At 36.0% G+C, this 62,234-nt stretch overlaps 2 protein-coding genes across 2 annotated transcripts; one reads left to right on the forward strand and one right to left on the reverse strand.

Annotated features, from left to right (window-relative positions):
- Positions 1-32,825: 32,825 nt before the first annotated feature.
- LOC106674265 (serine protease ami-like) lies at positions 32,826-33,814 on the reverse strand. The gene has a single exon (XM_014406888.1). It carries the CDS (start codon positions 33,791-33,793, stop codon positions 32,846-32,848), a length of 948 nt encoding a protein of 315 aa, XP_014262374.1. The 5' UTR covers positions 33,794-33,814; the 3' UTR covers positions 32,826-32,845.
- Positions 33,815-42,691: 8,877 nt separating this feature from the next.
- LOC106673977 (WD repeat-containing protein 78-like) lies at positions 42,692-60,674 on the forward strand (the record flags this gene model as incomplete). Its single annotated transcript, XM_024225973.1, has 10 exons — positions 42,692-42,847; positions 48,827-48,946; positions 49,007-49,183; positions 49,242-49,346; positions 49,859-49,925; positions 54,226-54,351; positions 54,555-54,649; positions 54,727-54,953; positions 60,288-60,433; positions 60,490-60,674. Coding segments are annotated over exons 1-10 (1,305 nt in total), but the record flags the coding sequence as incomplete, so codon positions are not given.
- Positions 60,675-62,234: the final 1,560 nt, after the last annotated feature.

The following is a 62,234-nucleotide window of genomic DNA, read 5'->3' on the forward strand; positions in this document are numbered from 1 at the left end:
GATTTGGTCTAGTTTTTATAGTTATTTTCCCTGGGCCCGCCTGTTCAGCCCCCCAGTTTATAAATCGTTTGATGAACAGTTACAATAAATTTCAACAAAAGAAATACGGCTTTGATATTCACTTTTCAATATGGTTTCCTCCAATTGCGCTAGGACGAAATCTAGGAAGTCCTGTATATTTCGTTTTCAACTGGAATGCGAGCGTACATCAATTTTTTTTTAAACAATGAAGAACTCACATAATTTCACAGTATCGAGTGCAAATGTGTGTTCAGAGAATAAAACAATTTTTTACTTATTAATTATTCAGAAATCGTGAGATACGGTCTGGTGTGATGTAGGTTTCAGAAAAACATTTTCTTTATCGTGCCAACGTTTCGATCTTTATTGAGATCAACTTCAGGGCCCAAAGTGTTTGTCTTCTGTGCCCCTCTCCCTGACACGACACGCAAGAATGGCACAATTACACAGAAGAAAACACTTTGAGCCCTGAAGATGATTTCAATAAAGATCGAAACGTTGGCACGACAAAGAAAATGTTTTTCTGAAACCTACATCACACCTGACCGCATCTCATGATTTCTGAATAATTATCGATTAACGGTCACTAATCATAACACGTTTTTAATACAATGAAGAGAAGGTAGATAAAAAATTAGGGTTACGAGCGGGAAGCCACACCTGGTTCGCGTCCCATCATGACACTGATTGTTCATCTCAGCCTACATCTATCTCTCTCTCTCTCTCTCTCTCTCTCTCTATCTATCTATATATATATATAATATTTTTTTACGGGGGTAGCAACAGCAGAGGCTATATAAACCATCAGAGTGCCAGTGTTTTTGAAAAAAAGCCCATTTGTAATATTTCGGGTTGGAATGCAGGGCCACTGGATTCGAACCCTGGACCTGTGCTTTACAGTGATGAGCGCCGTGTCAACGCCTGAACCGTTGAGGCCACTGACGCCCCCTTCAAGTATATTATTTGAGAAAATTGTTTTTGAAATTTTTCATTTGAGTACCATGAATTATTTGTATACTATCAATTAAAATAATAAATAAATAATACGTGGTTTTCAACGGAAACTACATAAATATGGGAGAGGTATTCCGTCAAAAGAAAAAGAAAAAATAAGCTGCCTTTCGTGAGTCTGCTTCTACCTTCGGAGTACACAATTGATCATGAATCACATGCAACAATATGGACGTTTTTTTTTGGGAGTTGATAAGCACAGGCGCCACCAAAGGGGACAACGTTATTATTCTCCTTACCCCGCATAATCTTTTCACATTTTTCATTTCTCCAGACAAGAATTGTACTCACTTTCAAGAAATCTGAATATTGATGAATCAAAATATTTATAAGAAATATAGTAGTTTGTTATATCGTTCATCATTATTGACCAACCCATGATAAAGCAAACGTTTTCATCGTGTATTTACATCGGGTACCTTTCCATGCTTTGAGAAATGCTTCCATTCCTTCTAAATGGGCATGTTCAAAATGACAAAAAGGAGGGAAAATTGGAAAGGTGGGTTTAGATGGGGAGTTGGTGTCAGAGTGAATCGAAGTCACGATAGCTCAAGTGTTAGAGCAGCGGCGTATCTAGGCGAAGGTCGTGGGTGCGAATCCCGCTCGTGATACTGACTTTTTTTATCTCAACCAATACTTTAAATAAATGACCGTTAATCGATAATTATTCAGAAATCGTGAGATGCAGTCTGTTGTGATGCAGGTTTCAGGAAAACATTTTCTTTATCGTGCCAATGTTTCGATCTTTACACACTTTCGACTTCAAAAATCCAAAAATCTTACATACAGAACAAAACGTAATTTCTTAGAAATGGTTTACATCAACAGAGATAAACACAGCATCAATTACAGAACAGATACATGTAAACTCAGCCGCAGCTACGCCAATATCATTAATCAAATTCAATGTAGATAACATACATACATCATCTCATCACATTCCACACATCAAATATTTTTCGCATAGTCTAATTTTCCAACAATTTAGCTTTCTTTTTCCTATTTATCCCTTTCTATACAATCCAGAAAGGATAATCTGGCCGAACCATTACCAACACATTTTTTCCCTTCGTCGGTTCTTTTCATCTCAAAAAAGCCGACGCCTTATACAAAAATGTCTTTTCTATACCGACTTCCTTCCCCACCACTTCAAAATCCAACGTATATAAAAATAAAACAGCAAAATTTCACTGGTACTCTCAACACGACACCCAAGAATGGCACAATTACACAGAAGACAAACACTTTGAGTGAGTAGAAATACTTTGATTGAATATAAACAATATATTTTGCATTGAATAAAATCACTTTTCCACATCCTAAATGTATTTGTTAAATGTAAACAATGTTTGTAAATCCCAGGCCCTGAAGATGATCTCAATAAAGATCGAAACGTTGGCACGATAAAGAAAACGTTTTTCTGAAACCTCCAGCACACCAGAACGCATCTCACGATTTCTGAATAATTATCGATTAACGGTCACTAATGACCACACATATATTTTTTATATTCAATCAATGTATTTCTACTCACTCAAAGTGTGTACGTTGCGGATTTACGGGTACAACTCGAAAATGGGATTGGTCACTATTTTGGACTTGTTTTCTTGACTTGTCATCCTTCTTTATTAGACTGGAATAAACTAAATTTATTACCATTATTGTACAATATAATGTTTACAAATTTATTTGGTATGACTGAAATCGTCGGGAGTTTAAAATTTCCCGCGGAGTGCATTATAAAAATGTCTTCCTATTCAATTTGTTTACTCGATCATCTTAACTTATTTAAACATAAGAATTTTTCTCATGCATAAAAAATAATATTAAACATTTTAAAGATTCAATTTTTTGCAGTAAAATGTAAAAATGTGCAATTTTATTCACAATAAAATTAGTGTGAAAAAATGTCTTTTTCGTGATTCTCATTTCTTGGTTTCACTACATTGAAGCGTAGCAAAAAATGCAATTGTACGAGAATCCGGTTTTTAGTGATAACAAATCACATCTCTTTTTGACTACAGGCAATAAAAGCTGAATGGTGAAGCTGGGCTCTTCCAAATACGTTCTATCTGCAATGGTTATTCCTTTTTTAATTTTATTTTTTATATATCGCCTTTGTTATATCAACCATATAGACTTGTATTTTTAAATGCTGCACATCACTATTATGCTGTTCTGTTTTACGAATATAATGTGCGCATGTAAAATCTGGATATTTTTTATGTCCATTATTATATTCTCTATTTTTTTAGGCATTTTCCGTGCATTTACAGCTTTTTATGTAACGTTTTTCTATTATTTTTTCTATTATTTGGGGCATTCCAGAATAACATATTTGCATTGCCTGTCGAACTTAGGTCGCATTCTCATTCATCGTTTTCCTCGATTCCAATATTGGCCAGGTGATATGGGAACTAGATATTGTTGTAAACAACTAGGATTTATAAATATTTTTAAATTATGCAAATATGTGTAAGATATTAATATGAATTTATAAATGATGTACACATGACAAGAATTCAGCTTTTCAACTTTTTTACGCGTTAGGTTAATTTTGAAAAAATCTATAAAATTAATAGAAATCACGAAGGTGGGGTGAGTATGTAGATTCACTTTTGTAAATGATGTTTCTATTCATAAATTTGTTGTTCATAACGATCCAGATTTCAAGCATTAATTGTTCCACTTTTGTTGTGTTTCACTCTTACAATTCGTGTCGAGAGACGCGTTTTCAACTGCTTCAAACTGATGATGACCGTTTAATGCTTGATACCCGGATCGTTGTAAACAACTAATCTGTGTATAGAACCACCATTTACAAAAAGTCTATAAAATTATTGATTTTTACGTGGTAAAACCGGATATAGGATATAAAAATAATTGCCTCCCGCTACTCCAGCACGAAAATGTTTAATTTAAATTCGTATTTATTGATTTTACAAGGTGCATAAAAAGAATCATAATTGGCCTTTTTTAAATTAAATTTTTTTAAATATCTCACCCTCATTAATTGCAATCCTGCACATTAGCTGCTAAATTCTAAGTGAAAATACAAATGGCATGTAATAACTTCGAAATGCATGCACAANAACGTTGGCACGATAAAGAAAATGTTTTTCTGAAACCTACATCACACCAGACCGCATCTCACGATTTCTGAATAATTATCGATTAACGGTCACTAAGCACCACACACCTTAAGTAAATATTAATTAATTGAAAAAAGTTATTTGGTCAATGCTAAACACACCGGTCGTCCAAAAGCAAGCCGATAAAATTTCAATATCGAAGCAGTGAGAATATTGGTGAAAACCCAGGAACATCAATCCGGTGTCGTGGTCAAGAAATGATTGAAAAACTGACTTAGTTGAAATATTGTTCAATAACAAAAACACGTTGTTGTATCGTATAACGCTCCATTTTTACTTACCCTAAACACTCAGCTGTCAAACTGTTCTTTTTTCAGGGTTGCCAACAATTTACTGCAAAAATGGCGGCAAATTCAAATCTTGCTTTAATTTTAGGACACGCTTTATTTGAGTATCTTATATTTCCCATTACGTTTTTAATACCTCTCAGCATCTTCCTAGATGCTGCATCTTCGTAGAGTGGACACATGATTTCCATGTTCCAATGTTTCTATGCTACCTCACGTACACTTTTCGTCTTGTACCTGATTTATCTTTTGTAAGTAATTACAAATTAATTTACACACACCTTGACCTTGACATAAGCCTCACCATTATCCTGCACGTCGCTTTTTTAAGCATGATCGTTGAAAACCAGTGTGTTGTCTAGATGACAATAAATATTTTTTATATAGCAGCCCCTTACCAAATTCAATGTATTGAGTGTGCCAACTATTCATTCCTCTCGCGTTAGCTATTGGATAACTGTCATGATATGTTGATCTGATATTTAATAATGTTGATATTCTGGTTGCTTCTCACGCTAACGAATCCGCTTTTTCATTGCCACGAATTCCACAGAGAGCTGGAATCCAAAACAAGACGACTTTTATTTCTTTATTTCTTCTCATTGCGACAATTATGTTCCTTATTTATAGAACTATGTAATTGTTTAGTTTTTATGCATTGACTGCTTTGATCGCCTCCAAGGAACGTTTTGAATTCATTATTGGTATCACTAAATTCACTATTTTCGTGGTCCGCTTGACCAATTAATACTTTACAATTAATTAAGGTTTTTAGTTGAGATGAAAAAAAGTTAATGGCACGAGAGGGATTCGAACCCACGACCTTCGGCTAGATACGCCGCTGCTCTACCACCTGAGCTATCGTGACCTCGATCCACTCGGACATCAACTCCCCATCTTAACCCCACCTTATGAGTTTTCCCTCCTTTTGCTATTTTTCAAAGATGATTACACGACATTTGAAAAATGGCAAAAGGAGGGAAAACTCATAAGGTGGGGTTGAGATGGGGAGTTGATGTCCGAGTGGATCGAGGTCACGATAGCTCAGGTGGTTGAGCAGCGGCGTATCTAGCCGAAGGTCGTGGGTTCGAATCCCTCTAGTGCCATTAACTTTTTTTCATCTCAACTAAAAACATTGTTATCACTGTTGATTTATCGGAAATATTTGAGCGAGCATAAAATAGGCCATCTTTAATTACTTGAAGCTCACTGTTAAAGGCTGATGCCTCATCTGGCAACCTAACCATTAGTCCATACTTCTTCATTGGGTCATAAAACCCGCATCCAGATTTCCTATCATCCTTCGAGCCGTCCGAGTATAGCGCAAGAGATTCTATTAGAAATAAAATATTTAATTCTTCTTGAAACAGTTTATTTATTGAAATCGTGTCCATATTTTTGCCTATTTTACTATATGCTATGTTAATATTTGAAAATATATTGTCCAGTGAAAGCTGAAATATTGGTAATTTATCTGATTGGTATATCTTGACTTGTGCTATACTCAAGTGCTCAAATCATTAATCATTTCATTTGGAATAAGTAAGGCACGAACCATTATGTAATAGATGAAACAGGACTATCATGGATGTAATATAATTGTTTGGCAATAAATCGTATGTATATACACCTTATCTGATATTTCTTCTATTAATAAGCGATATTTTTGGCATTAAAGTATCATATATTCACAATTTTGGCAAATAATGGGTCGAACAATTTTTCATAAAAAATCATATGGCTGGAGTGTAACGCATACCCCAATTTCCTACTATTCTTTTCGGCTAAGTTAAAAAATTTTACGTTGAAAAGTATAAAAACACTTCAGTTATGTTTCTATCTATTGCAATTATTGTTATTCTAGGATTTGTTGGTAGAACGTTGTCTGATGAGGATGAAGCTACTCAAACTACAAGGTTGGTCACTGAAGGAGAATTTCCATTTGTAGGCTTTATGATAGAAGATTTCTCGGGAATGTGTGGTTTAGTTGTTATATCGAACTCGGTAGTCGCGTCGGCAGCTCATTGTTTTATCAGATGGCACTGGGACGGACGTCAAACTTACATAGATCTATCTTCTACGAAATTAGTATTCGGTTCTCTGACACTAGGAGAAGGTCTACCAGGACGCATAAAAGACTACAAGGTTCCGGCAAACTTTAAATCAACTGATACCGAAATCTATCTCGCCGATATCGGTATAGGTCAATTAGACGCACCGTTGGAAATTTCCGGTAAGATAAAACCCGCTACATTCGTATCCAATGATCCCTCTGCCTATCACAAAGCGTGGGATGATTTAGTCGCAAATGGAAAAACGTGCTTTAGCATAGGTTGGGAAGTAATAGAAATGGCGAAAAGAGGTGACTTGACATACCACAAAATTTACTCAAGTTTCTTGAAAGTGACTGAAGTCCAGCCATGGAAAGACGAGGAGTGCACAATCAGTATGCCGGATACAGAAAGTGACATAGTGCAACACGGGGGTGTCTGTGCCTCTGCTATCCCTAAGAACAACTACGAAGCCTTAGCCGGAGATGAAGGTGGTGCCTTATATTGCGAAGGCCATTTATACGCCGTGCTTTCGACTCTTCGTGTTGACGTTGAATCCGAAAAGCCGGCACAATACTATCTTTTCGACTCGTACCTTAGTGAATATTACACCGAAGCCGTCGAAGAGGAAACAAAGAGTGTTGCTTTGCCATTACGGCATGTTGAGAAGAGTCTTCTTTACGTATTGTCTATTCTCTTTTACATTTACACTGTTTCCTGCACGGTTGGTTAAAACGTATTTTGGTAATAAATTGTTAAGCTTCTAAAGGAAATTATTGAACTTTTTCCACCTCACCCCGGTCTACGGTCAACCAACCTCGTGTTTTTCCACCAGGCGTCTTTCCAAAGACAAAATGAGACGCTCCCTTATGAGGTATAGAACTATTTATTTCCAAGTATTTAAATTTAAATACATTATAATTCCACTGACGTCCCACTCACATTTAATTTAATAAATACATTCAAATAAAACAATCTATCAAACAGCGTGCACAATGACAAAAGAAAATCGATTATGTGATTATACGCCGGTGCCTGGACTCCTATCGCTCTATAAAAGTTTTATATTTAAACTACTGTCTGCTAAGTACCCTACATTCCGTCTAAAAACATAATTCAAATACACAAGATAAGAAATACATTCACGTAAAGATGGATAACCACGCATGAAAGGTCACCAAATTCGATCCTCTGCCTTCATCGGAGATTTCTTGCGGCAACCATTTCTCAAACTTCTTTCAGAGTCGTAAATAAGCCATCAATTGTTCATTGCGTGGATGAATGTTCATACTTTAGTAGCATATGTCATTAAGTTAACGCAAATTTGTAAAAACTAATTTTGTCAGCTGTTTGTTGCTTCTTCAACAATGATGTCTAAAATGGCAAAAAGGAGGGAAAATTCAAATGGTGGGGTTGAGATGGGAAGTTAGTGCCCGAGTGGATCGAAGTCACTATAGCTCAAGTGGTAGAGTAGCGGCGTATCTAGCCGCAGAGCGTGGGGTCGAATCCCGCTCGTGACACTTACTTTTTTAACTCAACTAAAAACCATAATTAATTGAAAGATATTAATTGGTCAAGCGGACGACGAAAAGTTGTGAATGATGTCTACTTTTGCATTTCCAACTTTCCCACCAATGTGCTTTTATCCATTTTGAAGTTCATTTCCTTTTTGGTATAATTAGCCGAAAAGGTCGCTCTTTTCAACAAAGTTTTTCTAAGTTAAATGACTTTTGTAGTCTCAAATTGAAATACCATGAGGTGTGTATAGTGGGTGATCTGTTATCGAACTTACACTCGATTTACGTTAACAAAAATAAACATTTGGGAAAATTTAGTTAGATTTTTCATGTCCTGTACGCTCTCTGTTTGTAAAGAGCGTGGGTATCAGGGTGGCCGAGTATAAGTTCGGCCAATCTCATTTTTGTTTAGCTCTTCGAGCGACATAAAATTTCATTAATGAAAAAGAATAATTTATTCGGCAGCCGCGGTATTCAAACCAAGTACAAAATTTCATTATCGAGGAACATAACGTAAACGTATAAACTAAATAATTATGAGCTTTACTCATTCCAGATTAAATGATCATCCTTTAATATTTATATTTACGCGTAAAATGTCACATGATTGAGCATCCCAAATGTTTTACATTTTCATTCTTGACCATATTAAAAGCTAATTTCACTTTAAAGTTTCAACTTAGCCGTAACGATTGTGACCCTGCGGACTGTTAAGATAGGATCGGCTGAGAACAATAAACCTATTCCGGCTACATGCAACACCGGGTTTGCTGCTGAAGGAGGATTTCCATTTGTGGGTTACGTTATAGAAGATACAACCAGGTGCATTTTGACGATAATATCGACGAAGCTGTAATTTTGGCGGCAAACTGTTTTGTTTAAATTTATTTGGAACGGACTTAAAGTTGTATAGATCTGTCAGCTGCGATAACATTTTTTCAGTTCTCTGATATATGGAGATGGCTTTGTTCGAGTATAAAACACTACTCCCTTCCACCAAACTATCAAATGTCTCGAACCAGACCCGTTCTCCATGCTGATATCGCTGTAGCCTATTTAAAAGAGCCGTTGCAGTTTTCATATAATATCCAGCCGGCCACTGTCGTACCATCTGACCGGAAAATATTTGTCAAAGCGTGGGATGATATAGTAGATAACGAATAGCACGTTTGTCTTGGGTTGAACAGTGCTACAGCAAGATGGATTGGATTCCTTAAAATTTTACGATTCGGATTTCTTGAGAGTGTGCAGTCATAGCCTGAAGCGATGAAAAGTGAACAAAGTTGACGCGGGATGAGGACAGTAACATTGTGCGCTATGGTAGTGTCTGTCCTCAGCACATGTCTTATCGACTCTACAGGTTATTCAATTCTCAAGAGCAGTGAAATTCGTTCTTCTGAAGGAATACCTCACCCATATTGAAGATGGAGTTTATGAAAGGTCCGTTGAAAAGTCTTATTTTTATATCAATGATTCTCCCTCACATAATTACTGGCACACCGTAATGAAATAAAACACACAATACAAATATATAATAATGGAATAACAAACAATTTTAGCTAATTATTTTATTTCTAAAAAACGCATTGAAACTAGAACTTGTGCAACTTGTAGTGGAAACATATATTAGCTAATTATTCTATTGCTAAAACCCAGAAAAACTACTAACATGTTCAAATAATAATGATAAGTACATATACACATGTACAATCAAGCGATTGTTTTTACGACAATTTTTTTTTAAATTCAGAAAATACGGATTCTCTAAATGTTTGCGTTCTAAAATGGTCAACCGATACACTTGGTGAGGTAGTTTGAAAAAGAAAGTAATGTTTTCCTTTAATATCTTGATTTCACTAGTTATCCTTGAAGCTAAGCTTACAAAATGAATTTTCATCATGCAAAATAGTAACTATGTTATTGTTAAATAGTTTAATAAAACTACACAGTGAAGTAGGTATTATTTCCAACAAAACTCATATTTTGGATGAGATGTAATTTTTATTAATATAACATGCCGCGAGAGTACAAATCTTTTCTTTTGTTCTTTAAGATGCAATTGTTTTAAACATGTTAACACTAACAAATTAACTTGCAAGTTGGGAACAAATCGCTGTGTTTGTTACTTATTGTGGATTTCCCTTATTGTTATTCGTGATTAAAGGGGATTATTTAAACATCGGCTTAGTGATATTATTAAAGACCATACGATGAAATTCGAACTTACATCGATTCCCAGTATCCCAGTAGGTGTGTTAGCCAGTTCCTCGAAAACTGTATTTTTGTTAGATCTGTACTAAATATCCTTTTTATCTTTCGTTCTGGCGACATAACTTGTATAACCTAATTTTGTCTATGTTATTTTCTGCTTAATTAGCCAAGATGTCTGTTTTTTTATTTCCACATTTGTTTCATAAATATTAAATTTATGTAGAAATTTAAAATTATCTCTAGTCAGTCAAAAATGGATAAATGAATTAAAAATATATGATCAACCTAGTAACCAAACAATTAATTAAGGTTTTTAGTTGAGATGAAAAAAGTTAATGACACGAGAGGGATTCGAACCCACGACCTTTTTCAAATGTCGTGTAATCTGTTTGGATTCTCGATGACAATTGAAATGGCGACGGAGATTGAAAAATGGCAAAAGGAGGGAAAACTTATGAGGTGGGGTTGAGATGGGGAGTTGATGTCCGAGTGGATCGAGGTCACGATAGATCAGGTGGTAGAGCAGCGGCGTATCTAGCCGAAGGTCGTTGGTTCGAATCCCTCTCGCGCCATTAACTTATTTTCATCTCAACTAAAAAATTAATTGTCTTGTATTAATTGGTCAAGCGGATCACGAAAATAGTGAACAAGTGACTAATGTGAAAAGTTGAAAATATTACCGTCTGTAATATACGTTATGTAATGAAATGAGATACAATTTATCATTTGTATACATCCTGACAGGAGCCAGCAAACATTTTCACAAATAGTTATTACGAAATCTTCATAAGGATGTCCCACCCAGGGCCATCTCTGCTTCAATCGCCTTCCTGGGTTGTAGGGATGGGTAATGTTGGACACAGATGGGCTAATGTGTTAGGATTTGAAGATGATTTTTCATGGAATGTCAAAAATTTGGTTGAGATTAATTTATTAATAAAGGGTATTTTGAGGTCGTTGTGGTCGGTGACATTAGAGACGTAGTAGAGAGCGTTGACTTTATTTCTGACGACTTTGATTTCGAAGGACTGAATTCCTTGGCTATTGGTAGGTTTATCTGTGCCCCACAGTTCTATTCCGTATGTCCAAATTGGTTTTCGTAATGTTTTGTCGGCATGTTAAACTTTTGTCCAAGTTGTGTAGAGAAGTCCGAAGCGTCTTTTTATTTGTATGTTTCAATTCCAGGTAAGCATGCGTCAAAATTTCTATTCCTAAGGAAGCGTACGAATAAGATCGTTGTTAAATAAGATTGTGTGAGGGATTAGCTTCTGAGGGTAAATGTAACATGGTTGCATTTGTTTTCATTAATTTTTATCCTCCAAAGTTTGCTCCGTATGGCTATTGGACGTGTGCCTGGAGGCTCCGAAGAGATTGCAGGGTCGGGATCAGAGAAAAGCACGGCTGTGTCGTCTGCAAAAGATGCAAGGAGGATTGGATGGTGTAGTTGGGATGTCTGAGGTGTTGAGATGTGGACCGAACACACTGTCCTGTCAACCCCGACCCTTGGGCAACTGAGAATATCGTCCTGTGAGTTAGGAGCGAAAGGTTAGGAATTAAGTGTTTAGAAGGACTCGCTTTAGAATGTATGGAAGACCCTCGTGCCACACGCGGTCAAACGCTTGTGATAGCCTAGAAAGGTTACCCTCTACAACGCAAAACACTTGCTGGGTTGTGAAATGTTGAGAGCGGAGACCAAACTGGTGGTCTCGGAGAAGGTTTGAAAGAATTAAGTGTCGGGTTCAATACTTTTAGGAGTTTCTTCTCAAATATTTTGGAGAGATACCAATGCAAGGTAATTGCACGATGCATTATGGGCGGGTTTCGGTGGCATAAGAAAAAGAATGATGTTGGAGCATTTCCAGATGAAAGGGAAGTGTGTAGTGTAGGGTATACTGTAGTATAAGTACGTAGGGAAGATTATGACTTTTTAGGGACTTAACGGAGGATTCGGGACGTGATGAGGTCAAAACCGTGGATACTTCCAGGAAAGGATACATTTAACTTCAAAACAAGTTACTGCTTTGGGAGGGGTTGACAGAGAAGGGGGTGAACTTGAGGTATCCATGAATCTCATCTTCGTTATAAGCAGTGTTGAGGTCGGGTTGGGAGATGTGAGTCTCACTAAGGTATTGGGCAAAAATAAGAAGAAGAAAAATAACTTCATTCTGGGACTGGTGTCCCCTAAGAATAATTTACATGAACTAAATAAAGGAAGTTCCTTCTATGAAGTTAAAAGTAAAAAAAAAAGATAGAAATCTTGGCACAATGTATACCAATAAGGCAGGACAGAAGAAAAATTACGAGAACATTAAACAAAAATAACAAATGTTAACGTGAGGTCTCTGCTAGGAGGAGGTGATTATACAGGTGGGATTTAAAGGAGGAACAAGAGGCAGCGTGACGAATAGAAAAGGGAAGGGAGTTCCAGAGTTAAGGGGCTCGGATCAGAAAGGATCTTTCGAAGGTATGGGTTGTATGTTGCGGAAGGATAAGGTCGATTGGGGATGAGCGGGTCTTACGAGTGAGATGTGAGGAGTTGAATTGGAGGGATTGGATGATGTAAGGAGGACGACGAGTGTGGATGGACTGGAAAAGAAAGCAACCTAGGAAATACTGTGCACGGAAGGAGGGGAATAGCCAGGAAAGTTGGGAATACAACCCCGACACCCGGGATCCCCGTGGGGTGCCGTACACAAATCTTACGCAACAATTCATAATACGCTTCAATCGCGCGTTCTCCCCCTCCGAGAGACCACCGTATGCCAAACAGCTATAATCGAAGAAGGGAAGTATAAGGGAAGATACAAGGAGTTTGCGGGTGGAGAAAGGTAAGAGAAGCCAGGACCGACGAAACAGGCTGAGGGAGGCAATGGAATGGCGGGAAATTTGGGAAATGTGAGAATGCCAGGAAAGGTTTTGGTCAAAGACTACTCCTAGGTTTTTAACCGAAGAGCAGAAGGGGATGGGATGGTTATTTAGCATGAGAGGTGGGATGCTGGGGAGGGAATTGAAGAGTTGCCTGGACCCGATATGGCGGTGGATTTGGACCGATTGAGGACTAGGGAATTTTTATGGGCCCATTCGTTGATGGAGTTTAGGTCTTTTTGGATCTTGAGAGTGGCCGAGTGAAGATCGGAAGATTGGAAGGATATTATATTTGGGAGTCATCGGCATATAGGTGATAGTTACAGGACTGTATGGAGTCGGGCAGATCATTGATATAAATGAAAAAAGGATAGGAGAGATGCTAGAGCCTGCTAAAATATTGGCTGTTTCATGATTGTGCTTGGCAGGGGAATGAATGGGTTGTGGTTTTAGCATTTTTTGTAGCTTTCCAGAGAGGTTGGTAGATTGTGATGAGGAGGGATGAGTCAAAGGTTTTATTGCAGAAATCAGTTAAATCATTTTTTATATGGCGGGAAAATCTATTGTAATATGGGCGATCGGAAGGATGTTTAGATGTTTGCCATGTGGCCCTGGCTTGACGTTTGTGGGTTAGGATGCTCATATGTGGGGCAGAGGTGGTAGCTTTTTTTCGGTCGTTGGCCTACTGGAGAGGTGGGCGCTCCACAACCGCAAGGAATCTTCAGCACTTCGTCTGGTGTTTTTAAGTATATATACATTTCAAGATGTGTGCGGAATGTGTCCCTGTCTATAGAGCCGTTGAGTTAGGATTTTGTATTTTGTTTAAGGACCGGGTTGAGGGATAAGGAAAGAAGAACTGGGCTGAGATAAAATAACTATATGTATATTTAAGTGTAATATTATGAGAACCATATTAAATAGTTATGAAAAAGTATTGTTATCAGGATATATATTGGGATCATGAAAAAATTACTTAAAAAATGTACTTTGCTGTTTACAGAGGGGGCGAAGGTTTATAAAAAATAATTTCCGTGCCAAGTGGAGTAAGCACTTCTTATAAAGTATGATTGTTGGGGTTGTGGAGAATATCTCCTATCGAATCTAGTTTATGATTTATGTTACTTGCGTTTAAGGGTTGATGGAGATACTATGCCCTAAATATGTGCAACTCTGATTTGTAGAAAATTTTAATATCAGACTTAGAAAATTGTATACATCATAGAAAGAAGGTTGGAACTTTAGAATGATATATTATTCTGAGGGTCTGTGCGTCAGGAATGAGAATGATAACGGAATACTTTCACAAGAGACAAAGGTACGTAATGCAAATAAGAAAATGAAAAAGCCGATGCAAAAACATGTCAAGCAGCAACGATACAGCAATATCCGAAATGCCAGTGAGAGGAATGTGCTGCTGCTAAGCATTAATTAAAAATTTTATGTCGGAAAGATTGTAAAAACCGCTGATGACAAACAGCTAGAGAAAAATTGGCGAGATTACACGATGAACAGAAAAGTATAGAGCTGACTCGCGTCTAGCACACACCAGGTTAACACATGGGTACTCATAAGTAGGAAGAGGCTCGCAGTAGTTTGGCAAGTGACTTTGAGACGTTCTACTGAAGTATGAATAATTAGCGCCATACTGAACAGTTTGTGCCTATTCACGATTCTCAAAGTTCTGAAAATGAGTGCATTGAGGTAAATGCGTATGCGATATGGCGAATGGCCATACAACACCTTCAATAATTACATTTTGTTCCAATAAATACTTTCTCTCTATTCTTTTCTCTTCATTATATTTCCGGAGGCCCTCTATATTCGTATTTTCAGTAACGGAAACCCCGTTTTCCATTTTTGTCCATAGATCCGTGCACCTTTCTCCTCAAGACTCCATCCGTTTTCATCGCCGGCCTCTTGTAAACACCACAGCGCGACGGTCCTTAGGCAACAACCCACTTCCTTCTGCTAATCTCGTGATAAAAGGAGGAACGAATGGTGAACAAACAACTGTGATCTGCAGAAGGAAGCTAACCGGAAGTCAGTAGGTGAGACATCAGAGGAATTTTCACACTCAAAGACAAAAAAAGTATCGTTATATTAATTATAACTTACTTGGAAAAATATGGTGAAAGAAAATTCACCAAAACACAAGAAAATCATTTAGTGAAGGAATAAATTTAACTATCAATTGATTATCTGGCTTTGCTCTTAATAACGCATTATTTTAGCCAAATAAACGACCTGGATTAAAAAATACTTTTACCAGCAAATAAAATTAATACAAAATTGTAATTAATACTATACGATCAAAATACATACAATTTGTGTTGGCTAATGCAGACTGTGTGTGGTTAAAAACGAAAAGAGATTTAATTTTAAGGTATTTCGGAGGAAAATATACATTTTTACTTACCACAAACAGCTACTCTGTCCTACCTCATCAACCTCGATACCAGTTGCCTTTCTCTTTCGACTACATGTACGATCTCAGTCGGATTCCAACCGGAAGGATGGCGATTTTGGATGCCAGGCAAACGGAATTTAAATGTTTTAAATCTGCTTGTTTAAATTTAAGTTTCAACGTAAATAATAGTTATTCGGAAATCGTGAGATGCGGTCTCGTGTGATGTATGTTTCAGAAAAACATTTTCTTTATCGTGCCAACGTTTCGATCTTTATTGAGATCATCTTCAGGGCCTGGGATTTACAAACATTGGTTATATTTAACAAATACTGTAGGATGTGGAAAAAGTGAATTTATACAATGCAAAAAATATTTTTTATATTCAATGAAAGTATTTCTACTCACTCAAAGTGTTTGTTTTCTGCGTAATTGTGCCATCGTGTTGTTTGATGTGTGGAATGTGATGAATGTTTTGTATGTTATGTGTTTTGTATGATGATATCCTTATCCAAAAATGTCTGTCTATACCGATTTTCTTCCCCACCCCTTCAAAATCCAACGTATATAAACATAAAACAGCAATATCCCACTGGCACTCTAAACACGATGGCACAATTACGCAAAAATTAAACACTGAGTTAGTAGAAATACTCTGATTGAATATAAAAAAAATTTTTTTTGCATTGAATAAATTCACTTTTTCCACATCCTACATGTATTTGTGAAATTTATACAATATTTGTTAGCACGATAATGTTTTTCCTAAACCTACGACACACCAGACCGCATCTCACGACGATTTCTGAATAATCATCGACTAATAGTCACTAATCATCACACACGTAAATAATAGTTGCGAGATGGAAAAACTGAAGGCGTAGGCAATGGCCGGGCTGCCAATAGGAAGGTCGAGGCGGAAAAATGTTAAAGAATGTTCTTCAGTATCGTAATCATTTATTACCAAAATACGTTTTAACCAATTGTGTAGGATATAGTGTAAATGTAAAACAGGATAGACAAGATGAAAAGAGGACTCTTCTGACCATGCCTTAACGGCAAAGCAACACTCTTTGTTTCCTCTTCGACGGCTTCGGTGTAATATTCACTAAGGTACGAGTCGAAAAGATAGTATTGTGCCGGCTTTTCGGATTCAACGTCAACACGAAGAGTCGAAAGCACGGCGTATAAATGGCCTTCGCAATATAAGGCACCACCTTCATCTCCGGCTAAGGCTTTGTAGTCGTTCTTGGGGATAGCAGAGGCACAGACACCCCCGTGTGGCACTATGTCACTTTCTGTATCCGGCATACTGGTGGTGCACTTCTCGTCTTTCCATGGTTGGACAGTAGTTACTTTCAAGAAATCGGAGTAAGTTTTGTGGTAAGTCATGTCACCTCGACCTTTCACCGATTCTATTACCTCCCAACCCATGCTAAAGCACGTTTTTCCATTTGCTACTATATCATCCCATGCTTTTCGATACGCCGCTGGGTCTGGTGATGAAAATGTAGCGGGTTTTATCTTACCGGAAATTTCCAACGGCGCGTCTAAATTGGCGATGCCAATATCGGCAAGATAAATCCCGCTTTCAGTCTGTTTAAAGTTTGCTGGAACCTTGTAGTCTTTTAGGCGTCCTCGTGCCCCATCTCCGCGTGTTATGGAACCAAATAATACATGCGTAGCTGACAGATCTATGTAATTTTGTCGTCCGTCCCAATGCCATCTGATAAAACAATGAGCTGCCGTCGCAATCATCGTGTCCGATATTACCACTAAACCACACACTCCCGAATATTCCTCTATCATATAACCTATAAATGGAAATTCCCCATCGGTGGCTTCTCTGGTGGTGGCTATGGGTGGTTCTGTACTTGCCGCAGCCTCCTCCTGAGATAATGTTGTCCGAACGAATCCTATGATGACAATAAGTATACCCGAAATAAACATAACTTGAAGTGTATTTTGTAAATTGTTCAACTTAAAATTTTTCAAATCAGCCAAAAAGAAAAGATGGAATTTTTGCTATGCACTACATATAAGCCATATGATATTTTATGAAAAATAATATATTAATTACTGGCACTCTCAACACGACACGCAAGAATGGCACAATGACACAAAAGACAAACACTTTGAGCCCTGAAGATGATCTCAATAAAGATCGAAACGTTGGCACGATAAAGAAAACGTTTTTCTGAAACCTACATCACACCAGACCGCATCTCACGATTGCTGAATAAATATTACCTAATGTTGAAAAGTATAATGCTTCAATATGAAAGTGTAGTGGCCGCTTGTAGCTAACACACTTTAACGCTAGATGCCACTACGACTTATGGAATGTTCTCTCCCTACACTCTGCAGCCAATCAGAGTAGGGCTCTTCCATATAAAGCAAGGGCTCTGCCTGTCTGGACCAGACTTGTCAGTCCGACGAGATCTCAACCATCACTAATGTAATCTACATCGGCAACAACGACAGCAGACTCGACACGACGAAGTCTCACAGCCTCAGGACCTCAGCCAACGGTTAACTCATGGTCACAGACCACCACCAACGGCGCCACGCACACGGTCTCGGCCTCGATTCATCGTCACGCCTTCACTACACAACACCGGCCCTTTTCAGGGTCACTAAAGTCATGTGGTGACTTACCACCTTCTCCACGAAAGCGACATCTAGCGGGAAGACCACCAAATTAATCACCCGTTCAATTAAGGATTGTTGCTTTCTGTTGTTATCATAACTTATAAATAAGAATATAATAGCGGTTTAACAGCGCTCGGAAGGACCCCAACACAAAGTTTCATTGGTTAATGAAACAAATAATAGATAAAATCGGTAGATAACATTTATTGGCTATTACTTATTCATATATTACTTACATGATAGACGTGCTTCATCTATTACAAACTGAATCTTACCTTACTCGTTTCAAAGGAAATAATTGTGCTACAATATTTAATTATTCATAACATAAACTAACCATATTGATTGTAATCCTACGGGCTGTTACAACGTGAAGTTCTGAGAACATTATAACTATTCCAGCTACATATAACTACAGGTTTGTTACAAAAGGAGAATTTTCGTCCTTCATCAATTACATTTTGGATCTTGCCTTGGCAAAACTAACACCATTACTCCTCGGATTGATAATATACGAGGAAATTAAGGAAAATAATGAATTTTTAAATTATACTCTATCACGTCATGATCACATCTTTTATCACAATCATTGCAAATTTTAGTTTGATGTGTTAGGCTTGTTTATATCATTGATATGTTTCTTTGCTGTTTTAGTTTGTCATGGCGGTGGTTTAGAAAAATTGTACCTTGTAACGTTTTTGTGAACGTTGGGTTCGAATACAGGGCCGCAGGTTTCGAACCCTGGACCTTTACCTTACAGAAATGAGCGCCGTATCAACGACTTAACTGTTGCGAATACCGACGCTCCTCCATCACAGATTGTTGTTTTGCTTTTATTGAGTGGTATAAGTTCTGTTTGTAGGGATATGTATTTATTTGTTATCGGAGACTTTATTTTTTCCAATTTAATTTGTTTTATCTTAATTTTTGTACAACCAATCTCTCACCTAAATCACCTCCACCGTCGTTTTTTAATTGGGAAACCAACCTTGTTCTAACGTAGAACAGAGCGGCCGACGTCATAGGTAAGTGACGTTTTTAAATAATTCACAGTTCATTCCGCCACATACGCAGATTACACAGCCATATTAACAAGTGATTCCTCTTTTCACAAGCTTCACTTATGTTACAAAACCACATATCAGCAATTGACAAATGGAGCAATCTTTGGAAAATAAAGTTTTACCCCTAGTTTAATATATCACCTTTACACTCCCTCGTTACTCTTGTCCTAGTGCATACTTATACAATGAACCTGTTCCTTAATCCGATAAAGTTAACTATTTAGGACTTACATTTGACAGAAGACTAAATTGGAATGCAGACACACGATTAAAAAAACAGACTTCAACAAACGATTTAAAATGCTTTATTACCTACTCAACCGACAATCAAAATTACCATTAAAATCAAAACTTTCGAATTATACATACCTACTCAGACCTATTTGGATGTACGGGTACCGAGCTTATGGATCAGCCAAATATTCGAATATCCAAAATTTTAAGACTAATTGTTTCTGCCCCATTTTACGTAAAAAAATTCCAACATTATTTCCCATTATCAGTTTCGATCCTGCTCACTCGACAACTCATCATTACATCCTGTTGCTGACAATATCCCCCCTTTACCGAACAGCATTGCTTGCATTTTTAGATTTAGAAATTTTTGATTGAGTCTGGCACACGAACTTGCTTTTTAAACTAAGAACATACTCCATCATTTGTCCTATCTCGTACTGAGATTACATCTGATTGGTCGATCTTTCTGATTGCGTCAGGGATGTTCTGAGTCCGTACCCATTAGGGAGGGAATGTGCTCCTCAGGGAAGCATACTTAATGCATTTCTTTTTTCAATATACACTCCAGATACACCTACACATATAATTAACATTTCACTATATACATTCGCTGGTGATAGTGATTTTTATGTGATGATTCATAACGTTAACAAAATGGAGAGTGAAAATAAACCTAACAAATAGCGTACAGATAAATTACACTTGCGTAAAAGTATTTGTCCCCAAGTATAAATGGAACCCCCAGTTCCGACCACTGTACTTGAGCGTTATGATGGACTTTTCATGGATGAAGAACAGACTTGGAATACCCACACAAGATTGAAACGACACGAAATAAAACATTATATACAACCTGAAAGACCTCTTGATCCATAATCAAATTAGATATCGAAAATGAACTTTTAATTTACGAGAAAATGTAGACCTATCCAGTCGTACGGTTGTGACATGTGAGCTCAACCAAGGATTCTAATTCCCAACCTCTCCAATCTATTAAGTCGACTATTTGGCGTCAAATTATAAACCCTCCTTTTTTTGTTTCAAATTATACTATTCGTTATGAACTTTACGCAATGTGAAGGAGTGTCATCACTTGAAAACTTCTCCTTCAACAATACAATATGCATATTTTCAAAATTTTTATTAAATGTGTGGTGTTTAGTGACTGTTATTTAATGATTATTTGAAGATCGTGAGATGCGATTCGGTGTGGCGTAGGTTTTAGAAAAACATTTTCTTTACCGTGCCAACGTTTCGATCTTTATTGAGATCATCTTCAGGGCTCAAAATGTTTGATTTCTGTGTGCATGTGTCATTCTTGTATGAACTCTAAAGACGACGCACAAGAATCACAAGATTGTAATAACCTACCTAGACCTGGTTAGAATTGCTATTGGCCAGTATCCCTGTTCCTTTATTGCCAACTTTCCCAAAATATGTTTTTTTTATATTACATAATTCAATTTTTAGATTAAAAGTTAGCCCTATGTTATAAATGTAGCTTCTTTATCTGGTTTCAAATTGGCAATCGTGATGCCATGTTGAAAAAGCCTGACCTGTTGTCGAACTTATAGTCATTTTACATACCAAGATAAACCTTCAAGAAAATATACTAACACGTATTCAGTTCGGAAAAGGTTTACAAGGCCAATCTTATTTTTGTGTAGTTCGATCGACCTAAAAATTGATGCATGAGAAAGAACTGAATCATTTGTACAGAAGCCGCGTTACATAACCGGAGTATACATTTCCCAACATATTTCTTGTCTTCATTTATTTTAATCTACAACTGTACATATATTACATACAACCAGCACAGTGGAATATAATTTGGGATTGTGTCATTACGGGCGTTAGAAGAAAGCTATTTAGCTATTAGCAGTTGCTATGGATTAATAATATGATATTAATCATGCAAGAGGTTTCTTATAAATATTGTTTTCAGTCTTTGTGATAATCGTACGTGTTAGCGTGATATTGTAATTTACTTTGAAACTGGTACAGGGGGCATTGAACCCTCTGTAATTCGCAGGATGATCGCTTCTTCGGTGTACGCATTTTGCTTTAGTTTCTCTGCTTTGTTTGTAAGTTCCGGATTCATGTTGATCGCCACATCAAACGGACATCTGTTGTGTGGACAATATGTTTTCATGTGTCCAAATCTGTTTCACCGAGTACATCACATGATTCATGTGTTCAGTTCGTTGTTTTATTTAGGTATAAAGGTGTGTTGTAATTTAATATGTAATTTTGTTGTATGTATTGCAATCAATATCAACGAAATAATATTCAGTGGTACGTTTATGCAAAGTAAAGCGTTAATGCCGTTACCTATTTTGTAACCTTTATTTCTCAATTTGTGAATGTTACTACTGTGGGCACGTTTTTTAAAGTAATGTGTGGTGATTAGTGACCGTTAATCGATAATTATTCAGAAATCGTGAGATGCGGTCTGGTGTGATGTAGGTTTCAGAAAAACATTTTCTTTATCGTGCCAACGTTTCGATCTTTATTGAGATCATCTTCAGAGCCTGGGATTTACAAACATTGTTTACATTTAACAAATACATTTAGGATGTGAAAAAGTGAATTTATACAATGCAAAAAATAGTTTTTTATATTCAATCAAAGTATAAAGTATTCTACTCACTCAAAGTGTTTGTCTTCTGTGTAATTGTGCCATTCTTGCGTGTCGTGTTGAGAGTGCCAGTGAGATTTTGCTATTTTGTGTTTATATACGTTGGATTTTGAAGGGGTGGGGAAGGAAGTCTGTATAGAAAAGACATTTTTGTATAAGGCGTCGGCTTCTTTGAGGTGAAAAGAACCGATGAAGGGAAACAATGTGTTGGTAATGGTTCGGCCAGATTATCCTATGAGGATTATATAGAAAGGGATAAATAGGAAAAGGAAAGCTAAATTGCTGGACAATTAGTCTATGTGAAAAATATTTGATGTATGGAATGTAATGTGATGATATAGGTATGTTATCTATATTGAATTTGATTAATGATATTGGCGTACCAGCGACTGAGTTTACATGTATCTGTTCTGTAATTGACGCTGAGTTTATCTCTGTTGATATAAACCATTTCTAAGAAATTACGTTTATGTTTGTTTTGTTCTGTGTAATATTTTTGGATTTTTGAAGTCGAAATTGTGTTGGTATTCAAAATGGTGGGTAGCGAGTGCTGTAGGATTTTGCTTGGGTTTTTTTTTCAATCAACCTACATCACACCAGACCGCATCTCACGATTTCTGAATAATTAATTTTTTAAGTAATGTAAACTCTCTGTAGATTTCTGGTGTGTTGGCGACGAGTTTAGAGAATTGTTTGTGGTTTTAATAACGAAAGATATTTTAATGTCCTTTGATTATCCTGTCGCGTAACAGTCTTGGCGATCTCGGTGCCCAAAAATAATTGAAAATGATTTTTTTATAAAAATAGATTATATAACAAAAACCATATGTAATACAACTTATTAATTTTCAGCCTTATTCATTTTGTAATAAACTACTAAGGTACAATATTTATTTATTAATAAAAATGCCACATGGTTGAATATATCAAATGATTGACCTTATTTGAAACAATGTGAAAAGTAAATTCACTTTACAGTTTCCACTGGCTATAATTACTGTGACCCTAGGGACTTTTCATATGGTACCTGCTGAGAGCATTATATCTATTCCGGCGACGTACACCACCAGGTATGCTACTGAAGGAGAATTTCCATTTATGGGTAATATGATAAGTACTACTACATGTGGCTCGACAATAATGTCCGAAACGTTTGTACTTTCGGCAGTGCACTGTTTTATTAGATTTGATATTTCTAGACGTAAAATGTACGCGTCAGATGCGTTGATGTTGTTTGGTTCTTTGTTGCATGGAGAGGGTTTAATTCGAAGAATAGAACACTACTCCGTTTCACCAAACTATCACATGTCTCGAACCAGACCCGTTCTACACTCCGATATCGCTGTAGCCATTTTAAAAAGAGCCGTTGCAGTTTTCATATAATATCCAGCCGGCCACTGTCGTACCAACCGACCGGAAAGTATTTGTGAAAGCGTGAGGTGATATAGTAGATAACAAAAAGAATGCATTGTCTTGAATTGAACAGTGCTACAGCAAGATGGATTAGATTCTTTCAAATTTTACGATTCGGATTTCTTGAGAGTGAGTACAGTTATAACTTGGAGCGATGAAAAGAGTAAAAAGATGATGCGGGATGAGGACAGTGACATTGCGCGCTATGATGGTGTCTTTCCTCATATGGCAATAAACTACAGCATTATGGAACAGCTTTTTACCGTGAAAGGAATGTGTTCGATGTGTTATCAACTCTACTGATTTGATATTCAATACTCAAGAGTAGTGCAGTACGTTTTTTTGAAGGACTACCTCACCCATATTGACGATGACGATTCTATAAGGTCCATTGAAAAGTTTTCTTTTTATATCAACGACTCTCCCATACGCAATTATTGGCACATATAAGGAAAGGAAAACATAACAAAAATATATATCTTGGAATCACAAACAATTTAGCTAATTATTCTATTCCCAAAAACGCAGTGAACTCTTCCAAATAACAATGAAAACGTATACACATGTACAATCATCTGGTTGTTTTGTAATTTTTAAATTAAAAAACCGTCTCTGTTCTCTTAGAGGTCGAGTTTTACGACTCGTAAAATTACACCAGAGACTCCATAACTCTAACAACATGAACCGAAAAATCTGTGACAAACATCAAGCTTTCAAAAGTATATTTCACGCAGCCATTCAACTGTTTTCTGGATTGTCCTTTTGCTTTCAGCGATTTAAAACATGTTTGGAACAATCTTAAAATGTGTATTTGACCTCTTTAACTTTATTTAAAAGCAGTTAACGTTGTACCAATCTTTTGGAAAAATCCCTAATTTTTCTGCTTTTTCAAAACGGTTATTCAAACTTAGGCACAAACTGCAGGGGTATCTCTTGTATTGTCGCAACATTTCCAGCAATTTTATTAAAACGAGTAGAACTTTTTGTATCAGCTAATAATTTGCTCAGCTAGTTCTACGGCACTAAGAGGTAGAGAAATTCTGATTTAATTTATTTATTAATTTAATCATAATTAAATTTAATTTAATTTAAATACTGGTAGTAGAATAAAGCCTTAAAGTTTTTTGATTAGAAGGAAGAGTTATATAAGTTTATTTTTTATATACCTATTTTCATTCTTTTTTATTATATAAATTTGTAATATCTCGATTCATAATGGTATGTATAGTATTTTCATTTTTTTCCTTATATCAACAAGCCATGAATTTTTTTTGTAAATTTTTGGGTGTTGTTTTTAAATTTTATATAAGAAATTTTACATTGATTTGCGGCCAACGGTCTCTTCCGTTATAGTGTGCTAATAAATCTTCACTTAATATAGAATATTGTAAAATGTTGAAATAATAAATCAAGCATTATTTTTATTTGCTTATGAGTGTGTTAGTAATTACGTAAGGGAGAATCGTTGATAAGAAAAAAAGATTCTTTTCAACAGACCTTACAGAAACGCCATCTTCAATATGGCTGAGATATTCCTTCAAAAGAAAGAAGTGCGCTATTCTTCTTTGCTTATTATTTACTTTTAAAGCCGATAACACACCGAACACATTCCCTTCGCAGTACAATGCTGCTCCTGCGTCACCTGCCATAAGGTCCTCATTTATTGCCAAGTGCTGAGTACAGACACCACCATAGCGCACAATGTTACCCTCTTCATTTCCAATCGAATTTTTACAATTTTCATCGGTCAAGGCTGAAACTGCACTCACTCTTAAGTAATCCGAGAGGTAAAAATCAAAGGAACCCCTTCCCTTATTCTGTATAAATGCCCAGCCCATGACATAACATGCTTTTTCGTTATCTACTATATCACTCCACCCTTGTACAAATACGTTGGGGTCAGTAGATACGACAGTGGCCGGCTGGATATAATATGAAAACTCCAACGCCTCTTTTAAATAGGCTAGAGCGATATCGGCGTGGAGAACGGGTCTGGTTTCAGACTTTTTATAATTTGGTGAAACGGAGTAGTGTCTTATTCTTCGAATTATGCCGTGTCCGTGCAACAAAGAACCAAAAAATGCCACCGTATTAGTCAGATCTATGTACCCTGTATTTCCATAAATATCAAATCTAATAAAACAGTGCGCTGCCGAAAGTACAACCGTTTTTGACATTATTGTCAAGCCACATGGATCACCACTTGTTATCAAATTACCCATAAATGGAAATTCTCCTTCAGTAGCATACCTGGTGTTGTAAGTCGCCGGAATAGGTTTAATGCTCTCAGCAGGCACCATATGAAAAGTCCCTAGGGTCACAGTAATAATAGCTAGTGGAAACTGTAAAGTGAATTTACTTTTCAACATTGTCTCAGAATAAAACATCCCGCATTTGCAATTCACAATCATGTGATATTTTATGAATAAATAAACATTCCATCATAGTAGTTTAGTTTAATATAAGTATGGAGCGAAATTAGTAAGTGATAATTATATGTTTAGAGTTGGTTTTTACTATATAACCTATTGCTATAAAAAATCAGTTTCAAAAGTGATTCTATATTATTATTATTTTTGTGGTACATAAAACAAATGTTCTAGTTGATAGTGATCGACCTCCGTAGTTTAAATTGAAGAAGATCCAATACATCAATATAAAACAAATATATTCGATAGTTATAATTGTTAGTAGTCGGGGAAAAAGACTTAGCCAATAAGAAGAGTGGAGACAGTCAGTCGTCGCAGTTTGATACTTGTCAAAACGTGGGTTAGTATTTACAAAATAAAGTCTTTTTAAAATTAGCTCTGGATTATTTATTACAAAACTAAAGGCCCTTAAATCCTACATTTTTTGTGTCAGAAATGAAGATAGCTCGTTCAGTTTAGTGTGAAATATATCATTAATTCACTAGTTTCCTGATCCGCTTGACCAATTAATATCTTACAATTAATTAAGGTTTTCAGTTGAGATAAAATTGGTCAAGCGGACCACGAATTGAATAAGTTTAAAATGAAGTGTATTTTCGCTAAAGCTCTCCGTGGCCATTTCATTTGTCGCCGAGAATCAAATAGATTAAAGTCATTTGAAAAATGGCAAAAAGGTGTGGTTGAGATGGGAAGTTGGTGTCCGAGTGGATCGAGGTCACGATAGCTCAAGTGGTAGAACAGCGGCGTATCAAGCCGAAGGTCGTGGGTTCGAATCCCGCTCGTGCCATTGACTTTTTTATCTCAACTGAAAATCTTAATTTATATCATTAATGATTAACTTATTTCAGTCTGATGATATCGGCACGCTTAGCTACGAAGACAAAATCTTAAGGGAGATTTCAAGTAGCCAACAGCGTCTGGAGTTTCGACAAACAAAAATTTTACGTGGACGGCATGACAATTGAATTCAAATCACCTATCCACTCTCTTAACACCCACCCATTTGGATATACCTCCTTCCATTCTTCGTCATAAAACCTACACAATTGAACGATTCTTCCTAGCCCCAGCCTCCCTAACCTCTTACGCCAACATAGCCCACCATATTGATAGGCCCTTTTACTACATAAGAAAGCATGTTTCCTTCCTTTTCTCACCTTTTAAATTTACGGTTATAGGTAGATTGACAGGGAGCCCAAAGAGATGAACAACAGAAATCAAATATTGGTCTTACAGTGAAAGCGTATAAAATTTTAAATGTATCATGGAAATGTTTAGCATGTCGTGTAATACGTCCCAAAGTTTTATTTCTTATGGCAATAGTTTTGTTAATGTGCGTGTGAAAGTTTATGTGATGATACCAAGATGGTCACAGTTTCAGGTCTAGTTAGGAGTGAGTTAAGTTTGATCGAATATTTTATTTAATAAAAGGTCATTCCTGAGCAATTGTCAGAAATGAAAATATTATTATTAGTTGAACATCATTTATTAATGTGTGGTTTTTAGTGACAGTTAATTAATGATTATTTGGAGATCGTGAGAGACGGTGAAAAATAATCATCATAACATCATGCTGATGTAAAGAGTCCGAAACAGACTTAATTTTAAAGAAATTAACCATCTGCGCAAAGTAGGTTTTTAACCGATGGAAGAGAATCAGAGATATCATTTATATAAATTTTCAATAGAAAAGGCCCGACATGCGACCCTTGAGGAACTCCAAGTTGCTACAAAACCTAGTTTTCATGGCGTCCAATTTTGTTATAGCTTGTTGAAGCATACCTTGCGTAGTAGAAATTGCTATTTACTGCTTTGTTAACCAACCTGTCCGCTCTTTTATATCCAACTTTACATAATTTGCGTTTATCCATTTTAGGCAAGGGACAAATCTAGCGGAATTTTCGCCCGATAAATTTGACGAGGTGAATTCCAACTCGGATACTAATGAAGAAATATCAGCGGATCACGCGGAAATTTCACTTCTTTTGATGTATCTTAATTGTAAATCCGTCTGTTTTGAGCATTATAAAGACATATCAAAACAATCACAAATAACTTTAAACATTCGTTCAGTGCGCAACATTCAGCGTCATATGTCACCTTTCTGTACAACATGTTAACTGTGATTTGTTCAAGGAAATGTACGCTATTTTTAGTAGTGCCTGACCTGTTGTCAATCTTATAGTCATGTTAGTACAACAATAAACTTAAAGAAAATCATGTTAGCCTTACACGCTCTTAGTCTGTAAAAGACCATGTTTATAATCCAATATTATTGTTGTGTGGTACCTCGATCGACATAAACCATGATAAATGAAAAAGGGTACTATCATCTGCATGGCAGCCGCGTTACTCAAAACATAAAATTCTATAACATAATTAATTATAACTTATTAATTTTGAGCCTTATCATTTTAAATTAAACCGCTACGGTACAATATTTATTTACTCATAAAATGACACATGATTAAATATTGCAAATGTTTGATGTTTTTAATCTGAGACTTGTTGAAAAGTACATTTAGTAAGTTTCCATTTGCCGTAATGACTATGAAGTTGGAGAATGTTAGTACGAAATCAGCTAAGACGATTAAACCTATTTTGGTAACATACAACACTAGGCTTACTACTGAAGGAGAATCTCCATTTATTGGTTACTTGTTAGAAGAAAGTACTACTAGAACCTGTGGTTTGACGTTAATATCGAAGATGCAGTTGGAAATTTGTCAGCCCACTGTTTTGTAAGATTTTATTGATATGGACGTAAAATTTACATAGAAGTAAGCCACGATAACGTTGTTTGGCGCTCTGTTCGAACACTACTCCTTTTCACCTAATTATAAAATGTGTCGAACCAGGCCTATTCTCCACGCTGATATCGCTGTAGCCTATTTAAAAGAACCATTACAGTATTCATATAATATCCAGCCGGCCACTGTCGTATCAACTGACCAGAAAGTGGGATGAGGGAGTAGGGTTGGACATTACTACAGAATGATGGAATAGTTTCCTGTGATTATTATTTCTCGGATTACGTGAGAGTGAGTGCAGTTATAGTCTGGAGCGATGAAAACCGTACATTGATGATGCTGGATGAGGACAGTAACATTGTGCGCTATGATGGTGTCTGTCCTCAGCACATGGCAGTAATGTCCGCATTACGGTAGATGGATGCAGAAGCATTTTTACAGCGAAGGGAATGCTCGATATGTTATCGATATTCAATCCTCAAAAGCAGTGCAGTTCGTCTTTGGAAGGAATACCTCACCCATGTTGACTATGGCGTTTCCGTAAGATCCATTGAAAAGTCTTCTTTTTATATCAACGATTCTGCCTTATATAATTAGCGGCACATATAAGGAAATAAAAACATAATAAAAATATATATATGATGGAATCACAAACAATTTAGCTAATTTTTCTATTTCTAAAAACGCAGTGAACTCGTCCAAATAACAATGAAAACTTATACACATGTACAATCATCTGGTTGTTTTGTACTTTTTAAATTAAAAAACCGTCTTCGTCCTCTTAGAAGTCGAGCTTTACACCAGAGACCCCATAACTTTACCAACATAAACCGAAAAATCTCTGACAAACATCAAGCTTTTAGAAATATAGTTCGTGGAGCCATTCATTGATAACTGTTTTCTGGGTTGTCCTTTTGCTTTCAACGAGTTAAAGACTGTTTTGAACAAATCTACTGTAATGTCTCGTACGGACTGACTAAGGTAGACGTGGATATAAATTGACAAAAAAAAACAACTTAGACTTTATTGGCTTTAGGCCGATGCCGAGCGCCCACAGAAGTCATAAGACACACACTAGAAACATACTGCGACTCGGCTCGGTACAATGATTCATCCGGTAGAGCGGAACACAACACCTACAAATAACAAACGCACCCAAAAGCTTGCTCGATCGTGTATTTGACCTCTTTAACTTTATCTAAAAGCAGTTGATGTTCTATCAAACAGTTGGGAAAATCCTTAATTTTCCCGCTTTTTCAAAACTGTTATTCAAACCTAGTCACAAACTATAGTGATATCTCTTTTGTTGTCGCAACATTTTCAGCAATTTTATTAAAACGAGTGGAGGTTTTTGTAACAGCTAATAATTTGCTGTGTGTCACAAGCCGGCTTTCATCGAGGTGTTTTCACGACAATATTTAACCTGCATTTGATAATATTGACAGAAGAGTACTCATACCAAAGCTTCGTAGGTTTATCTACGAAATTTTTAAATACCCTGAAAAGTATATGTAATTATAGTTCTACGGCTAATTCTGATTTTGTAAATACTGGTAATAGACTAAACCAGAGACTCAGCCCGATTTGGTTTGCATTGGTTTTGGATGACATCCCATCAGTTCTCGTGTTTGTATACATATCGGCGGCGTGGTAACAAAATTTCGAATGTACGCGGACGACCTTGTTATTTTATGTGTCAGGAAAGCCGCTCTCCTCAGAGTAATAGGGCAAACAATGGAGTCCAGCACTAAATCTAACATCTTATCAATAGGATCTCTTTCAGGTTTGAGAACAAGGTTTACCACCCTTATTTGGATGCCAGCACATAAAGGACACCATGGCAATGAAAAGGCTGATGGCCTAGCCAAAGAAGGTTCTAATACTGCGTTTGTTGAGCCACACCAGTATTACCTCACTCTATGAGCACAACGAAAGAGAGTATCAATAACTGGGGCATGAAACAATTCCTTAGGGAGTGGAATTTATCCCCCGGACACAGGCAATCGAAAGAGTTTGTTAAGGCGATCAAACCAGCTGAATCGAAATGGCTATTCTCTATTTCAAGGAAGGGAATTAGGAGGCTGATAGGTATTCTGACGGGCCACTGCCCACTGAGAAGACTCCTCTTCGTAATGGGTATTCTACCCCCCTTTTGCCGCTTCTGCAAAATAAAAGAAGAAACGGCAAAGCACTACCTCGCAGAATGTGATAGATATGCTAGGTCTAGATTTGAAATCTTTGAAGGAGAGGACATCACCAAATCACTCCCCGAGATAAAATGGTCCAAAAGCTTGGCGTTTGTGAACAAGTCCAAGAGGTTTATGCAGGACACGTGAGCCGACCAAGTCCCGGACCTTTTAGGGATGGGGTACGACTCTACCCAGGCATTTAACCCCTCGGGTCTTGGTCGCCCACCCTGCATAATATATATATATATATAAATCTAACGAAATCAAAGGTCATGGTTTTTCGAAGAGCGGGAGTATCTGCTTCCGAACATTGGTATTTCGATGCGTAGAGAATAACCAGTATAAATATTTAGGAGTTCTTTTAACGACTAACTTTCCTTCTCTCAAGATCTAAATTTACAAGCGTTTACCGAAAATTTGCCTCCACCGAGCCTGGACGAATATTGTTGGAAATAATTTCATTCATTGCCCAGCTAAATTGTCTTTTTTAATGCCGTCTGCCGATCAATTCTTTCCAACAAATCTCCCAAGTATGGGGATTTCGACGTATGAGAAAATAAAACAATTTAACCATATTTCATGAAAAAAGTGCTCGGTCTACCAGACTCAACCTCAACAACAAGCTGTATCTTGAGACGTCAGGAAATATAATATTCGTTTTTATCATTCAATTATTTAAGGTTTTACGTTGAGATAAAAAAAGTCAGTGTCACGAGCGGGATTCGAATCCACGACATTCGCCGCTAATCTACCACTATCGTGACTTCGATTCCCTCGGACACTAACTTCCCATCTCAACCACACCTTTTTGAATTTTTCCTCCTTTTTACGATTTTTCAAATATCGTGTAATCTATTTGATTCTCGGCGACAAGTGAAATAGCCACGGAGAGCTTTAGTGTAGTATACTTCATTTTAATTCATTAAATTCACTATTTTTCGTGGTCCGCTTGACCAATTAATATCATTCAATTATTTAAGGTTTTAAGTTGAGATAAATGACTTTTTTATCACAACTTAAAACCTTAAATAATCGAATGATATGAATTGGTCAGGCGGACCACAAAAAATAGTGAATTCGTTTTTACTTTGAACCTTCATTTTTATTTATACTTAATGTACTTGGCGTTTCAGACTCTCGTCTGTCAAAAATTTCTGCATTAGATTATTCAAAAGCAATTGTTTCGGGTAGCTCAATAGAACAAATTAGCGATCGAGTTTAAATGTAATTTTTTCTTAACGCAGGACGATGTTGACAGTTTGCCAAAATGGTCCATTATAATAATACAAAGACCTAAGCTAACCCACAGAGAAACTTCTTTACATAAACCAAGTTCATCGGACCGCTTATTCTTATACAAAGATTTGAATCCGTTATCAATTCTAGTCATTACTCAAAGAAATTACCACGCCATTGTAAATTCGGCGGTTACTTAAAACAAGTTTTGAGCAACTGTGTTTAAATTGAGTTCGATGGAGAGAGGCTGGAAGTCTACAATGTTCGTTATGCATCTAAAAATCTTCTTTTCTTCCTGAACGCGTTGCGCTAGCGGAATTTCGCCTTTGTATCTAGGGGACGAACGTTGACCGGAGTTCGGCTACTGAACGCGACAAAGGAACAGACAGGCACTTGGTCAGTACCCACAACATTTGAACATTTAAAATTGGGTTTCTTGCATAGAAGGAAGAGATATATAAGTTTTTTTATATACCTATTTTGTTTGTTTTTTATTTTATAAATTCGTAAAATCTCGTTTCTTAATAGCATGTATAGTATTTTTATAGTTTTTTTTACATCAACAGGTCTTGATTTTTTTTTTAATTTTTGGTTGTTGTTTTTAAATTTTATATAAGGAATTTTACATTGACTTGCGGCAAACGGTCTACTCGGTTCTAGCGTGCTAATAAATCTATACTTAGTATAAAATATTGAAATAATAAATCAAGCATTATTTTTATTTGCTTATGAGTGTGTTAGTAATTACGTAAGGGAGAATCGTTGATATAAAAAAATGGCCTTTTTTAATGGATCCCTCAGAAACTTCATCTTCAATATGGCTGAGATAGTCCTTCAAAAGAAAGAAGTGCGCTATTCTTGTGTACTCTTTATGAGCCTTTAGAGCCGATAACACACCGAAAACATTCCCTTCGCAGTACAATGCTGCTCCTGCGTCACCTGCCATAACGTCCTCATTTAATACCATGTGCTTAGCACAGACACCACCATAGCGCACAATGTTATCCTCTTCATTTCCAATCGAATTTTTACATTTTTCATCGGTCAAGGCTGAAACTGCACTCACTCTCAAGAAATCCGAGTCATAAAAATCATAGGAACCCATTCCATTTTCCTTCATTAACGCCCAACCCATGACATAACATGCTTTTTCGTTATCTACTATATTATTCCACGCTTGTAAAAAAACCATCGGATCAGTTGATACGACAGTGGCCGGCTGGATTTTATATGAAAACTTCAACGGCTCATTTAAATAGGCTACAGCGATGTCGGCGTGGAGAACGGGGCTGGTTTGAGACATTTGATAGTTTGGTGAAACGGAGTAGTGTTCTATTCTTCGCATTAAGCCCTCTCCTTGCAACAAAGAACCAAACAACATGAACGCATCTGACAGATCTATGTACTTTTTACGTCCAGAACTATCAAATCTTATAAAACAGTGCGCTGCCGAAAGTACAAATGTTTCGGACATTATTATCGAGCCACATGAAATAGTGTTTGTTATTATGTTACCCTTAAATGGAAATTCTGCTTCAGTAGCGAACCTGGTGTTGTACGTCGCCGGAATAGGTTTAATGCTCTCAGCAGGTACCATATGAAAAGTCCCTAAGGTCACAGTAATTATAGTCAGTGGAAATTGTATAGTGAATTTACTTTTCAACATTGTCTCAAATAATATCAATCATTTGATATATTCAACCACGTGGCATTTTATCAATAAATAAATATTGTACAAGTTTGTTTTATACAAATATTGTATAAGTTTAATATAAAATAAAAAAGGCTGAAAATCAATAAGTTATATAGTACTTTTAGAGATGTTTTTATTATATAATCTATTTTTATAAAAAAATCAATTTCATTTCACTTTGGGCACCGAGATCGCCAAGACTGTTATGCGACAGGATAATCAAAGGACCTTAAAATATCTTTCGTTATTAACACCACAAACAAATCTCTAAACTCGTCGCCAACACACCACAAACCTACTGACCAATACACAATCATGTCATATTTTATAAATAAATAAACATTACACCATGGTAGTTTAGTTTACTATGAGTATGGAGCGAAATTAGTAAATGATATATGTTTAGAGTTGGTGTTTGCTATAAAACCTATTGCTATAAAAAATCAATTTCAAAAGTGATTTTATATTTTTCCCATCATTTTCCTTGGTATAAAATTTTAAGTGTATCACGGAAATGTTTATCATGGCGTGTAATAAATCCTAAAGTTTTCTTTCTTTTGGCAGTAGTTTTACTAATGTGCGTGTGAAAGTTTGGTAACAGTTTCAGGTCTAATTAGGAGTGAGTTAAGTTTGAATATTTTATTTGATAAAAGGTCATACCTGAGCAATTCTCAGAAATGAAAATATTATTATTAGTTGAACATCATTTATTAATGTGTGTGTTTAATTTTATTACCATATATATATATATTTTAAATAGAAAAGGCCCCAAATGCGACCCTTGAGGAAATCCAAGTTGGTACAAAACCGATTTTTTCATAGTTTCCTCTTTCGTTATAGCTTGTAATAACTTACTTTGCCTTCTAGAAATTGCTATTTGCTGCTTTGTTGGCCAGCCTCTCCGCTCTTTTATTTCCAACAGGTGAATTCCAACTCGGATACTTAGAAACAAATATCAGCGGATCACGCGGAAATTTCACTTCGCTTGGTGTATCTCAATTATAAATCCGTCTGTTTTGAACATTATAAAGACATATCAAAACAATCACAAATAACTTTAAACATTCGTTCAGTGCGCAACATTTAGCGTCATATGTCACCTTTCTATTCAACACGTTAACTGTGATTTGTTCAACGAAATGTTCGTTATTTTTCTGTTCACAAATTGGCTACCCTGCTTCTATGCTGTTTGTTTATGTAGTGCCTGACCTGTTGTCAAACTTATAGTCATGTTACGTGTAAAAGACCAAGTTATAAGTTTATAAGCCAATATTATTTTTGTGTGGTAGCTCGATCGACATAAACTATGATAAATGAAAAAAAGTAGTATCATCTGTATGGCAACCGCGTTACTCACACCTAATATAAAATTTTATAACTTATTAATTTTGAGCCTTATCATTTGAAATTAAACTACTACGATACAGTATTTATTTATTCATTAAATGACACATGATTACATATTGCAAATGTTTGATGTTTTTAATCTGAGACCATGTTGAAAAATAGATTTAGTAAGTTTACATTAGCCGTAATTATTGTGATGTTGGAGAATCACAACGGGATACATGTTAGAAGATCGTACTACTAGAAACCTGTGGTTTGACGTTAATATCGAAGATGCAGTTGGAAATTTGTCAGCCCACTATTTTGTAAGATTTTATTGATATGGACGTAAAATTTACATAGAAGTAAGCCACGATAACGTTGTTTGGCGCTCTGTTACATTGACATGGCGTAGTTCGAACAGTAAAACACTACTCCGTTTCACCAAATTGTAAGATGTGTCGAAACTTGCCTATTCTCCACGCTGATATCGCTGTAGGTCAAATCCGTTGTTTTCATATAATATCCGCCCGGCCACTGTCATATCAACTGACACGAAGCTGTTTTTACTTGCGTGGAGTAATATAGTAGATAACGTAAAAGCATGCTGTCATCGGTTGGACATTACTACAGAAAGATGGAATGGGTTCATATGATTATTATGACTCGGATTGCTTGAGAGTTAGTGCAGTTACAGCCGGGAACGATGAAAGCTGTAAAACGTCGATTGGAAATGAAGATGGTAACATTGTGCGCTATGGTGGTATCTGTCCTCAGCACATGGCAGTAAAGTCAGCATTGCGGTAGATGATGCAGAAGCAGCTTTTTACAGCGAAGGGAATGTTCGATGTGATAGCGGCTCTACAGGTTGATATTCAATTCTCAGGAGCAGTGCAGTTCGTCTTTGGAAGGACTACCTCACCCATATTGACGATGGCGTTTCTGTAAGGTCCATTGAAAAGTCTTCGTTTTATATCAACGATTCTCCCTTACGTAATTACCGGCACATAGAAGGAAAGAAAAACAATAAAAAAACATATCATCAAATCACCAGTAATTTAGATAATTAATATATTTATAAAAAACCCAGCGAAACTTCAAACGTGTTAAAACAATAATGAAAAATTATACACCTATTTCATCATCTGTTTTTTTTTTCAACAATTATTTTTTTAAATTCATAAAATACTAAATCTTGAGATCAATTGTATACTATATGATGCGATATTACAAATTTAAATTTTGCTCGTGTTATTTCGAAGGAAATTATTTTAAATACAGTGGTGACGTTAGCACAATAATAATTTTATGAATGGAACGACTTCTTATTAAGTAAAACTCTTAAAGTATTTAATGATTTTTAAAAAATTATTAATATATGTGCAGCTTATGATAATATCGTTGAATGTTATTCCCTCAGAAGTGAATTTGAAATCAAATTTTTATATTCTCTGCCGGTGTGTTTGTCAGTTTCTTAGAAACTATACATTTTTGTTAAATCTTCATCTCAAAAGAGTCTGTTTTTCTGCATCTTTTGCAGGGTATTACCAAAATTTGTAGTTAATAAAACTGTAACTTTATAAAACATACATGTGAATGTTTATCAGGAAAAGGTTGTACGTATTTAATGTATATAATTTATATGAATTACATACCTTGAAAGATAAAATAAAACTGGAAGCCTTTAACATGTCAGCTTTGTTCCATCCTGCGACGGACTTCGTTTACCTAAACTTCCCTTAAGTCCGGGAAATGGCTCGCAGTTTCCATGCCCACGTACAGCGAAATCAGGAGAGTGCGCTGTGATGAAAGCGTGGGGGAATTAAAATAAAGAAAAGTAAAATGAAAAGCAAAAGTAAAACAAAACCTTCTTGACCAAAAATAAATTTATTAACTCAAGGGTAAAATTTATACAAACTAAAAGTAAATAGGCCTCAAACTTTCTTGTGGCAATTAATAATTAATAATTAATAATTAATCATTGATAATTGAGCGAACGGAGGAGCTTAATCGGTGGAGATAAAAAGCACTTTCGGTTTAACCAGTTAGAGAAGCTAGGATCAGTTCGCTGCAGAGATCAGGAGCCGAGAGCATATTAGCCAGAAATTTGATTGACCTACCTTCTGTGATGGAAGGGGCATTTGTCCCACCTAAACGTGTCTGTAGGCGACCCCTAGCGCCTCGTGACAAACAAATAAAAAAAGATTAATTTAAAAAAAAGACCAAATATGAACGAAAGTTTGAGGGGACCGCGGTGGCCTAGAGATTAGGTACATTTGCCACCCTAGCGGTTCAGTTTCGAATCATGGCATAATCCATGAAATAATCTGACCGTTCACCATAGCGTTGTCGTATGTTGGCAAGATTCAATCTTATTTTACAATTTTCAAAAATATGCTTACGGAAATCAAAAAAGTAAAAATACATGTTTAATGTTTTTTAGTCTAGTTTCAATGATGGAAAAAAATTGTATAGGGTACCTCAGGCCCAGTTCTACTTCAAAATTTCAAGTACCCTATACATCCTGACACATAATTTTTTAAGGATTTTTTTGTGCTGAATACAATGGGGTTTAAATTGCTCAAAAAATGACAAAGTTATGGCAAAAAGTTTGAAAAACGTTTTCGTTTGTTTCGTTGTTAATTGCAATAATTTGTTCCTTCTCTAAAGTAAAAATTAAATACCTTTTTTGTTTACATCTTTTCATTGTTTGCCAAACTCACATTATGAGAGCAAATCTTAATTCCTGGAATAAATATCAGTTGCTGTTCCATCACCAAGAAACAGGCAGCCGGTAATTTCGACGAGGAGCTGATTATTTTACTGTATGTTCACGAAAATTCGAATTCCTCTCTCCGAAATTTTGGATGGGTTTTAGGTTTTTCAAAAAATACAATTAGAGGTGTATTCTTGCGTTACAATATTAAGCCGTATTGCTCTCATCTTGTCCAGGGACTTCGGGACTCTGATTATAACAGGCGTCTGACGTTCCTTGCTCTTTGTCGATTTGGGAAGCTGAAGAAAAGTCCTTCCATACATCCTTGAACAAAGGTTTAAAAAATTTAAAAACATGCCACTCAGTTCTCTTGGTTCTTACTTTGCGTACGTGGTAATCATTTCCTTTTACCTTGTTACGCTCAATAGTGTACCAAAGGATTGTATCATATTTTGGTCGAGGCTATTTTTCATTCCATATTCATTTTTTGTTGTTCATGTAGGTTCAAATAGGCCATCCTTCCATAGTAAATAAACATTCACTGCTACATTAGGTAAATTACCTTGATTGAGAAACTAATTGAGATCCACCACATCACTTCGTAACAGTTTGTTTACTGAAATTTCACCCTAATTATTTACAAAACTGAAAACCACCTATGATACAACAAATATTTATTGCCAATATTACATATAGATTATTTGTGATCGTGAGATGATGTCTGGTGTGACGTAGGTTTTAGAAAAACATTTTGTTTATCGTGCCAACGTTTCGATCTTTGTGTAGAAGTAGTGACCGTTAATCGATAGTTATTCAGATATCGTGAGATGCGGTCGGGTGTGATGTAGGTTTCAGAAAAACATTTTCTTTATTGTGCCAACGTTTCGATCTTTATTGAGATCATCTTCAGGGCTCAAAGTGTTTGTATTCTGTGTAATTGTGCCATCCTTGCGTGTCGTGTTGAGAGTACCAGTGAGATTTTGCTGTTTTATGTTTATATATGTTTGGTTTTGAAGGGGTGGGGAAGGAAGTCGGTATATAAAAGACAATTTTGTGTAAGGCTTTGTTCTTTGAAGTGAAAAAACCGACAAAGGGGAACAATGTGTTGGTAATGGTTCGGCCAGATTATCCTTTCAGGATTATATAGAAATGTGTAGAGATTAGTGACGGTTAATCGATAGTAATCCAGATATCGTGAGATGCGGTCGGGTGTGATGTAGGTTTCAGAAAAACATTTTCTGAAACCTACATCACACCCGACCGCATCTCACGATATCTGAATTATTATATAGAAAGGGGATAAATAGGAAAAGGAAAGCTAAATTGAGCCCTGTAGATGATCTCAATAATGATCGAAACATTGGCAATATAAAGAAAATGTTTTTCTAAAACTTACGTTACACCAAACCGCATCTCACGATCTTCAAATAATCATTAAATAGCGCTCACTAAACACCTCTTATTCATAGATGTCACAAAATACAAACAGTCTGTTATTTCGGTGATTCAAGACCAAAATAAACAAACTAGAGATGGAAAGCCGTCATCTTTGCTGTTTCAAAGATACAGAAATTGATGTCAATAAATTCAGGATTGCTCTGGTGCAAACTAAAGTACGGCCGCACTGCAGACATGACATACTCTTCTTTAGGCTTGTTTTACACATTGTCTCATTTATGAAGCATACCGTTTTGTGAGGAAGCCAAAAAATAACTAAATATATTAACAAATTTTTTAACATAACACTATGGAGAATCACTTCGCAGAAAAACATGAGACTGTCAAGGCCAAGAAGACAAGTCGTTATTAATTAGATGCACTGCAAGAACTGAAGAGAGGTTACAATCTCTCTTGAAAGCATAAACCCATCTAAAATCCATAGATTTACATTTCAACTTTTTTTTGTAGTTATTACTTCGATTGAAATTAGAGTAGATTACAAGCTTTATTTTTCAAAAACATCTGAACGTCAGGCTTTATCCTTGATGAACTCCCGTTAAAAAAACAAAACAAAAAACTTCGTCATATTCATATTTTACTAAAGAGCATGAGGGTAAGTAAATAATCAGGTCGAGTACAAGTAAGATAAATATTTAATGTGTGTTTCTTAGTGACCTGTTCTTTCATAACTTGTTGAAATTGTGAGGAGGGGTCAAGAATGAGATAGTTTAGAAAAACACATTTTTCATTTTTTTTCCGATGGTTCGACCTTTATTCGGGTCATCTTCAGGGCATGAAGTATAGCACCACACTTTATGCCCTGAAGAAGAATCGAATAAAGGTCGAATCGTCGGCAAAAAAATGAAAAGGTATTTTTCTAATCTACCACATTCCTGGTTGCTCCTCACGACTTTAACAAATTATGAATTATTAATTTTTATTCATTACAATAGTAATTATTGAGAAACAACGAGAGGCTACAGGGTTCACCGATTTTAATGAAACTGTTGAAAAATCTGAGGCCCGTGTCCAACTATTCTTGCTAATGGGCCGAGAATAAACATATTTTAGCTAATTTATGTTTTATTTTTTAAATATATTTTTATGTCTTTGTCATGAATGGTCTAGGTTAGTATATATCAGTAGGTCTGCGATTTCAACTAAGATTCAAAAATGAAAAGCTGTATTGTACTAAATGAGATGTAATATTTAGATATAATTTATTTTAAACACCCATCAGAACTTTTAAGTAAGAATTTTTATTGCAATAAGAAAATAGAAATTTTTGGTTGGATTTGTCCAGGCCAAAGATTTCTTAGCTCATGTTTGATGTTCAACATAGAATTTTCTTCCGCTCTGGCTTTTGTTTCAGCATTATTACAAAGCCATTATATTTAGTGATCTGATTGACCAAATTACTTCTTTCAATTAATTATTCTTTGTATGCGAGAACCAAGTCTTGGTTGAAATGATAAGCTAGCGTCACGAACGGGATTCGAACTCACGACCTTCGGATCAATACGCCGCTGGTCTAACCACTTCATCACTTCACTTTCATTTCAACCAAAACCTTACATAAAAATTAAGATGAATTAATTGAAAGAAGTATTGGTCAATCAGATCACTATATATAATGGATTTAATAATTAAAACGAAATATAACTTCAATAACAGCCCCCCGTGCCCACTTCATATGTCGCTGAGAAGCGAATTCTTGTTACACATTTGAAAAATTGCAAAAAGGAGGGAAAATTCGAAAGTTGTAGGTTGATATGGGAAGTTGGTGTCCGAGTGGATCGAAGTCGCGATGGCTCAAATGGTAGCGCAGCGGCGTATTGAGGTAGCGTTTCGAATCCCGCTCGTGACACCAGCTTTTCGTTTCAACCAAATAAAAAGATTTTTTTTGCCGGCTAACTACCTGGGTCATCGCCGGCGCCCCACATATAAACCTTCTCGCATTTGCCTTCTTATCTATCTTATGTGTATATTCATCTTATGAGTATATTATTTTCTGAGTCTTCTTCAACTAAACAACTGTTGCCTTCCGATTCACCTAATAGGGGATTCGTTATCTTGTTTGTTGTTACCCTCCCACACATGATAAATTAAAATACATAGATATAATATTTACACATTTTCAAAATTCACATTCATACTAATTTACTAACCTATACTACAACTAAATTGGAGGTCGGAAGATTATCGTGATCTTGCGGCCCCCTGTCTTTCACACTAATAAATACGTTCAAACTGTATTTACAAGTTCCACTCACACACTAACCTATCCTAATCTAAATTGTTTGACGGGCCTGTGGAGTACTCGATATTCCTCGACAGCCACGTCCTTTCACGCATCACCTCTCACGCTAATAAATACATTCATTCTGGACAAGCCACTACACTTCGGAAGTATAGTACCAACGTAATGCCAATGACCCGTCCCTCACATCATACTACAAATATATAACATATCTATACTAATTTGGTGGGCCTGTGGGTACTTCATATTCCGTCACATCCACACCCATGCATACTTCGACATTCACGCAAATAAATACATTCATACAAATAGGAGGGATATACCACGTGTGGTGGGTTATATATAGCCATACGCATTGATTAATTTTAGTTAATCAATGACCTTCCGTTTATAATCACTGCTGTAATGCTTAAATACTTTTGTTGTGTCATTAGGAAGGCCACACAGTGCTCTGTGCGGCGCTAGTTGTTCGCATTCTTCTAAAATATGCCTTACTGTCAAAATTGCGCCGCACATGGGGCATTTCCTCGGTCTCTTGCCGATGAGGAGATGTCTATGTGTTAGGCGGGTATGGCCTATCCTTAATCGAGTAAGTACAATTCTTTCTTTCTTTCTGAGAATTTCAGCGACCCAAGGTTTGACTGTCGGTTTTAGCACCTTTATTTATTCATTCAGGGCGTTCCATCTGTTTTGCCATTCATTCCAGCTTAATTGTTTGAAGGAATTTTTGATATCCGCCGGACTAACCAGAGTGTCCGGGTCGTGCGGCATTTTCGATGCTTCTTTCGCCGCTTTGTCGGCCTCTTCGTTTCCTTTAAGGCCGACGTGACCCGGAACCCAGAGTAAGATAATTTTAATAATACAAGCGTTAAAAAGCGAAATGTATTCTTTCGGTCTATGGCAATTGTTATTTTCCATTTCTTTCTAAGTGAGAGAATTAAATATAAAAAAATTGTTCTAATGTTTTGTTTTATTTAACCGGTTCAACGTTACTTACGAAATTTATTCTATTTGTACGTTTCTGAACTCCTGTAATGTTTCTTGTAGATCCGTGGAGTCGTTTCAAAGTTATCACGACTTTTGTGATTTTCGAAAAAAAGATTTTGGAGCGTCGGCGGGATCAGGGGTCGTCCGCGACCTAGCAACTGTCCCCTATTTGATCGATCCCTAAAGCAATCCGAAATTATCTTTTCCACCGTTTACAACGAGAGCAAGCGTTTACAAGAAAATGGATCTGGATCAAGCCTCGTACTTACAGCATCTGCCGGTTACTGATGAAATCCAGGTAAATGTGCCTATGTTTATCCATGTTTGGCCGGCAGACTAAAACCTGCTTACAGACGTAAATATATTGCACTAAAACAAAACTGATATGAACACATGACATCCTATACTTTAATGGGGCGTTTAAAGCAAATAATTTATTTACAATGATCACAAAAGTACATAAATAAAGGAAAAACTAAAACATTGGTTGTTTATTGGAAGAAAATAAATATAAAACCGTATTAAAAACACTTTAGTAATCATATCTCAGTCTGCCAATTTTCCTCGTTGATGCAAAACCTACTTGAGATTAAGTTAAGTATTCCAGTGGGAAGAATATGTGAACCCACAATAAGTTGTTAATTATCCATTAATTTATTTTCCTTAAAAGGAATATTAATACGTGTGTATTTTAATAACGACAGCGTACATTAAAAGAGGTAAATTGAAAATGTGCAATTCGCCAATTATTAATTAGATGTTTGCTAGAATTGACTTTACTAACGAAACTTAGTAGTTAAACACTAAATCATGTTGAACCGGCACACGGGCACTACTGGGTCTGTCTTCACTCGCTGGTTTTTTTGTTTGAGTTATTCAAACGCGTTTCGGCATTACTATCCACTATTACTATTAATCCAACCACCCACACCAACACAAACTTTCAGCACGGCGACACATGATACACAGACTAAAAACAATCCCACTCAACACCAAAACTACAACAAAGAACTACAAATAATAACAAACATTGCAATAAAAAACGGATACAAAACAAACACCATACAGAAACTTCTAAAAAACAAAACAACGAAACACAAATCAACAACAAATGCACAACATTCACATACACAGGAAAAGAAACCTACAAACTAACAAATCTGTTGAACAAACTCGCACTGAAAACAGCACTAAGGACCAACAATAACACAGGTAAACTACTAAAAAGAAACATAGACACAACGCCTCCAGCGACAAGCGACGGACGCAATACTGTATAAACCCTACTCAGACTAAATGACAGACAGTTTTTCACTGAAGATGGCGTAATGCCGAAACGCGTTTGAATAACTCAAACAAAAAAACCAGCGAGTGAAGACAGACCCAGTAGTGCCCGTGTGCCGGTTCAACATGAGTTCCCCAACTCGCATACCAAACCCCATCATCTACTAAACACTAAATATTATAATAAACGATCTTTATTTTTTTGCTATATTATTTAAATATAGCATATATAATTATCTAAAAATATAGGATAACATAAAGAAAACAAAATAGAATCCATATATAATCATTTATAATGTTATACATCAACAAGGAATATCTGAACTAAGTTGGATTGTTGAGTAAATGATAAAACTAAATTTTAAATTTTAAAACAAAAAAAGCCGACTTAGAAATACAAATAATGAATTATTGTGTTTCTTTAGGCCAAGGTATAAAACTCCAGGTATAAAATATTTAATTTAAAAAGAAACAATAAGACATGAATAATTTCGTCATTAAAAGAATGACACATTTTTACCTAATTAAATTTTAATTATAAGTAGCAAATCATTCTGAGAAATGTTTATTTCATATTTGTCATGCCGAGAAGGTTACAATCTTCATATTAAATCAACGACTCTTTTTTCCAAATGCCAAACGATTTCACGGGTCTAAAAGCGAGGAAGGTGTGGCATGCGCCGTGTATTGCGTCCATACTTGCTTATTTGACGGAATTTATGCGATTTGGCAAGCGCTTCCGGCGATTCCAGGCGATGTTGGCTCTGCTTAACATGCCTGCACCGATTTCCTCAGTGCGGGAACTGTTGATCGTTTCTCGGTCGACCCTCTCGTCGTGCATTTCTTGTAGAGGTACTAATAACAGGAGGATCCAGGGAAAACTGTGGTTGTCGCCTGATACCCGGACACGTTGGTCTGGAGGGTAACGGAAAGATGGACGAGGCGTCATGGTCCGGTACGTCCCAACCTTCGGACACAACCACCGCGATCCTGCTCTGTGCTAAAAATGCAATAGGAAACGTGAGTAAAATAAAGTAGCAGAATAAAGTAGAACGTGACTCATATATCAAAAGCATATCGATAGGTGGCCCTCGGAAGATCTGACTCATAGAAGAGGAGTCATGCTCATCCGATTAACAATAGGCCTTGATCGCCTTGAAATAGATCATTATTTCTTATAAGATAGTGAACAACGATTAATGAACACAAACATAAAATAAGAATCGTGAATACCTGTAGTATGCAAAATGAGGAACCTGCGCCAATTATTTTGGTCTGCCTATCCTGTATCATCCTGTATCCTTGTAACTTGCAAATTCCATATCAAAAAGTCTTATTTAACTGGTTCGAATCTCAGCAGTTTCGGAGTTAGTCCAGTTTTTCTGATTTTTTAAGATTTCACGACCTTGCTTCAAATAAACAATGATATCCATCCACAAATCCGTTGATACCATTGAAAACTACTAATTTCCAATAAGATGTAATTAATATTAAATATATAAATAAGCCAATTGGGTTCATCATTTTAAAACACTTCTAAACCCACCCCGTTCTATGAACACTACTCACTATTACGCCATGCCACTAACTCTCACTCCCGAATTAGACTGCTCTTTCAATTTGGACGAATTGTATTTAATACTTGGCAAAGCAAAAAACAACAAAGCTCCGGGAATAGACAGAGTGACCTATGAGTTTTATAAGAATGCGCCCTCTGAATATTTGGAACAACTCCTCCAGGTATACAATGAAATATATTTTTCAGGAAATGTTCCTTCTAGTTTTAAGGAATCTATAATTTTCCCCCTAATTAAAAAGGGATCGACATATGAGGCCAGAAACTACCGTGGATTATCCTTTTTGAACTGTATAGGCAAACTGTTCTGTGGACTTCTATTAAACAGATTGGAGTCGTTCGTCGAATCGAATAAAATCCTCAAAGAGTGCCAGGCTGGCTTTAGAAATGGATATTCGACGGTCGATTGCATATTTGTTTTGGTTAATATCATCAAAATGCGATTACACAGAAAAGGAAGAAAACTCTACGCGTTTTTTGTTGATTTAAAAGCTGCTTTTGATACGGTAGATAGGGATGCGTTGTTCCTAAAACTGTTTAATATAGGTATATCTTCTCGTTTCATAGCGATCATACGAAACTTGTATTCTGAATCAACGTCGTCAGTGTGGACACCGTTTGGAAGAACAGAAGCCTTTAATGTTGGGAGTGGTGTAAGGCAAGGCTGTCTATTAAGCCCTCTCCTATTTGCGTTATTTTTGAACGATTTTGAGGATACATTGGTGACGGGAGTGTCAGTGGGAGGCAAAGACATAAAAGCACTTATGTACGCTGACGACATCGTAATTCTTGCTGACAATCCACGTGGCTTACAAAAGAATATTACCAAACTAGAGGAATACTGTGATACGTGGAATCTTAGGGTAAATCTGGAAAAGTCGAAGATAGTTGTTTTCCGCAGGGGAGGTAGGCTTGGCTCTGAAGAGCGTTGGAAATACAAAGGTCAGGATATAGAAGTGGTAAATCGTTATACATACCTAGGAGTACAACTGACTTCTCAACTTTCTTGGAAACCCCACTTCTCGGAGAAATCGAGTTCGGCCAAGTTTGCACTTAATTCTGTTTGGAGAGGAGCAATGATGCAGCCCCAGATCCCACTGCATATCTTTAACGCGGTCTCACGCTCAATTCTGTGTTATGCTGCACAAGTATGGGGATCAGAGGAATTCGTGGAGGTGGAGAGGGTGCTATGGTTCTTCATACGAAAACTGTTCAGTCTCCCAAACTACACTCCAGTTTACATACTGCACATTGAAACCGGCCTTCACCCAGTCTTTCTATTCACGTTGACTTTGAACGGTCGTTATTTGGTTAAGGTGCTCCGAATGGACCACTCCAGATTCCCCCGTATGGTGGCTGAAGAGATCATCAGGCTGGGGATATCTTGGGCTGCTGACTGGGGTAGACTGGCGGACAGGGTGGGAGTGGGTTTGTCTTTTTCGCAACCCGAGAGTAAGGGTCTCTCTCTTCAACTCCAGTCAATTATTAGTCGACTGAAAGATAGTTTTATGGTGAGCAACATAGAGAGAGTGCAGGCTTCCCGTCGATACCGTATATATAGGATGCTGGATCACGGAGTCAGATGTGCCAGCTTGGTTGGGGACCAAAAGACAAATAAGAAAATTACAGACATACGTTGGATCCTGAAACTGAGGGGAGAATTGCTGAACCTACGACATAAGCCGTATGATCTCCTCACCCAACAGGAGTGTGAGTTATGTAATTACCGGGTGAAGGAAGACATATACCACTTTGTCGCGGAATGCCCCATTCTGTCCCCCTACCGTTTATCTGCGTTCGGCGAAAGAACCGTATCAATGGACAGATGCATCAGATTGCTCAACGGACCAGATTGGACAGACTTGGTGAATTATGCTAAAGCGGCCTGGGCCTATCGAAGGCTAATATTAAACGAATTTAATTAGTAATTCTTCTCTCTTCTTCTCTTTTACTCCCAATTTCTTTGCCCCCGCTCTTTCCCTTGATATTTGGTGTTTCTGTTTCTCCGGTCTCAGCTCCGCTCATTGATTTTTAATTCTCAGTTTTGTGTCCTTTTGATTTGGTATTTTGTTATAAATGTTACACTTAGCATAGACTTAGTTTAATGCATTGTACGTTTATTTTACAGGATTAGTCAATAATTAAGCCAAGCCCCGGCAGACGGTTACCTTGCGTATTAAGTTTATTTTTTTGTTTGAATTATATGTAATTTTTCTTTTTTCTTCTTGTGTGCAATAAACTTATTATTATTATTATTATTGATAAGCGTTTTAGTAGCGAGAACTATGAAAAAAAATTTTTGCTCAATGTTGACTAACTTACTGTGGGGATTCAAAACTACCATTTCCCAACCTAGAGACCAACAAATTTCAGACAACGTACTCCATTTAATGCCCTTTTTAGTGGTGCAATTGCTTTTTAAATTAATTTTTTCAAAGATGAAGAAATGTATGAAGGAAAAGAAAAAACCGTGGTTGAAAGATTGGTAAGGTGGAAAAAAAATTAAGGAAATTTTGAATGAATTTAGGTTCGAAACCGAAATAGTGCAGTGTTTACTTATTTACCAACACGACTGCAACATTGATTAAATAATTAATGCATTATTATTCTCCGGAACAAAAGTTTTAAAATTCAAACCGTTTTTAGTTATCTATATTATCCATATCTTGTTAACACTAGGGCTACTTTTTCTAATGAAGAATACACTGATATACATTTTATGTACGGGTTTTGCGGATTTATTGCGACGGCAACGCGTCAAAAATATATTGCGGAGGGAGCATGTCGAATCAAAATTAAAAAACCTTAAATAAATCCATTCAAAATGTCCTTAAGTTATTTTTTAAATTTTCCACTTTACCAATCCTTCATCCACGGTTTTTACTTTTCCTTCATCAATTTCTTCATCTTTAAAAAAAATAATTAAAAAAGCAATTGCTCCACTAAAAAGGATATGAAATGTGGTACGTTTTCTGAAATGTGCTGGTTTATAGGTATGGAAATATTTTAGAATCACCATAGTAAATTTTTCAACTTATCAAAATTGCTCAACATATTTTTTTTCAATGTTCTCGCCACTAAAATGCTTATTTCACGAGCGTTTACAAGTTTAATATTTATCACATCTTATTGGAAATTTAACGTCGTTTATAATAGAATCAACGGATTTGTCCAAAACGTTTTAGTTTTGAAGTTATCATTGTTTATTTGAAGCAAGGTCGTGAAATATTAAAAAATCAGAATAAGTGAAATAAATCATAAAATGTTGAAATTCGGACAATAGTTAATTAAGACTTTTTGGTAACACGAGTAGCCTAACACCCTGCATATCATAATTCCTACCAACTGCAACTGGTTAAACAGTTGAAAACCAAAATAAACGTAAATTATTAAGAAAAAACTCTTTTTAATGTACAGCAACAATTGGCAAGAATCTCCGAGAGAAAGTGCAAGATCGAAAGCATAATTTTAGAGGCGAGGGAGACAGCCGATTTCGAGCCTAAAACATGGAGTTCCGAGGCGGAGCTCAAAGACATGGCAAGTGATAATTTTGAAATATAATCGAATTATGCTTCTTATTCTTTTACTACTTTTTAGATAAAAGATGCCATAAAAGAAGGGGAAAAAGCCCAAGAGGTTCCAGAGTTGAAAATCTTTCGGGTTCTGCTCAGAGAGACGGAAACAATCAACCTTTTCGAGCTTACAACTAGATTTGCTGAGGAAGGCTCTTTAGAATGGAAGGAAATGGCGTTTTATAATAATGCATTCAAAGAGGTCGGTATTTGTGCTGTATAAAAGTCTGGAATTGTTATGGGAAAAAATTATCGTTTAGTACCAACAAAGGAAAACGGAAGTGTTAACCTACGACGCTGAAACCCAAACACCAAATCCGTGCTATTTAAACCGGCTGGTCCAAACCAAAGAAATCATCAAAAAGGTTACTACTTCATATTATCAAGTCTTTAAATAAATGAACTGGTGTTTTTATTAATTCAATAACTCTTCCTATTTTGGCTATGTCAGAAGAAAGATGTCTTACTCTTAACTTTTTATTGTTCAACATTTCATAATTGCTACATGATTTTTTCAAGTTGGGTCACTCCAAATTAATTATATATGAGAAGAAACAGAAAAAACATTTACCAAAAAAGTTAACTTAATAATTTATAAATAATGAATCGTAAGTATTCAAAACAATAATCTATATTTGCTTAGTGGTCATAATCAATCATATTAATTAGTCCAATTAATTATTATTGTTATCTAAGGCTTTTCATCTCAACCAAAAACCATAGATAAAAAGAAAAATTAATATTTACACAATAAATACAAAAATTAATAATGTAAGAACTTTACAGACAGACGAAATGTTGCGTTCTAATTTCTATTTTCGATTTTTATATATTCTTCTATAAATTTTATTTAATAATTAATTTATTTTTTTTAAAGGAAAAAGCATCAATGGCTACAGAATGGGATATGTTTGATACATTCAAAAAACTGAAAAGAAAAAATGGTAAGATCATATTCTTTATATTTTTTCTTTACATCATCGCATCCACCCTTGGGGGGAAAGACTGCTGGCTCTGGAGTCATTCCCGATGTCGAACAGGCTTTCGATCGAATCTGGCACCTGGGTCTGCTCTATTCCTCTACACACGTCTTCATTCTTAAATCCCATTGGGCCGACAGGTACGGGTCTCCTTTGTACAGGTTGGACGCGGGAGTCCCTCAGGGTAGCGCCCGTGGGCCGCTACGTCTCTCAGTGTAAGCTGCCGATATCTCTTCCCGACCCGATACCACTATCGTAATATACCCGCATGACACTGACATAAATCACTGAACCCTTCGGACATGTGTATACTCTATTGAGCAATGGTTCAAAAAATGTCCCAAAACAAAGGCTTCACTCTCTGTTGCCTCATTTTATCTCCAAAATCCTCATTCCCAGCTGAAAATTTCAACCGCTACCTAGGGTTGTATCTAGACAATCACTCACCTGGAATCCCCTTACACGATTCAAAAGGACAGACCCGACGATATTGATTACTTAAAAAAACTATAAGAGACAACAGTTCTAAACTCTCCCTTGAGAACAAAATACTTATGTACAATTCAATACTGAAAACAATGCAGCTTAGAATTCTGGAAACTAACCAAACCAAACCAAATCTCCACAAAATCCAGACCCTACAATCACGTATCTTAGAACCTCCCTCGTTGTTGTTTCTAATCGCACCATCTTTTCCATTCTTTCCTATCACAACTTAAATGTTTCGATTTTAAATGAATTTGCCAAATCCAGCTACAAAACCTCCAATCCATCTCTAATCCCATTCCATTATATTTCGTGGTCCGATTGACCAAACAACTTCTTTCAATTAATTACTCTTTACGTAAGGTATTGGTTGACATGAAAAAGTGAGTGTCCCACGACCTTCAACTAAATACGCCGCTGCTCTACTACTTGAGGTGACTTCGATCCACTTGGACACCAACTTCCAATCTCAACCTACCTTGCGAAGACAGGATAGCTCAAGTGGTAGAACATCGGCGTATTTAGCCGAAGGTCGTGGATTCGAATCCCGCTCGTGACACTAGCTTTATCATTTCAACCAATACCTTACATAAAAATTATCTAATCCCATTGTACAACAACTTTACTCCCGATCTGTTCCTAACAATCCTCCTCGAAGAGTAAAAAAACAGTGGTACTTAGGCATGCTCTCAGAAAGTTGGTTATGTGATGATTTCTGATCTAGGAGTGCTATCACTGGTTAGCTTCTCAACTCGACGTCTTTTGGTGTTTTTGCCTTTTCTGTGGAATTATCTCTGTAACTTATTGCGCTTCGCGCATAGCGTTGCTCGTTTACTCAATAAAAGAGATTATTTTTTAGATCTACTGATGATAAAAGTAAAAATTAGCAATTTTTTTATTTAATTGTGGTACATTTTAGCTCACATTTGAGACAACAAAAATGTCTCGATTATAGGCCCAAGAAGGTGTCCGTCTCACAAATTAACATGTGTTTATTTCATAGATTAAAACCATTGGCCTTTGCTTTCAAGTGCGGCTAACTCATTCGGCGTCATACATATTCATTAAGTTGGAAGGATTATCCCTTTGGGGCGAAATGACCGACCATTATTGCGTAATAAATCATGAGTCGACTACTGCTAAGTTTTCTCCTACGCCGGACTTTCAACGAAAGCTTGACGGCCCCACTGCTGTGTCAAATTAGCTCAATTAACCCGTTGACGGTGATTTCAAAAGCTAAGTGCGGAATAATCAAGTTTTGAAGTAATTCAACTAGAAGTTACCGTAAATCTGATGATGCTACCGACCTTTACAATCGTTGACTATTTAGGTCACAATTTTCTTTTAATTGAATAGTTAAAAGGTTATCCGAAATGTAATTTCTTCGATACTTCAGAACCGGTGCAAAAACTAGACAAAAATTGATGTAGTTTGGTCGTTTCTGATTTTCAAACTGTCTATTCTCGCAATTTAGTATGCAAGTTGGGCTTTCCGGCTTGGCGTCATCGTCATTGGTTGATATAAACGTGGTGTAAACAAGACACTGATACTTTTTGTTTTACGTTTGTAAAATTGTAAAAAACACGCCATGCGACATGGATGCCTAGGAGACCTGGATGGAGGACCTGACCAAACGTCATTGCTCCGACGAGCTCAAGAAAAACCTGACTGATTAAAACTCTTTGACACATGTCTAGAAAGAACAATAGCTTATAATTAAAGGCAGAAACAGACGAACGTGAGCAGAGGCAGGCTACTGAAGAAGCGAATCAGGATGTTTGAGCGATCAATATCATCCTTGATCTATTTCATTTTAAGACATATAAAAAAATTAGGTGAAATCAATTCCAAACTCAGTTGTTTTATTATTAAGTTTTTTGTAATTTCTGTTTTGTGAGATTTGTCGATGTCTGACTGTATTCATGAGATGTGTGTTTGTATACTTTCAGATATTTCTATCTTTCGTGCTTTTTGAACGTCAAGCAGACATTTTAAGCTTGGCTGTACTGTTGAGGTTTGTGGTTTTGTGAGGCGAGTCGTGAATTTTGATTTTCCGTGCTTGTATATTTTTTGTCTCTTTCTTTCGATGATTCCTCCTGTTTGCCCGATTTTCAGCACACATATGTCATTGGGTACATACTATTTTTTTCTATAGAGGTAGATTTGTTCCATTCATGACAGAGGGTTTTCAATTGTATTGAGAGCAGTGTTCATGCAAAATTTGCTAAGGAGGATAGTATGTACTTTCTTTATGAATGTGAATATGATCTATTTACTGTACGATTTTGTCTTAACCAATGTACAGTGAGCCCGGTGAACAGACGCCGTACTTCAGAAGGACAACATATCATTTTCAATGCTCTTTACAATGGTGTAATCGAATTCAGACTGAATCTTTAACATATAATGAGAATGGTTTTAAGAGGGCTTTATAGAAAATAGCGGTAAAAGGTCGAAGTAACATGAATAGTAAAATATTTCGAATACATCAGAGAATCAGACTGTGGACAATTAGGTTGTTTTAGTCCCATGCTGCATGTAGGATAACCTCCTAAAAGTATTGACGGTATACCCTGTTAAGGTAAAGTATAACTATTAATTAAGGTTTTTAGTTGAGATGAAAAAAGTCAATGGCACGAGCGGGATTCGAACCCACGATCTTCGGCTAGATACGCCGCTGCTCTACCACTTGAGCTATCGTGACCTCGATCCACTCGGACATCAACTTCCCATCTCAACCCCACCTTATGAGTTTTCCCTCCTTTTTGCCATTTTTCAAATGTCGTGTAATCGGTTTGGATTCGCGACGACAATTGAAATGGCCACGGAGAGCTTTAGTGAAGTGTACTTCATATTAATTCTTTAAATTCACAAATTTCGTGGTCCGCTTGACCAATTAAATCATTACAATTAATTAAGGCTTTTAGTTGAGATGAAAAAAGTCAATGGCAGGAGCGGGATTCGAACCCACGATCTTCGGCTAGATTCGCCGCTGCTCTACCACTTGAGCTAGCTCGTGCCATTGACTTTTTTCATCTCAACTAAACACCTTAATTAATTGTAATGATTTAATTGGTCAAGCGGACCACGAAATTAGTGAATGTAAAGTACAACACATACATATTTTAAATATACATATGTGGAAACACCCATGTTTTCATCAACGAAGGATCCCCGGTTGATTTGCTCCCCCGAGCAATGTTTTTATGCCTGGGGTCATACCACAACTCGCTCCTTTTAAGGGCACAAGACAAGGAACACATCAACCAGATTTGGTACACTGAGCAACCTTTTTCTACAAACGGTTCCACGTGTCTGACGAGTTTGGCCGATTCTCAATCGAGTTTTCACAATCAGTTACTTTCGTTATTTGGCGCACGTCATCTGTTGCTATTTTTTGCGAAACTGTAGTTTGTTAACGTAGGCGAGAAATCGAAACTTGTCTGACAGACTAAAATGCTCTGAAAAGACCAAACAAATCTAAAAATAAAAGAAAACATCACGAAACATTTTATGTTTCATCTAAAAAATCTGAAGAATTGTTACATCAAACCTAAATTTCTTGCGCTTTTATTACAAAATCCGCATTTAGTGAGAAATTTATATGATTAAGTTATTTTTCTACTTTTAAACTTGCTTTCGTTCAAGGAAAAACTTAGAACTCGGTAAATGAGTTTTAAAAATAACCTTTCTTTCTGGTCTTTGTTTTAGTTTTGAATAAAATCGGGTTTATTCTGCTTTGTGATTTTAATTTAGAGTTTATTGAATTTTTTCCCAGATTCCGAAAACACAGTTGATAGTATTGATGAGAAATTTTACGAAGCTGCTCAGTACTGCCAACGCGTCTTGGCTTCAAACAAATTTCACGAGGAGCAAATGACGTTTATGACAAAGCATCAGCCAAGTAAGTATTTCAGCTGGTACTAATTGGAATCAAAGAGAACTTAGAGTTCAAAGTTTGGTTTTAATATGATTTGCTCGCTAAAGTTTACATTAAGATTGAAATGAGAATTAGATTTCTAAGGTCGGTTTGACAGTTTGCCTAACCATTAGGAAAATTCGTCAAAACTGCTTTTTAATCTTTTCTCCAACACTCCAAATTTACAGGTCGGTTTATAAGATACACGATGGACATTCTGTGGGAGATGAAGGAAAACAATTCGGGAGAAGTCACTTGCATCTGTGTAAATCCGGCCAATATGGTTGTACCAGAACGAAAGAAAAAATCAAATCTAATTTTCTTTTGCCCAAATCTAACTGCGTATTTTGAATTTTGCAGAAAATAGTTGCCGTGGGTTACGGGAATCGAGGGGGAAAAGGATTGATATGCTGTTGGAACGCGAAAAATCCTCAAAGCCCCGAGAGGCGTCTCGAAGTAGAAAGCCCAATAACTTGCCTCGACTTTTGCAGGAGCAAACCTCGTTATCTCGCATTCACCACCGAGTTGGGGGAGGTCCTTATTGTTGACATAAGAACGCACAAAACATCCATAATCCCTCTGTTCAGGTAAGTTTTTAGTGAAAAATCATCGCTCTCAATCGAACGTACTAATAAATTATTATAAAAATATTACCACAAATAGACAAATAACTAGACAAGAGGCTTTGTATAAATGAAACGTAAAAAGCAAAGGCAACTATATATCGTATTTGCAACGGTTTCCCTAAATATTTTCAAAGAATTCAATTTTTAAAAACTTTCTAGTCGTTCTATTTTAAGCCGGTAACACACTTAACAACTCTATGCGACGCTACCCGATGCGACGACGCTTTGTCACGGGTGAACAGGAGTCACCCAGCGTGTATCCCAATAATCACTATCACAATCGCAACGCAATAATAATAATGAACAAAATAACAATAAAATAATCTTAATGCAATATTTTGAGCAAAACCTTGTAATAAATTGTTTGTTAAACTTACTTGTTTTAAATAAAGTTATTCCGGTATTTTGATAAATTTTCTTCCTAACCATCATAATTAAATAATTTTTATAAAAACTCATGAACTTTTGATCTCGTTTAATTTGTTTTACATTAAAATTAGAATTTTGTAATTAACATAACGACAAAATTACATATACTTAGTTTGAAATAAACTACAGAAAATATGAGTGTCCTGTTCTGACGCTGTTCGACGAAAACGGTGAAATTTTATGAACAAACCCACGAAATAAATTATTAGTTAAATTTTATGATCAAAACAGTTCAATAAAATTGTTAGTTAAATTCATTATCTCAAAAAATAGTATTCCGGTGTTTTCATCAATTTTCTAGCAAACAATTAAAATTATTATTTTTAAATAAAAATTAACAAATTTTTGTTCTCGGTTAATTCGGTTTATATTAAAATAAGTATGTTGTAATTAATATAACGTCAATAATACATGTAGTTTGAAATAAAAAATATGAGTGTCCTGTTCTTTTGTCTTCGACTGTACTCGATGCTACACGACGAAAATCTGGACTGTGAGGATCGCGTAGCATAGAGTGGGGTAGCGTTTCGTCGCGTCGGGCAGATGTGCACGGGGGTAAGACAACCTTATGGAAAATTGGACTCTGGATTTGCGTCGGGTGGCTTCGGGTAGCGTTGCATAGCCTTGCATCGGGTGTTCCCTGCTTTAGATAAAATTTTAGCAAGGTTTTTACGGCGTATATGTAATACCAGCAGCCATTGGAAGTTCAAGGATTGGTTGATGTTAGGATATTCAGGGAAATGGTATTTTTAACAATGAATACTATCTTTATATATCAAGCTCATCATCAGGTTGTAGGAATTTACAACCAAGTCTCTCGACATGAATGTTCATAGTAAACTCTGCGATCCCCCGCCAATGCGACCAATAAGAAACTGGTTTTTAATGCCGCTCAATTTTGAAGTTCGAAAAACGGGAATTATAACACAATTAAATATTACATTAATAAATACTGTAAGAAAATAATTGTAGATTAGTGATTAATTTGTGTTTCTTATTTACTAATTAATAAAAAAATTAAAACTAAAATTAAAATGATACATTAATAATAGATTAGTAAATTAATGAAAAAAATAAATAATAACAATTAGAATAATTAATTTGATGAAATGGTACATCTAGTATTAGTTGGTTACATATTCAAAATAGGAGCTAAACCAAAATCTGTTATCTTATTCATGCATTGATCTCCATGTTCGATTTTACATGTATTTAATTTCAAATTTCTCAAACAAATCTCCTTTTATTGAAACTGTGTAACATTGTTGTATTGATGTGTAGAGATTAGTGACCGTTAATCGATAGTTATTCAAATATCGTGAGATGCGGTCGGGTGTGATGTAGGTTTCAGAAAAACATTTTCTTTATCGTGCCAACGTTTCGATCTTTTATTGAGATCATCTTCAATTAATAATACTACATTAAATACAAACAAACAAGCATACATTTCCATACCATTTATTCAAGGCCTATTACATAAATTAAACACATTTCTCTCGTCCGATAACTTCAAAATAGCTTTCAAAAATTATAAAACAATCCAAACACTTTTTTTTAAAGTTAAAGATCCCACACCAATAACAAATAAATCTGTCGTAATCTACAAGATCAACTGTTTAAACTGTTCTTGGTCTTACATCCCAATATCTGGACAAGAGAGTAAATCAACATATCTATGATAGCAAATGACCCAAGCAAAATCCTACAGCACTGGCTACCCACCATTTTGAACACAAACACAATTTCGACTTCATCAATCCAAAAATATTATACACAGATCAAAACAAACATAAACGTAACTTTTTCCAAATGGTTTATATCAACAGAGATAAACACAGCATCAATTACAGACATATAAACTCAGACGCAGCTACGCCAATATCAATAATCAAAATCAATATAGATAACATACATATATCATTACATTACATTCCACACATCAAATACTTTTCACATAGTCTAATTTTCCAACAATTTAGCTTTCCTTTTCCTATTTATTCTCTTTCTATATAATCCTGAAAGGATAATCTGGCCGAACTATTGCCAACACATTGTTCCTTTTTGTCGGCTTTTTCACTTCAAAGAAGCCAACGCCTTACACAAAATTGTCTTTTATATACCGACTTCCTTCCCCACCCCTTCAAAACCAAACATATATAAACATAAAACAGCAAAATCTCACTGGCACTCTCAACACGACACGCAAGGATGGCACAATTACACAGAAGACAAATACTTTGAGTGAGTAGAAATACTTTGCTTGAATATAAAATGTATTTTGCATTGTATAAATTCACTTTTCCACATCCTAAATGTATTTGTTAATTGTAAACATTGTTTTTAAATCCCAGGCCCTGAAGATGAACTCAATAAAAGATCGAAACGTTGGCACCGCATCTCACGATATCTGAATAACAATTTTTGTATTGATTTCTTCTGGCTGTAGAAGTGCATTAACCATCGTTACCATCTTTCTAAGTCTTACTGTACAGAATTGACAATTAAAATTCGTATCAAATTAAATGATATCAGAAATAAAGGTGAACAAATTATTTTCCTATGGTTAAGAGGTCACTGTTCATTGATAGGAAACGAGAAAGCCGATGAGCTGGCCAAAGCAGCTACAAAAAACTAAGAATAGAAAGAGAATATAAAATATCTCATTACGATGTGATCAATATTACAGAAAAATGTATGGTGTTTAGTAACCGTTAGTTAACGATTCTTTGAAGATCGTGAGATGCGGTCGGGTATGACGTAGGTTTAGAAGGTTATAAAAAAAGATCAATTGAAGCAGAATAGGTACAGATCTTCAAACACTGGACAGTGGTATAAATCTATCTTCCCTAAGGTCGGTTGCCAAATTTGGTTCACCAGAGAAAGGTAGCGGTTCATCACTATCGCAATAGGCAGGCTACCTTCAAACCATTGCATCTCTAAAGCATAATTACACATAATTCGATGGGAAGACAGTGACCTGTGTAAGTTATGCAACCAAGTTGAAAACCCTGAACATACGTACGGTACTGAAAAAAATTTGAGAAAGATCCATACGATAGATCAATGCAAAACTGCAAAGCCTTATAATTTCAAATTTTTAATATATAGAGAAAATTTCAGCGTTTATGGGGCTTAGGCCGATTTTGTAAGACGAACTAGTTGTAGTTTGTGACTGCTGTAAATGAGCAAAAAAAAAACAATTATTCACATGACTGAAGACAATAGATCAATGGAAAAACAACACTGTTGCATTTAAATTGAAATTGAAATTGAGTATTATTTCAATTTAGGTGTTCTTTTACTCGCGTTTTAATAAATAAATAACTATGTTGACTTACAGTTACAATATTATTATGCTGGTAAAATCTTCGTTAGATGGTGGTCATAGTCGCGGGTTATCCTCGTGACTGGACCGTGACGTAGGTAAGGCCAAACTCCTTGTTGGCCACTCAAGGGTATGGATACCTGTGGTGCTTAAGCATCTTATCATAGATAAGTTATGATTTAAGTGCTAAGATATAAAAGTCAGTACATGTTCTTTTAAGATAATCACATATATTAAGCCATTCAAGGCCTCCCTTGGACTGGTACCAAATTGGTACATGCTTCCAATAAATGCTACCACAACTACAGGATAGACCCACCACCAAGCACACTTTCTAAGGAGCAGCGAAGATTGAACTGTTCTTCGAGTCTTTTTCAGAGTATACATTTTTCAAGGCAAAGGAATGCTAAGGGGCTCTAGTCGGTGAAAAGGACTTTCATTTCTCTATAGTCCATGATTAGCGTCCCATTGAAAATATTATTCTCAATAGATAAATTTTGGGTATTTTGTAATAATAAGAAGGTCTTTCACTGTTATTAAGGTTTCAATCTCTCCCTTTTCTTAACAGTTGACTTTGAGATAGATAGTTACCAAATACCAGCGATTAATGTAACTAAATAAACAAAAGTGTAATACTACAAGATTAAATTTTAAATCGAAAAGAGAGAAAAGTTTCAAACCACCTGCCGGCTATTTATGAGCGGTAAATTTTCATAAACTTAATTTTAAGTTCACTAATTTCGTGGTCCGCTTGACCAATTAATATATTACAATTACTTAAGGTTTTTAGTTGAGATAAAAATTAAATTTTAAGGTAACTCCAAAGAAAAAATTCCAACGATGATAATTTAGGGAACATTTTGCTCAAGGAACATAGGACAACATGGAAATGTCTTTCAAAAACCAGATGAACATTTCACTATTTATGTTTTCATCATAAATCTCTGGTCCTATGGACGTATTATACTCTATTAATTCCCCCGTCAAGGGGAGAATAAAAGTCAAAAAGATTGATCCTCAGTACTATTATTAAAAAAATGACGTAAGTCCTTGATCGATTAAGATTATATAACATTCATATTTCATAAAAATAACTAAGCTTTTTAAGAATATCCTGCAAAAATCACGGGGTTGTATTTCATTTTTAAAAAAATGCTTGTGATACACTGTATACAAGAGAGAGTTAAAATAAGAATACTTACGTAAAATAAAAGCGGTTACAATTCATTTTTTGTTGATTACTTACTTTGTTTAGAATAAATGTAAAAAAGGACACCCGGTATATAGAAAAATTCATTATTCCAAAACCAGCATAAAAAAATCGTATTATATCATATTATAAAATTACAAATGGCACAATGTCATTTTATAAACAATTAATTGTTACAATTGTAGTATATGTATCGCGGAAGCAAGCTGGGCAATCATTAAGAAGTCATTGATGCCAATAACTCCGGTGGGTTCGATTTTTTTCTAGAAATATAGTTTATAATATCTACACGAAAATGTATTGTAAAAGGGCTATTTTTACTTACACTCAGGGCGACGAGCAGAGTTGTCAAGGAGCCAGAATGGGCCGCGGTTTGGATCCAATATGAAGAAATGGGAAAGATCACAGAAAGATTAATGACCGTCGGACACAGCGGCGAAGTGCTACTGTGGGACCCCGAGGGACAGAATCATAAAAGTAAAACGTAATTGATGGTCTTTTCGGCTATTTTAGTAAAATAATCGTCCTCGCAGAACTTGCTGAACTGGCTTATACGAGGACGCCTCACAAGGACGTCTATTGCACGCGACTTAACACCGGACAGGATGAAGCGGAACATAACTTTCTACGGAGACAGTACATTTGTCACACGATTGAACTTCACCCGACAGATCCAAGGACATATTATATTACAACGAATGAAGGATCCATACTCACGGTACAAATTTTTCTAATGAAACGTTAGTTAATGACCAAAAAGTTTCAAATATGGTGAGTACAATAAGTGAAACATTAATACAAATTTTTAAACTGTAGACGTAAAGCATAGATGACATAAATTTTTATTGAAATATACTCTAAATATAAGTGTGTGGCGTTTAGAGACCGTTAGTTAATGATTATTTGGAGATTTTTAGGATTTATACAATGATAGAATTTCATTTTTCTTATCCTATATGTATTTGAATAATTTAAACAATGTTTATAAATCCCAGGCCCTGAATATGATCTCAACAATGATCGAAACGTTAGCACGATAAAGAAGTCAGTATTACGAGCGGGATTCGAACCCACGACCTTCGGGTAATTACGCCGCTGCTCTACCACTTGAGCTGTTGTGACTTTGGAAAAAAGCAAAAAGGAGGGAAAATTCGAAAGGTTATAGGTTGAGATGGGAAGTTGGTGTCCGAGTGGATCGTAGTCACAATAGCTCAAGTGGTAGAGCAGCGGCGTATTTAGCTGAAGGCCGTGGGTTCGAATCCCGATTATGTGAATGACTTTTTTATCTCAACCAATAACTTACATAAAGATTAATTGTAGATTATATTAAAAGTAAGTAAAAGGCAAATGAGTTAACGTTTATATTGGTATCACTGGTACTTAACAACACTCAAGAGTGTAAATGGTTCAATTAAACTGCAGAAATAGGCTTAAAACTAACACAAACATTTATATTACTATGATTATTATTATGAAATAGTTTTTATAGGAAGGAAAAAGCAGATGAGCGCCGAAATGGATAACCAAAAATAAGCAAATAATTGGTTGGAGAAGAATAAATCAATTAACTCCAACACAATAATAAGATAATGCAAAATGGATTATATAAAATAAAAATAAAAAAAGATTTAAAATAATACTTAGACTTCTTGAAGAAAGTATAACCAGAGTGGGAAAACTTTGATTTTTAATGTTTACAAATATAATTAAGCAGCTTAAAAATCGTTCTATAGGAAAAGAGCGAGAGTGTGAAAGGGAAAAATTGAGATTGAGCGAATGAATATAGTTCAATATTCAATTTATGGCACTATTTAGGTCAATAGGGAAATTTATGTCGCGAAGACCTTCAGCGAAAAATAAGAGAGGCAGAAACTGAAAAAATACAGAGAGAGAAAGAGAGATAGGCAGGGAGAGAGAGAGAGAGTGAAATAGAGAGTGAGAGAAAGGGAAGAGAGTAAAAAAAGAGAAAAAGGGAGAGAGAAACAGAGAGAGAGAGAGAGAGAGAGAGAGAGAGAGAGTGTGAGAGAGAGAGACAGAGAGAGACAGAGAAAGGGAAGAGAGTAAAAAAAGAGAAAAAGGGAGAGAAGCGGATTAGGAGAGAAAAATGGAAAGTGAGGGAGTGAGAGAGAGAGGGAGAGTGGGAGAGAGAGAGAGAGAGAGAGAGAGAGAGAGAGAGTGAGAGTGAAATAGAGCATGAGAGAAAGGGAAGAGAGTAAAAAAAGAGAAAAAGGGAGAGAGAAACAGAGAGAGAGAGAGAGAGAGAGAGAGAGAGAGAGAG

Source organism: Cimex lectularius, unplaced genomic scaffold (genome assembly GCF_000648675.2).
Source record: "Cimex lectularius strain Harlan isolate CLEC.00 unplaced genomic scaffold, Clec_2.1 scaffold63, whole genome shotgun sequence".
In the NCBI taxonomy this organism is placed as follows: domain Eukaryota; kingdom Metazoa; phylum Arthropoda; class Insecta; order Hemiptera; family Cimicidae; genus Cimex; species Cimex lectularius.

Coding starts and splice junctions, on each gene's coding strand:
- LOC106674265 (XM_014406888.1), bottom strand. CDS start 33,793: ATGTTGAAAAGTAAATTCACTATACAATTTCCACTGACTATAATTACT.